This window comes from Diabrotica virgifera, chromosome 9 (genome assembly GCF_917563875.1).
Source record: "Diabrotica virgifera virgifera chromosome 9, PGI_DIABVI_V3a".
NCBI lineage: Eukaryota > Metazoa > Arthropoda > Insecta > Coleoptera > Chrysomelidae > Diabrotica > Diabrotica virgifera.
In genome coordinates this window covers 139,057,601-139,129,689 of record NC_065451.1, presented here as the reverse complement: position 1 = coordinate 139,129,689, position 72,089 = coordinate 139,057,601, and the positions used below count along the sequence as shown (strand labels likewise).

At 33.2% G+C, this 72,089-nt stretch overlaps 1 protein-coding gene and 1 long non-coding RNA gene across 3 annotated transcripts; both read left to right on the top strand.

Annotated features, from left to right (window-relative positions):
• Positions 1-33,309: 33,309 nt before the first annotated feature.
• LOC126892692 (uncharacterized) lies at positions 33,310-35,749 on the top strand. Of its 2 annotated transcripts, XR_007700973.1 has the most exons (4): positions 33,310-33,371; positions 35,271-35,342; positions 35,401-35,469; positions 35,619-35,749. It is a non-coding gene; the product is annotated as an uncharacterized LOC126892692 (long non-coding RNA). The 2 variants fall into 2 exon arrangements; XR_007700972.1 differs by lacking the exon at positions 33,310-33,371 and having other exon boundaries at positions 34,507-35,342.
• Positions 35,750-35,788: 39 nt separating this feature from the next.
• Positions 35,789-39,059, top strand: LOC126891448 (uncharacterized). The gene is made up of 3 exons (XM_050660624.1): positions 35,789-36,120; positions 36,171-36,835; positions 37,987-39,059. The coding sequence occupies exons 1-3, from the start codon at positions 36,096-36,098 to the stop codon at positions 39,013-39,015; spliced, it is 1,719 nt and encodes a 572-aa protein (XP_050516581.1). The 5' UTR covers positions 35,789-36,095; the 3' UTR covers positions 39,016-39,059.
• The last annotated feature ends 33,030 nt before the right edge of the window (positions 39,060-72,089 follow it).

Sequence of the window (72,089 nt, the reverse complement as noted above, 5' to 3'; positions counted from 1 at the left end):
CCACAAAGTCTTTATTTTCAATTTAGACATTGACTTCGATGGCATAATAGGCCTAGACTTTCTAGATCATTATGAATGCGTAATAGATCTCAAATCCCGACAGTTGCATACAAATTTTAAAACTCTCACCCTTCACAAGGTAGGACACGATACAAACACACCTCCTAAAGACATATCACCGACACACCCTACGGAAACAAGACAAAACGAACCTAAAATAAAAATTAAACCAGATTCTAAACAGGAATCAAATTTAAAATACCAAAGCCCTATGAATGAAAAATACACTATCGTAAATAACCGAGATCAAGACAACAATCTTGAAAGACCGGAGAGAAAATGAATAAAAGGAAAAAACATAATTACCATTGACAGCCGGACCGAACAAATATGCAGACTAAAATGCAACTTATCAAATACAGATGCCATATTATCAGCTCAAGAAATAGAAAAAGTTAGATTACCTCATGCATTAGTCCATGTAGACGAAAATGGAGAATTCTTAACTTCCGTCCTAAATGCTAATGCTATGCCGAAGACAATCGAATTTTCAGACATTTCAATTGAACCTTTCAAAAATTCGGAGACAATCCTAGCCTACAACGGAAATGATTTTGGAGAACCCGTAGTAGATAGAACAAGAATAATTAAAGAACAACTAAGAATTGATCACCTAAATTGCGAAGAACAAGAACTGATTTTAGATATCTGTACTGAATATGCAGATATATTTTATGTCGAAGGCGACAAATTGACTTTCACAAACGAAATCAAGCACAAAATCGATACAAACAACGCTAAACCTATCTTCACTAAATCCTATAGATATCCTCAAATACATAAGGAAGAGGTAAAGACGCAAATTAATAAAATGTTAGAAGAAGGAATAATCCAGAAAAGCGTGTCGCCATATTCGAGTCCAGTCTGGGTTGTACCGAAGAAACTGGATGCCTCAGGGAAACAAAAATGGCGAGTTGTTATTGATTATCGCAAGCTTAACGAACTGACAGTACAAGACCGTTATCCTCTACCACAAATATCAGAACTATTAGACCAATTAGGAAGATGCCAATACTTCACAACACTAGATTTAGCGTCTGGATTTCACCAGATTGAAATAGAGCCACAAGACATCCAGAAAACGGCCTTTTCCGTCGAAAATGGGCATTATGAATTTGTCCGCATGCCATTCGGACTAATGAATGCTCCATCTACTTTCCAAAGAGTAATGGACAACATCCTCTTGGGAATACAAAACGAAAGATGCCTAGTATACATGGATGACATAATTATCTACTCACCCACTATCCATGATCACATGTCACGACTAACAGAAGTTTTTAAAAGGTTACGAAAAGCAAATTTAAAAATACAACCAGACAAATGCGAATTTTTAAGAAAAGAAGTGGCATATTTGGGCCACCTTGTAACAGAAAATGGTGTTAAAACAAATCCAGCTAAAATTTCTTGCATCAAAAACTTCCCGGAACCAAAGAACACCAAAGAAATAAAATCATTTTTAGGCTTAGCCGGTTACTACAGAAGATTTATTCCAAATTTTGCAAAAATTTCTAAACCACTTACGAAACTACTCCAGAAAGACGTACCTTTTATCTTTAATTCTGAATGCAAAGAAGCCTTTAACGAACTCAAAAATATTCTAACATCAGATCCAATACTTATATATCCGAATTTTGAGGAACCATTTTTACTAACAACTGACGCTAGTGCATTCGCAATTGGAGCCGTTCTATCACAAGGCCCAATAGGAAAAGATTTACCCATAGCTTATGCCACCAGAACGTTATGCGGTGCAGAAACAAAATATTCAACCATAGAGAGAGAATTACTAGCTATTGTGTGGGCAGTCAAACATTTTAGACCATACCTTTTTGGCCGAAAATTCACACTTATTACCGATCATCGACCCCTTACATGGCTTTTCTCGATAAAAGATCCCGGAAGCCGATTAGCGCGTTGGCGCCTAAAACTCGAAGAATACAATTATAAAATAGAACATCGTGCAGGAAAAATAAACAGAAACGCTGATGCCCTCTCAAGGACTAAGATTAACCATTTTAAGGATTGTGCAAACTTTCAATCGAAAATCACATTACATGCATCGAATGAAGACGACACGGACACACAAGAAAACGAGGAAGACAACGATGAAGAAGATATAGAAAAAATGTCCGAAGAACTTGACAAGTTTATCGAACTTTATAGAACTAAGTCGATAATCGATTATTCTAAAGTTGAAATATCGAATACGGACTTATTAGACAAATCTAACAAAAATATTGTTACCTTTTTCTGGCAAAATAAACTTGAAGAACTTCACGAGAAAATAATGAATGACATATTCGAAGAAAACATGGAATATAGTAACAGAAGAATTAATATTGTACACAGCAAAACAGTAAAAGATCGAAAATATTTTATTATACCATTACCTTTTGATCCCGAACGAGTAATATCACACCTGTTTCTTGTACTTTTTGCAAATAAAGATCAATTCGATGAATCAAAAATATATTGTGTCGAAAATAATCTCGAACTACCTATTCTAGAGATATTTTCTTATATTTTTGCTGACAAAGAATTAAAATTAAGAATCTGTCAAAATATAATTAAAACAGCCAGCGTAGACGAAATCCCTCAAATTTTAGATCATTACCATTGTGGTAAAAATAATTTACACCGTGGAATAAACGAAACTGTCAGAAGAATAAAACAAAAATATAATTGGAAAAATTTAACAAAAGATGTAGAGAAATTTGTAAAAGCATGTGAAATTTGCCAAAAAGTTAAAATTTGTAGAAAAAACTTAAGTGGACCACTAGTCATAACAGAAACTCCAAAAACACCATTCGAAAGAATCAATATGGACATATTCGAATACCCAACTAGAAATTATGCATTAACTATTCGTGACGAACTGACAAAATTCACACAAGCCTATCCTTTAGAAGACAAAAGAGCAGTAACAGTAGCCAAGACACTTTTACTCTTCTTTCAACACTATGGAACACCATTAAGAATTCATTGCGACTGCGGTCGAGAATTCGAGAATGCTATAATCAAAGACCTATGCGAATTATACGACATCAAACTAACATTTTCTAGTGTTAACCATCCACAATCTAATGGATCCGTAGAGAGATTTCATGCCACACTCTCAGAAATGATTAGAGCAAATCAAGCCGAAAACCCAAACGATCATCCCTTCACTATACTTCCTTATGCAATAATATGCTATAACAACACAAAAAATAAAACACGGTTTTACACCATATGAACTTATATTTGGGCACACTGCAGGCCGACCACCAGAAACTCTATACAATCAAAAAACACTAATGAGTAAATATATTCGAGACCTGAATAATCGCATGGAATATTTTTACAAAGTAGCCAGAGCAAAAACAGAGAGACAGAAAGAAAAGGCGAAAGTAAGATTTGACGAAAATATTTCAGCACAAAGACCTGATTTTAAAATTGGTGATAAAGTCTACGTAAAAGAATCCCAGATTAAATCAAAATCGGAAAATCTTTTTAATGGACCTTTCGAAATTCAAGAAATTTTTACAAATTCCGCAATTATCCTAAATCCCAAAACTAACCAAACTTCTAAAGTAAATTTTGACAGACTAAAACCTTATTTTGAATAATTTTCCTTTACAGATTCTATGGACTCCTTTCTATCGTCCAATCCCAAATTCTCCTCACTCCCATTAATAACACAATTGGAATATTTTTCCATGAAAAAGGAACTATACGAATATCTAACGACAAATGGACTTTACTTGTTTACAAAGAATTATTGCCTATCAAAACTACAATATCCAACAATGACAAAATTTTGGAAAACCTATTAGAAAAATTTATTAACGTGGATACACCGAGAAAACTTGCCTTTCAAGCCGAAGTACAGACACATGTTAGTCTGCTAAAACAAATCTCAAACTCCGTTAACTTAAAATATAAAGAAATAACCTCTGACACAGTACCTTATAATAAACGCGTAAAACGCGGTTTAGTAAATGGTATTGGAACAATATGGAAATCCATTACTGGAAATTTGGACGCCTCTGACGGCGAATACTTTAATAAATGTATAAATAAGATAAACTCCGATGAAACACAAATTGAAAATCTCTTAAAAAATCAAATATCTGTTACCACTTCAATTATAAAAACTTTCAACACTTCTATTCAAAAATTGCAAATAGACGAAGAAACCTTTAACAACGACTTAAAAACTATAGAGACTACACTTCTGGACATTAATAATGACATCTCCTTTTACCAAGCACAATTACAAATACTAGATTTATGTGAGTCCTTAATGGAAAGCTACGTATTTTTAGAAAATTATTTAAATGATATACTAAATTCTATCACATTCTCTCGCCTGCAAATTTTACATAGTTCTATTATTTCGCCCATAGACTTAATGGAAGCATTAAAAGAAATCTCACAGTCATTACAAAATAACGTTTTGCCTCTACCCACTTATATGTCAAATATAGCTCAGTATATTGACATAATAAAACTACAAGCTATCAGCTCGATTCAAAAATTGTTTTCGTTCTCGAAATTCCGTTAGTTGATCCCGAAATCTTCACTTTGTATCAACTATATTCAATACCAATATTAGATAATCAAACTGGTTTTCACCATATACTTTCAACTGTTCATAAATACATAGCGCGAGATGATGATTCAATTTCATATGTCTTACCCATGGACACCGAAAAATGCAATCAAATCAGTCAAAACCAAAGAATGTGTACAGACATTCTTCCGTACCCCATAGACACCGATGCTATATGCGAAGCCCAGCTTTTGAAACCTCTCAGCAACTTGCCAAAAACTTGCCAGATGTCCATGCTCTTGGCACAAGGTTACAACGTTCAAGAAATTGACCGAAATTTATGGTTGCTAACCATTTCCGATCCATTACCAGTAACAATCAAATGTGCAAGAAAAGATGTCACTACACGAATAATCAAAACAAATTCAATCTTAAGATTAATTCCCGAATGTATTGCATTCATTGGCAGTACCAGAATTCATGCCAAAGACCAAATCGAGAAATATACAAATATTACGTATAGAAGTCACCCAGTTAACGTACCCTACAGATGCTGTGACCATTTTGAGACAAAGAGTCACCTATCAAAATTGAAACCGCTAAAACTCAGTAAGATCAACGTAGATGACTTAAATATTGCACAACACAAATTGGACCAATATTCAGAAGAACTGGACCATATCATGAGCCAATCATTCATCGAGGAACATTTACCCTTATTCACCATATCTACCTTATCCCTGATTATCATCCTAGTTATCTTATACCTTTGCTGTAAATATCGAACCAAAATATTCCCAAAAATTGCAATCTCCTTGTCCCAGGATCAGCCTCCAACTTCAGCACCACGCAGGAATTCCATTAGACAAAAACTTCAAAGCTTAACCTCCTTCAGAAGAAGACCCAATGTCCAACAAGAAAGCGAAGAAGAAGCAGAAACACCAATTTCTCTGTAAAAGTCAAAGCAATGGCATTGACTTTTCACTAATAAGGGGAGTTGTTATATGAGAAAATATTAACCTTGAACTAGCCTAAGTTCGCCGACTTCATATTTCATCATACCATTCCCACAGAAACCGCTGAGCAAGCAGCAGAGGAACTTTGTACGAACGGTTGGCCAACATTCATGGGAACAGCGATTCAGCACTTTATACCAAACCTATAAATTACCATTTTCAGATGCCGGGACCACTCTTAGCTGCAACTTCGACCAGTCCAGTTATTGTAGTCATTTTAAATTAATTTAACTTTGTACTATTATGTAAACTTATTGTGTAACAAATAAAATCTTTTTTTAAAAAGTCAAATACGTGATCAGTGATCTAACATATATAAATATATATATATATATATATATATATATATATATATATACATCCTACTATCAATTTGGCATCGATACATTATGCATTTACCATCGATTTGGCATCGTCTTGCAAAGTGGCATCTGTATATCGATGCCACTTTACACTACCTTAATAACTTTATTCCTGTACTTGCTACCAGAAGTCTAATCAGCTCGGTAGTTAGAGATTTGATTCCTTGATGTTACTTTAATATATCAGCTTTCCTTGTTTACCTCTTACTAAGTTATATAAGTTTATTCCATAAAATGTTTGAGTCCAAAATGATCGTACAGTGAAAATATTATATACATTTAGTTCAGTGTTTTACCGTTTTGTCGCTGCCGTTATATACATGAAAACGTATATCCCACTTTCATTATCAATCATTTTGGCATCAGAAATTTGGCATCACTGTTGAATACAATATTATTCACAACGAAAAATAGACAATTTGAGAATGTATATATTATTTTCATAAAGAAATCAGTCTGGCATCATGTTTTATTGTTTTCACCCAATTTTGAAAAAATGTGAAAACTTTGTATTATCCACGTCCGTCTGTCCGTCTGTCTGTAACCACAACTCCTCCGTCAATATACCAGCTAGAATGACAAATGAGGTATCAAATGAAAGCTGATAATCCAAGGATGGTACTAAAGGTGAGATATTTGGCCTTGGCGGTCTGTCCGTCGGTCTTTACGACCGCGAATATAACTCCTCCATCATTATACCAGGTAGAATGACAAATGAGGTGTCAAATGAAAGCATATAATCCAAGGATGGTACTAACGGTGAGATATTTGACCTAAGCTGTCTTTCCGTCGGTCCCTCCGACCGCAAATATAACTCCTCCGTCATTATACCAGGTAGAATGACAAATGAGGTGTCAAAAGAAAGCTTATAATACAAGGATGGTACTAAAGGTGAGATATTTGACTTAGGCGGTCTGTGACTCGGTCCCTCCGACCGCGAATATAACTTATCCGTCATTATACCAGGTAGAATGACAAATGAGGTGTCAAATGAAAGCTGATAATCCTAGGATGGTACTAAAGGTGAGATATTTGACCTAGGCTGTCTTTCCGTCGGTCCCTCCGACCGCGAATATAACTCCTCCGTCATTATACCAGGTAGAATGACAAATGAGGTGTCAAAAGAAAGCTTATAATACAAGGATGGTACTAAAGGTGAGATATTTAACTTAGGCGATCTGTGCGCCGGTCCCTCCGACCGCCAATATAACTCCTCCATCATTATACCAGGTAGAATGACAAATGAGGTGTCAAATGAAAGCTTATATTCCAAGGATGGTAATAAAGGTGAGATATTTGACCTAGGCTGTCTTTCCGACGGTCCGTACGACCGGGAATATAACTCCTCCGTCATTATACCATGTAGAATGAGAAATGAGGTGTCAAATGAAGGCTGATATTCCAAGGATGGTACTAAAGGTGAGATATTTGACCTACATGGTCTGTCCGTCGGTCCGTCCGACCGCGAGTATAACTCCTCAATCATTATACCAGGTAGAATGATAAATGAGGTGTCAAATGAAAGCTTATAATCCAAGGATGGTACTAAAGGTGAGATATTTGGCCTAGGCAATCTTTCTGTCGGTCCGTACGACCGCGAATATAAATTCTCCGTCATTATACCAGGTAGAATGACAAATGAGGTGTCAAATGAAAGCTTATATTCCAAGGATGGTACTAAAGGTGAGATATTTGACCCAGGCTGTCTTTCCGTCGGTCCGTACGACCGCGCATATAACCCCTCCGTCGTTATACCAGGTAGAATGACAAATGAGGTGTCAAATGAAAGCTGATAATCCAATGATAGTACTACAGGTGAGCGATTTGACCTAGGCTGTCTTTCCGCCGGTCCGTACGACCGCGACTATAACTTCTGCGTCTTTATACCAAGTAGAATGACAAATGAGGTGTCAAATGAAAGCTGATAATCCAATGATGGTACTACAGGTGAGCGATTTGACCTAAGCTGTCTTTCCGCCGGTCCGTACGACCGCGACTATAACTTCTGCGTCTTTATACCAAGTAGAATGATAAATAAGGTGTCAAATGAAAGCTTATAATCCAAGGATGGTACTAAAAGTGAGATATTTGGCCTAGACAATCTTTCTGTCGGTCCGTACGACCGCGAATATAACTTCTCCGTCATTATACCAGGTAGAATGACAAATAAGGTGTCAAATGTAAGCTGGTAATACAAGGATGGTACTAAAGGTGAGATATTTGACCTAGGCGGTCTGTCGGTGGGTCCGTCCGACCGCGAATGTAACTCCTCTATCATTATACCAGCTATAATAATAAATGAGGTGTCAAATGAAAGCTTATAATCCAAGGATGGTACTAAAGGTGAGATATTTGAGCTGGGTACTCTTTCTGTCGGTCCGTACGACCGCCAATATAACTCCTCCGCCATTATACCGGGTAGAATGACAAATGAGGTGTCAAATAAAAGCTTGTGGGTGAAAACCTAGGACTTACGAAGTCCAATTTAAAAATAGGGCATATCAGAGATATGCCTTAGACATCATAGAAGACAATGACACAGAAAAATCAAACAAGCAATATGTCAAAAGGGCCTTAGTTATGTATCTTCGGTCCTGTTGGTCCAATCGTGATGTATAGCACCTCAAATGATAGGATTTGACAAACAGAATACAATGAGAGAAAAATCAAATACAACCTCATGTCAAAAGGGCCTTAGTCGCGTATCTTCGGTCCTATAAGACCAATCGTGACGTACAGCATCTCAAATAATAGGACTTGACAAATAAAATACAATGACACAGAAAAATCAAATACAGCAACAAGTCAAAAGGGCCCTAGTTATGTATATCTAGTCCTATTGGTCCAATTGTGACGTACAGCAGCTCAAATGGTAGGGTTTAATGAACAGAATACAATGACACAGAAAAATCAAATACAACAATATGTCAAAAGGGCCTTATTTACGTATCTTCGCTCCTATTGGTCCAATCGTGGCGCACAGCACCTAAAATAACTGGATTTGACTAATATAATACAATGACGTATGAAAATCAATTACAGCATCATGTCAAAAGGGCCTTAGTCTTGTATCTACGGTTCTATTGGTTCAATCGTGACGTACAGCGTCTGAAATGATGGGATTTAACTGGCAGAATAAGATGGTGTAGACAAATGAAAATGACGGCATGTAATAACACTTTAAAATTGTAGAAATAAAATGGATTAACACACATGGTATGACATATTAGGTGAGAGTATTTAACAAATAGAATACGATTACATACGTCCAGGTTTTGACAAGCGACTTCTCTACATATGATAAACGCGAAAGGGCCCCAACGTTCACTGCTCGACATAGGCCTCCCGTTCACTGCATATACCCACTGCTTTCTGACGCTGTGACTTGAGAGGATAGGATTTAACGAATAGAACGACAAAGAAGACTAAACAAGGCAGCTCACGGGAAAAACACAACTGTCCGTTTTATACTCTACAGGGAAGCATCAAATATTCAACGTAAGAATATATTAGAGTATAACGGTATGATAAATCTTTTTCTTCTTTTTTTCATTTAGTGCATTCCGTACGTTTTTTAAACATAATCAGGAGAAGTTGTTGAATTTCTGAAGTATATAAAAGAATTTCTTAACAAACCTTTTTTTAATTGTGTTATGGATTATTTTTAAGAATGTGTTTAAAAGGCAGTTCGCAGGCTTATTGTTCAATGGTCTTATCACTTTCAAGCGCCTGTCTTTTTTGTAGGACTATTAATTGTTACTTGTGATTTCAACCATTCTAGCGGGGCAATGCCTTTTCTATAACTGAAATGAATATTGTTATCCATTTAATTTTTTTCCTCAATTAATTGAATGCCTCCTACTGGTGTTTGGTCTAAGCTTACCGCTTTTCCCCATTTAAGCTAAACTGCTCGTCAAAAGTTAGGGATATAGAAAATTATGCTCATTTTCATAGCTAATTTTTTCGAGAACAGATTAACGGATTCCACTATTTTTTTTTAATATTTTAGATTTTTCTTTAGTATTTACACAGTTGTGCAAAGGTTTACACAAACTTCTTTTTTGTACTTATACCGAGTGGTAGGTATAAGTACAGAAAAGAAGTTTGAGTAAACCTCTTGATAGGTATTAGTTACGTATCTTCACTCCCATTGGTCCCAACGTGTCGTACCGCGGCTCAAATCATTGGAATCAGCCAACAGAATACAATGACTAGGGAGCGGATTTATATGCGATCAATTTTGATGAAATATTCGCATATATATGCGGTAAAAAATTACGAAATATGCGCAAGATATGCACAAAAATTCAAAAAATGCGCATTTCGGGAAACCACAAATTTTCTGTCTTATTTAGTAATCTTATTTATTATTTTTCAAATAAAATCATTTTTTATATATGCAATTTATTCACAGTTTTTACAAAAACTGCTACCAATAGTTACCTATTTAAAATAAAACAACAATATCACTATAAATATATCTTCGATTATAATTCACTACAATGTGTTTTTCCAAATTCTTTACGAGGAAACATATTCTTTGATCAGACAAAATATTTTTATAACTTGAAAAACTCCTTTCAACATCGATAATTGGTGCGTATTTAAAATAACTTGTTAATTTCCGTTAGAAAATCGTAAAACTTTGGCTAAAGGTGTAAATTCTCTTAACAATAGAGGATTTAAAAAATCACCAGAATTATAGGTAGGTACCTACCCTAATAGCACAAGGACGTCCAATGGACGTCCTTCACGGACTTTAGGGACGTCCATTGGACGTCCGTTTTCGTCCGAGGAACGTCCTTTATACGTCCTATTTTGGTCCAAATGTCGCGCTACCGAACGTCCATTGGACGTCCATCTAATGTCCGAGGGGACATATATTGGATCTTAATCGGACGTAAATTGGACCTTAATCGGACGTCCTAGGGGACGTAAATTGGACCCTAATCGGACGTAAATTGGACCTTAATCGGACGTAAATTGAACCTTAATCTGACGTAAATTGGACCTTAATCGGACGTAAATTGCACCTTAATCGGACGTAAATGGGACCTTAATTGGACGTAAATTGGACCTTAATCGGAGTAAATTGGATCTTAATCGGACGTCTTAGGGGACGTGAATTGGACCTTAACAGGACGTCCAATTTTGGTCCAAATTCCACGTTGCCAAACGCCCAATGGAGGTCCACCTAACGTCCGAAGGGACGTTCGGTGGACGTCAATTGGGCCTTCATAGGACGTCCCAGTTTGGTCCAATGTATTGATGCCGATCATCCATCTAACGTCCTGGGAGGACGTTCGGTGGACGTCTAGAGACGATATTTATACCTGTGGAGAATGTATTGTGGGAAATAAAAAATATATTTTTTAAGGAACTTATATTACATCTTATATTAATTTACAATTATTGGATATTAGATTATTTACATTAAATTATAATTACATTTCTCCAAGAAATTAACGCACCACCTTAAAAATGGGCCATTTTTGATGTCTCGAATTTCCTAAAGCCATTGTCCCATCTAAGTGATTTTTTTAATAATATTATAGCCTAGGCTATATGGGCTACCTCCATAAGCTTGTCATGCACGGGGAGCTATACTGTAATAATATTATATCACATCGCTGAGGGAACTCTACATTACATATACTTTTCGAATCAAAACTTTTATTCTCTTAATATTATTACTTAAAAAATATATACTACATTCGTCTCGCTAAACTCGAAAAATAACTTATAAACCATAAAAATCTCCAAAAATATAAATGACAAATGAGAATTGGCACAATTATTATTATGGTTTTAAGTTGATTTTTCGGATTTAACTACAATATTATGCAAAAAATTATGTTATATCGCAGATTTAAAATGGGTTTATCTCGAAAACAGTTATATTAAGTTTAGCGAGATGATTGTAGTACACTTTTTTTAAGTAAAAATATTAAGAGAATAAAAGTAGACTGGTACGCAGCCTGATTTTTGCATAAGAGTTTAATGAAATGGTAACAAATCAATTGGAAGTTCTGTCCGACAAAATACATGGAACGTTTTCGGTAGTCTGATGTTCCAAGTTTTTAACCTGTTCCACAATTAAAACTTCCCCGGTTCCAGTATTCCCGTACATCAAAGTTTGTCCGACTAGACACCGTGAAGCTATTAACAAATTTTCAGCTTGCTGTTAATCAACTTTTTTTATTACGCGGGATCCAGGTCTATAAATGAATACAATAAATAAGTAGGTAGGTACATATTATACACTTATTTATACGAGTACAATTAATAGTAGAGCTGGTTTTTGGGATGTTACAAGCAGCATTTGCATTTCCACAGAGATACTTATGACAGAAATAATAAAATACCGAGACGGACTATTATTATAATAATTTACAATAGGACCCGACGGCCGACGCTATAGGGACAGGTAAAATTTATGACTGAACAATGCACCGAGCATCGATACAAGCAATATGTACCGGTCGAAGGTTATTTTTTATTGTGCCAAATGGACGTATATAGTACCTACCTTTAAAAATCGAATACACAAATTAAAAGATATTTAACAACCATAAAGATTTGTCAAACTCTATCACCGACTTCATGAAAACAAGTATTACTACATTCTTTGATGGTTTTTGCTGTAAATTTTAAAGGATTGACATGAAATTTGGCATACGCATAGCTAACATGCCAAAGAAAAAAAGTGATATTGTGCCAATGTGTGCTATTGCCCTGGGGTGAGTTTCACTCTTTCTCTGGGGTGAAAAACGTTCAAAATAAGTCCGGACTTCGATAAACTGATTAATATTAAGCAACCTTTATTCCATACTTACAAAGTATGTGTACTTACAAATTAGTATGTGAATTTGGGGGGTGAGTTTCACCCCGAGGAGGGGTGATATACAAAATATAGATAGATACACAAAAGATATACAAAAATGTTTCAAAACATCGAAAAAATGTGGTAAAATGCAAATATACATATCATATTATGATAAAATTGCGATTTTGGCGATTTGCCTTTTTGGATAGAATGATGATGATGTTGATTAGGATAAAACTGCGAAGAATTTTTTTATCGAAATATAGTAAAAAATATGAAAAATATACCAAAATGCTTGAAAAAATATGTAAGTATGTAAGGAAAAACATAAATAATTAAATAAACTTTTGACAACACAACACAAAAGTTTGAAACACTCACTATTTGGATTGGTTGTCCTGGCTTGTGATTTTCTTCTTTGCAGATGACGCTCACGGATCGATGTCAATGTCCAACGGACGTCCGAGCACGGACGTCCAATGGACGTCCAAAGGACGTTCATATTTATTCAACACGTAAGTACGCCCAACGTCGGACGTCCGAAGGACGTTCATTTATAGTCCATCCGCATTAGGACTAAAACTGGACCTATTTTGGGCACACGTACGCTCAACTTCAAAAAGATGCTCTCAATATTCATCTGTAGTAAGGATACATTGATAAAAATTATATTTTTGCTTATTAGAATTAACCACCAAACTTCTATCATCTTGGTAACGGGAATAATAAAACATTATAAAGTCCACTTTACATCAACAATAATTGAACAAGAAATTGACGACAAGTTATTCAAGGTCAAATTTGGCTTATACAAAACACAATTCTACTTCCAATTTTGCCGTGAATAAACAGAAAATAAAGAAATTTGACAAAATAAAACATATCCAATTGTTCTATTTCATCAAATTCCTTCATTTTCTTTTACAAATCATACATTTTGTACTCGTCAAATTTGGCCTTGAATAACTTAGTCAATTTCTTGTTCAATTTATTGTTGATGTAGAGTGGACATAACGAATAATTTACCGATCAGATTTTCACACTTTACATAAAAACAAAAACATGTATTAGATATTAAACTACATATACAGTTTTGAATTAAATATGATTTATAATCTTTTCCATTTAAACTATTTTATTAACATAATTAAGTTAATATTTTATTAAATAATTTTGCTGTTTAATCCCCTTATTGGTAGAATATGTCCAATATGGACGATTGGAAAAGGTCCGTATTTCGTCCGAGTACGGACGTCCAAAGGACGTTCATATTTATTCCACCCGAAGGACGTCCAACACCGGACGTCCGAAGGACGTACATATTTAGTCCACCCGAAGGACGTCCAACGCCGGACGTCCAAAGGACGTACATATTTAGTCCACCTGAAGGACGTCCAACGCCGGACGTCCAACGCCGGACGTCCAAAGGACGTACATATTTAGTACACCCGAAGTACGTCCAGCGTCGGACGTCCAAAGGACGTCCGTTTATGGTCCATGGACGTTAGGACCAAAAATTGACCTATTTTGGACGTCCAAAGGACGTCGTGTGCTATTAGGGTATTAAATATAACAAAAGTATATAAAATTCGGATTTCCGGGTAAAACATCCTTCGTCATTTTAACATCCTACAATCATTTCATAACGGCGGCGTATTATCCTATAAGTACTTTGTGTAGAGATCGTTTATTTTCTAAGAAAAAATGAAAGGCGGTTAATGAGCTGTCTCTCTTGGTTCTCGAATTAATACAGACCATAGCCTGTGCGTGGAAATATTTTGTCGAATTAAAAAATTTAAATTTTGTTTTGGACTAATGAAATAAAACATTTTAGTAGTTCCAAAATGACACAAAATCTAGGCATCGGATAAAAAAGTTTATTTGAAGAAAGTGTATTTTTTTGTTCTTCTTAATGGCGGTACAGGCTCGTTTTTTTAATATTGTATTTAATTACAGAATAATTTTCAAATATTACCTAATATATTTTTCAAATTGGGCTCTGTACCGCCATTCTTTATTATATTACGGATACGTGTGCCAAATATCTTGAAAAAATATTCAAAATTACAGCCGCAATCTTGGAACGCGTTTTGGCTACCTGTTGATCGCTACTGTATCACCTTAAACAATTTTTTAAACAAATTCACAAAAATAATTTTTTCATTACGAACGATTTTTTAGATAAGTTGGGTTATTCTGAGCAAAAAAGGTATCTTGAGATTTTTCTCTAAAATTGATTTTTGTCGAGTTATATGGCCATTTTCGCATTTTTCAGGTTTTAAATCGCGTATAACTCGACAACAATCAATTTTAGAGAAAATTGACAGGAGACCTTTTTTGTTCAGAATGTCCAAAATTATCTAAAAAAAATTGTTCAAAGTGAAAAAATTATTTTTGTGGATTTGTTTAAAAAATTGTTTAAACAATTTTTCGACCACGGCACCTTGTGAATATGTTATAAGGACCTCTTTTTGAGTAAGTTTGTGCAAAAAAATCGAATCGGAATAATTTCACTAACAGGGGCGACGATAAATCCGGGACTATAGCGCTAATTATTAATAATTAAAAATAACAGCTTTGTAATAAAATAATGACAAAAATCTCTTAAGGACCTTGAAGCAAGGGTTTGAAACTTGATCTGCTCACTTTTTAATTTCATAATAATAACTTTTAATCGAGTTATTAAGACTTAAAAATGGCCATTTTCGCATTTTTCAAATTTTTAATCGCATATAACTCGACAACAATCAATTTTAAACAAAAATGGCCAAGACACCTTTTTTGCCCAGAATGACACAAGTTATCTAAAAAAAATTGTTCGAAATGAAAAAATTGTTTTTGTGAATTTGTTTCAAAAAAATTTTTTAAACAATTTTTCGACCAATGCACCGCCCGGCACCCTTTGGATATGTTATAAGGACCTCTTTTTGAGTAAGTTTGTGCAAAAAAATCGAATCGGAATAATTTCGCTAGCGGGGGCGACGATACTGCCCGGTCTACTTTTGATGCTGATGGTGATAGAATAGATACTTTTTATATAACAAAAATAAAACTTTTTTTAAACTCTTTAAAAAATTTGTGGCGGGTTTTCCCCGAAAAGTGCGTTATTTTTTGGACATTTTACGTTGAACTAGTCGATTTGGAATTTGACGAATAAGAACCAACTTTTGATTAGCTCCAACTCTGTTTTTATTGTGTGTCCAGACTTCATACATACATCATTTTTTTTACTGTTTTATAAGCTTTATATTTGCTAGGAATAGTTTTTCGATCAAATACTTACTTTTTGATTTATTTGCGAAAAACCATCTAAAAACAAAAGTTACAAGGAATTTAATTAGTTTATCCACTTAGGGACTTATTTGGACCTATATTTTTTCACACTCGAGAAGGGGGTGGTACTCATCCCCAGAAAAAAAGCACACACTGGCACTCTGATGTTCATTTCGCGAAATATCGCAGGGTTCGTATTTAAAATTTTTAATTTACTCCTCACCCCTTTCCGTGGGGGTTCGTTTTTGGTATCATTCGATAGACTTTTGAAAAATATTGAACACGCATTTTTTAGTTTTTCGATCTGACGTTCATTTCGCGAAATATTCGCTTTTTTGTGAAACTTTGTGACTCACCCATCATTTCTTCAGATTTGGGAACACTTAATAATCGGAGGGGGCCAAGTCAGGAGAGTAAGCCGCATGAGAAAGTAATTAGAACCCCAACTCGAATTTTTGCTACTGTCACAACGCTCTTGTGAGTCGATGTATTGTCTTAGGTCTTGAGAACACTTTTTTCTTCTGCTTATGGAGTCGTTTTTCATTCATCACATACCGGAACTCACCACATAAATTTTGAAGACCCTGACATCAAAACTGTATTAAATTATATGTGATCTAAGTAAGTTAATGAAAAGTCAGAATAGATAGAGTAGAACACTTATAAAAAAAATTGTAACAAGCAATTGGACATCGTAAGTTCTAATTTTTCACAAAAAGTGACCGGAAGTTGAACCGGCAGTCGATATTTGAACCCTTCGTGTAACTTTTTGTCAGCTGATATGACGGATGAATTTTGTTCACCTACAGATATGGACGAACAGACAGGCATGAAACCGGAAGTATGTATTTGTTCTGGTCTTTCTTAGTCGTGTTGACCAATAGTTTGTATTATTTCGACGAATTTAAAACAGTACTTTCGGTTGCAACTCTGGAACAGGCAGTCCGAGGTCAAACTTCTCACATGTAATATCATATTTTGGTTATAGGCTTTCATTTGACACCTTATTTGTCATTCTTTCTGTCCTACTAATAGACGAGTTGTGTTTATTGACGGACAGACATGGATAATTCTAGGTTTTCACATTTAATGATAAAAACAATAATTATACAATTCAGTTAACCTGACTATATCATTGTGATGTGATAATGACTTCTTATCTAAAAGTGACAACGGCAATAATTGCCGTTGTAATAATTATTATTCCATTCACTCACGATAAAATATCGCAAAACCTCCAGATTTTAAAGAACCGCTTGGATTGACATAAAATTTGGCACACACGTAGCTAAAATGCCAAAGAAAAAAGTGAGATTATGCCGATATGTTCTCTTGTCCTGGATGTGACTTTCACCCCTTCTTGGAGGTGAAAAAACATACGTGCAAAATAAGTCCGGAAGTGGATAAACTGACTAATTCTAATTCTAAGCAAATTTTGTTCTATAAAAGTTTTAGGTCAATACTTTTCGAGGTATGTGCGAGTGAATATGTTTATTTTTCATAGAAAAACACGTTTTGGACGGATTTTCGCAAATAACTCAAAAAGTAAGTATGTACATATTTTATCGAAGAAAATATTCCTAGCAATAATATAGCTTATGAAAAAGAGGTGTCAGTATAAGGTCTGTAGACCCAGTAGAAGCAGGGTTGCAGCTAATGAAAAATAGGTTCTTATTCGTCAAATACCAAATCGAATATTTCAACGTAAAATAACCAAAAAAATAAAGCACTTTTCGGGAAACACTCATCATAACTCTTTTAAAGTGTTTAAAAAAAATTTTTTTTGGTGTTTTTAAAACAGTTTCTAGCGTGAAAAGTAAGCAAGTTACGCTGAAAATAAAATCGTTCCCTTTTTTTTGGTAAAAGAAAGTCATGAAAATTAATTGTTACCGCTTCACACGTTACTTTAGATAAATGTATTGTTTATACAGGGTGTCTCCGAAAATAGTGCGTTCCTTTAAGGTGTGGATATAATACACAATTTAGAACAAAAAGGTGTTGTAACATTTTTTCCTAAAGTTAACCGTTTCAACAAAAATTACGTTGTTCTCCATAAGAGTAAATTTTTATTTTCATAAATTTATATGACCTGGCAACATGGCGTAGAAGAACCTGTGACTGTGAAATTTAATCTAATGGGACCCCTTGTTTATTTACTAATTGAGTATCAATTTGCATATCAAAATGTATTTTCGTTTTTTGGTCAAACGGCTGAATTTAGAATAAAATGTTATAAGACTTTTTTGCTCTACATTGTGCTTTCTATCTATACCTTTAAGGAACGCACTATTTTCGGGGAAACCCTGTATATGATCTGTAAGTTGCATTGGTTCAAAATGCTTATTTTTGAAAGGGGTTTTGTTGAAAGGCCTCGAACGAATCACTAGTCACGAGTATGTATATGCAAATTTTGAACAGCCATATCTTAACCAATTTTTGTCTTCCAGAAAATCAAAAAATTCCAAATATTTAAAAAAGCAACACCTACATTTTTTACTCTTTAAGATATTTGGTATCACTAATAATTTTTAAGTTATTTTGACAAAAGTCTTTTTTTCAAAATTAAAGATTTAAAAAAATTTACTTTAAAACCAAATTTTTCCACAAATAAGCACTTTGAACTGATGAAACTTACAAACACAAACAATACATAAAGTTACTTGTGAAGTGGTAACGATTAATTCCATTTGGGCTGTTAATTAGAGGGAGTTTTTAGAATATTTTTAACCAAAAAAAAAAAGGAACAACTGTATTTTGAGCGTAACCTGCTTACTCTTGCTGCTGGAAACTTAAAAAAAAAAAAATAAAAATAAACGTTTTCTTAAACACTTTAAGAAAGTTGTAATAAGTTTTCCCAGAAAAGTGTTTCATTTTTTTTATTTCACGTTAAAATATTCGATTTGGAATTTGAGATATAAGAGCTTATTTTTCACTATAGTCTGTTTTTAAACAAGAGGAGTCATTCAAATTTCCCGCGCCGTACACCTTGTTTGTAATTGGTACAACCTCAGGCAATTTTACTCATATCAAATTTTGACACTATTGGCATTTCATAGGTTAGTTTATTTATTTTATCAGCAATTTTTGTATTTTCTGCGTTCTTCCTTTTATTTTTAGATTTTTAGTCAAGATTACCGTCAAAGGCCGATATGATCAACCAAAAAAGAAGATTTATCTGATGATATTTCTAGTGATTTTCTTGGGTGTGAATCTGCCATTTAGTTTACCTACTCCTCTTGGTTTTAAAACAAAGCTTAGCAATAACTCTGCTTCTACTGGGTCTACAGACCTGACACATATACCATTTTTTCACTTTTTTATAAGCTATATTTACTATTTGCTAATTTTTTTTCAATAAAGTACCTACTTTTTGAGTTATTTGCAAAAAACCGTATAAAAACGTTTTTTTTTTTGTTGAAAAATGAACATATTCACTCGCAAATATCTCTAAAAGTATTGACTTAGTGAAAAACGCTATAAAATAGAAGTTGCTTAGAATTAGTCAGTTTATCCAATTCCGGACTTATTTGAACGTATTTGTTTTCATACCCTATAACCGACGAAACTCACCTCCAGATCAAAAGCACATATCGGCACAATATCACTTTTTTTCTTTAACATATTAGCTATAGGTACGTGTCCCAAATTTTATGTCAAACCAAGCGTTTCTTCAAAATTCTGACCAAAAACCCTAAGTAAATTAAACGAAAATATAAAATGAATTTTTCAAACAAATATTTTAAGTCGGTATGAGAAATTTTAATTTAACAGATGAAATCAAATAAACACAATTCAACTCGTAAAATATTTAGACCCTTGCTTGGTAATCCAGCTGAACAGGTAAAGAACCTACCTTTTATGTAGTTTATAATCTGAGAGGATGGAATATTTTACCAAAATATTCCATCCTCTAAGTTTACAATAGACCTTTTCTACCTGTCTTCAAAAGATCGGTATTTTTAACTCGTGGCAACGTCGAAAAGCGGCAAAATGATGGGAAATACACATTTTTATGTGGTGGAAGTCAAAATGGTTATGAAGTGTAAAAATTTTTGTATATAATTTAAATTTTTAAAATTAAAATTTTAGAAAACTGAGAACGATACAGGGCGTTAAAAAATGCGCTCAACAAACATACACGAATTAAAATTCGAAAATGATAGTATTTCTTGGTGATGCCAAATGACTGCAACATGAAAAGATGACATAATGATAGCGGGATGTATATATATATATATATATATATATATATATATATATATATATATATATATATATATATATATATTTTAATTTGGGTTTCTTGGGCTTAGGTTCACAAAGAAAAAGAGATGGCTATGATGTTATGTCATATCATTTAATCGACGTTTCGACAGGAATATCCTTGCCTTTTTCAAGATCATTACGTGACTAAAAAACATTTCGTCAAAGATACAATACCAAAATTTAAGAAAACATTTTGACTTACCCTGCATGTAAAGTTGGCAGTGAACAATAACAATAATAGACGTCACAAAATAAAACAATGTTAAAAACATAGGGACAGACCCACTAGTAGATACGTTTAAAATTTAAGTACTGTGTCGAATTATTGTGATGTTATATCGATGTTTCAAAAATCAATCAATTAAATACCTAGTTGCTTCCGCATCATAGGCGTGCTGAAATTTCTTTTGTATTATATTTTAAATTAGATTATAATATAATTTGTTCAGATGTTTGATGTCCCTTTTGTCATTAATAGCATGGTTGTTCTTTTTTATTTCTATAGACTCTAGGAGCTCCCTCTTTTTCTTGTTGTGTTCAGTTTTTAAGATTTTGGTGTTGTCAAAATCGAATTTATGTTTTTTCTCGTTTTCATGTTTTGTGAGGGCCGTTGAGTTTTTTTTATCATATTTATGAGAACGTATTCTTGAGTTGAGTAGCTGGCTGGTTTGTCCAATGTATACCCCATCGCAATCTGAGCAAGGGATTTCATATACTACATGCGATTTTTTTGATTGAGGAGTTTTTGTTTTTAGTTGTGTGAAATTCCTTTTCAATAGATTGTACCCTTTATGAGCAACTGTGATGTTGTGTTTAGATAGGAGATTTGCAAGCTGTTCTGATAACCCTTTTATATACGGAAGAGACATATAATTCTTCTTTACCTTGTTAGTTTTATTGTTATTCTGGTTGTTGTAGAAAGTATGTAGTCGCGACTTAAAAGTGTTTTCAATGAGATGATGGGGGTAAGAATTAAGCGTCAATGCTGTTTTTGCCTTTTTTATGGCCTGAGGTCTATTTGTGGGGTCGGACAATCTGATGGCTCTATCAGCTAGGCCAATAACTACTGATTTCTTTTGGGACAGAGGATGATGTGAGTTGAAATTCAAATATCTCGATGACCAGGTTTTTTTAGTGTACCATGAAGTGGTTATGATACTATTTTCTCTATGTAAAGTCAGGTCCAGAAAGTTGATTTGACAATTTTTTTCTATTTCTAATGTAAATTTGAGTTTTGGGTGGAAGTTATTAAATTCGTTTAACAAAATATCCAGTTTATCCTCTGGTGCTGCAGTCAAACAGTCATCTATATAACGATAGAAAAAAGGAATATCGAAATCTATTTTATTTAGGACAATTTCTTCTAGGTGCTCTAAAACTAGTTGAGCGATAGCACTAGATATGCTAGCACCCATAGCACATCCATCTGTTTGTTGGAAGAACTTGTTTTTATATATAAAGTATGTTGAGTTTAATGTTGTTTCAACTGCTAAAAGAAATTCTTCTAGTGGAATGTCCGTAAATATTTTGATTTCATTCCATTTTTGCCTAATAATATCTTTCGCCAAAGCTATTGGAATATTGGTGTATAAAGATACGACATCGAGCGAAACTAATTTGTACTCTTTAGGTAAATGTGTATTTTTGAGTTTTGATTTCAGGTGATCAGCATCTTTTAAATAGTGTGGATTTTTATTAATTACATTAGAAATGATGTTCTTGAAATATTTTGAGAGGTTTTCAAAAGGGGACTGATGTTTTTAATAAAAATCCACACTATTTAAAAGATGCTGATCAACTGAAATCAAAACTCAAAAATACACATTTACCTAAAGAGTACAAATTAGTTTCGCTCGATGTCGTATCTTTATACACCAATATTCCAATAGCTTTGGCGAAAGATATTATTAAGCAAAAATGGAATGAAATCAAAATATTTACGGACATTCCACTAGAAGAATTTCTTTTAGCAGTTGAAACAACATTAAACTCAACATACTTTATATATAAAAACAAGTTCTTCCAACAAACAGATGGATGTGCTATGTGTGCTAGCATATCTAGTGCTATCGCTCAACTAGTTTTAGAGCACCTAGAAGAAATTGTCCTAAATAAAATAGATTTCGATATTCCTTTTTTCTATCGTTATATAGATGACTGTTTGACTGCAGCACCAGAGGATAAACTGGATATTTTGTTAAACGAATTTAATAACTTCCACCCAAAACTCAAATTTACATTAGAAATAGAAAAAAATTGTCAAATCAACTTTCTGGACCTGACTTTACATAGAGAAAATAGTATCATAACCACTTCATGGTACACTAAAAAAACCTGGTCATCGAGATATCTGAATTTCAACTCACATCATCCTCTGTCCCAAAAGAAATCAGTAGTTATTGGCCTAGCTGATAGAGCCATCAGATTGTCCGACCCCACAAATAGACCTCAGGCCATAAAAAAGGCAAAAACAGCATTGACGCTTAATTCTTACCCCCATCATCTCATTGAAAACACTTTTAAGTCGCGACTACATACTTTCTACAACAACCAGAATAACAATAAAACTAACAAGGTAAAGAAGAATTATATGTCTCTTCCGTATATAAAAGGGTTATCAGAACAGCTTGCAAATCTCCTATCTAAACACAACATCACAGTTGCTCATAAAGGGTACAATCTATTGAAAAGGAATTTCACACAACTAAAAACAAAAACTCCTCAATCAAAAAAATCGCATGTAGTATATGAAATCCCTTGCTCAGATTGCGATGGGGTATACATTGGACAAACCAGCCAGCTACTCAACTCAAGAATACGTTCTCATAAATATGATAAAAAAAACTCAACGGCCCTCACAAAACATGAAAACGAGAAAAAACATAAATTCGATTTTGACAACACCAAAATCTTAAAAACTGAACACAACAAGAAAAAGAGGGAGCTCCTAGAGTCTATAGAAATAAAAAAGAACAACCATGCTATTAATGACAAAAGGGACATCAAACATCTGAACAAATTATATTATAATCTAATTTAAAATATAATACAAAAGAAATTTCAGCACGCCTATGGTGGAAGCAACTAGGTATTTAATTGATTGATATTTGAAACATCGATATAACATCACAATAATTCGACACAGTACTTAAATTTTAAACGTATCTACTAGTGGGTCTGTCCCTATGTTTTTAACATTGTTTTATTTTGTGACGTCTATTATTGTTATTGTTCACTGCCAACTTTACATGCAGGGTAAGTCAAAATGTTTTCTTAAATTTTGGTATTGTATCTTTGACGAAATGTTTTTTAGTCACGTAATGATCTTGAAAAAGGCAAGGATATTCCTGTCGAAACGTCGATTAAATGATATGACATAACATCATAGCCATCTCTTTTTCTTTGTGAACCTAAGCCCAAGAAACCCAAATTAAAAAATATATTAAGGTTCAAGAATCATATTCAAACAATATATACAGGCATGGGTGAAAATATGCCTTTCTATCGTAATATTGAAACCAATTTTGGAAGAACATCCGTCCAACAGATGAAATTGTATCAAAAATTTTTGGCTAAAAAGGCAAATCTAAGAAATCGCAGAATTTTTCTTCTTAGATGTAAAACAGAGAGTTTAATACCTAATTTTTTAAATTTAAATGTAAAACATATTAATCTAAACTCTGTAAACCTTGCTCGTAAATTTGGTAACGTTTTTAATCTATTCGCGAAACAAACATTGAATCTACTTATAGCAGATACCACTATTTCATTAAAAACTGTAGACTCGGAACTAAAAAAACTAGAAGCAAAATTAATCGTTTTATTACCAGTTGATATTTTAAATACATTTAAAGAAACATCGATACAATATAATGAGCGTATTTTTTGTCAAATTCGAGATAAAAATATCAATAAACTTAATAGGCTATTGTTAAAATCAAATAAAAACCACAACGATGCATTGAAAGATACCTGGTTAGAAAATTTAACAAATGTAGAAATTCCCAGTGACGTACAAGACATTTTAAGTTTAGGAGATAATTTTGCAGTTCCCATCCGCAATAAAAATGATATTCCAACATCCGAAATTATCTGTTCAATTGAGAGTTCCATCTCTAACTTAAGTACAAATGTACAGAATGACATTAGAACCAAATGTTGCAATATTTTAACAAATTTTAAAAACAAAAACAAATATCAGTTTGAAGATAAAACACTGCATAAAAAAATAAAAAGAACAAAAGCTTTTTTAAACGAAAACCCAAATTTAATTGTCCTGAAACCTGACAAAACAAACAAGACTGTTATTATGGAGTCCAACGACTATGACAGCAAAATGGATTCTCTTTTAAATGACAAAACAACATATCGTGAAATGAAAAATGACCCCACAAACATATTTCAAAAAAGAAATAACGAATTAGTCGACAGATGGGAAAAAAAGTGCTACATCTCACCAAATACCGCTAACTTCCTCAAAATACATAATGCTGTTGCTCCAAAAATATACGGTCTGCCCAAAACACACAAAGAAGATATGCCTCTACGTCCTATTGTCTCATGTATTCAGTCCCCTTTTGAAAACCTCTCAAAATATTTGAAGAACATCATTTCTAATGTAATTAATAAAAATCCACACTATTTAAAAGATGCTGATCACCTGAAATCAAAACTCAAAAATACACATTTACCTAAAGAGTACAAATTAGTTTCGCTCGATGTCGTATCTTTATACACCAATATTCCAATAGCTTTGGCGAAAGATATTATTAAGCAAAAATGGAATGAAATCAAAATATTTACGGACATTCCACTAGAAGAATTTCTTTTAGCAGTTGAAACAACATTAAACTCAACATACTTTATATATAAAAACAAGTTCTTCCAACAAACAGATGGATGTGCTATGGGTGCTAGCATATCTAGTGCTATCGCTCAACTAGTTTTAGAGCACCTAGAAGAAATTGTCCTAAATAAAATAGATTTCGATATTCCTTTTTTCTATCGTTATATAGATGACTGTTTGACTGCAGCACCAGAGGATAAACTGGATATTTTGTTAAACGAATTTAATAACTTCCACCCAAAACTCAAATTTACATTAGAAATAGAAAAAAATTGTCAAATCAACTTTCTGGACCTGACTTTACATAGAGAAAATAGTATCATAACCACTTCATGGTACACTAAAAAAACCTGGTCATCTAGATATCTGAATTTCAACTCACATCATCCTCTGTCCCAAAAGAAATCAGTAGTTATTGGCCTAGCTGATAGAGCCATCAGATTGTCCGACCCCACAAATAGACCTCAGGCCATAAAAAAGGCAAAAACAGCATTGACGCTTAATTCTTACCCCCATCATCTCATTGAAAACACTTTTAAGTCGCGACTACATACTTTCTACAACAACCAGAATAACAATAAAACTAACAAGGTAAAGAAGAATTATATGTCTCTTCCGTATATAAAAGGGTTATCAGAACAGCTTGCAAATCTCCTATCTAAACACAACATCACAGTTGCTCATAAAGGGTACAATCTATTGAAAAGGAATTTCACACAACTAAAAACAAAAACTCCTCAATCAAAAAAATCGCATGTAGTATATGAAATCCCTTGCTCAGATTGCGATGGGGTATACATTGGACAAACCAGCCAGCTACTCAACTCAAGAATACGTTCTCATAAATATGATAAAAAAAACTCAACGGCCCTCACAAAACATGAAAACGAGAAAAAACATAAATTCGATTTTGACAACACCAAAATCTTAAAAACTGAACACAACAAGAAAAAGAGGGAGCTCCTAGAGTCTATAGAAATAAAAAAGAACAACCATGCTATTAATGACAAAAGGGACATCAAACATCTGAACAAATTATATTATAATCTAATTTAAAATATAATACAAAAGAAATTTCAGCACGCCTATGATGCGGAAGCAACTAGGTATTTAATTGATTGATATTTGAAACATCGATATAACATCACAATAATTCGACACAGTACCTAAATTTTAAACGTATCTACTAGTGGGTCTGTCCCTATGTTTTTAACATTGTTTTATTTTGTGACGTCTATTATTGTTATTGTTCACTGCCAACTTTACATGCAGGGTAAGTCAAAATGTTTTCTTAAATTTTGGTATTGTATCTTTGACGAAATGTTTTTTAGTCACGTAATGATCTTGAAAAAGGCAAGGATATTCCTGTCGAAACGTCGATTAAATGATATGACATAACATCATAGCCATCTCTTTTTCTTTGTGAACCTAAGCCCAAGAAACCCAAATTAAAAAATATATTAAGGTTCAAGAATCATATTCAAACTATATATATATATATATATATATATATATATATATATATATATATATATATATATATATATATATATATATAAATAATTAACAAAATTTTATATATATATATATATATATATATATATATATATATATATATATATATATATATATATATATATATATATATATAAAAAAACAAAAGATGTAGATCTTTGAAACACACTCAGTGATCAAAAGATCCACAGGTACTGGTTTGGACGACCACTCGTACGAAAACAAACAAATGAAATAGAGAATGCGGAAAAATCCCCTTACGAACAATTCACACATCCACTTATATATATATATATATATATATATATATATATATTTATTTACGGTAACAATTGATTTCCCACATGTAAAGTTGTAGGTTCAATTGGCTTCCGCTGGTCAATTGGCATCCGGTATTCGGATGCCAATTGACCTCTTCAAAATAATATCAGAAACGCATAGTGGATGATATTATAAGGCTCTCTACGCGATATGAACCCGGAATCCAATTGGACCGTTTTTTGATTCGTAAATAAATCGTAGTTCGAGGCAAAAAATAAGCAGCGCCACCATCGATTTGTGTATATTGAGTTGAAGCGATATTCATGTCGTTACAGCTTAGCGGTTCAATTGGCATCTACAGGATGTGATACGATTTTGGAAGCCAGTTAGTCACTTAGATTGTCTTAGATTCCAGGTTTATAAAGGTTCGAGTAACATCTGGTCGATTCGCGTTTGAGTTTAATTCTTAGAATGGATATTTTTTGTTTAGTTTTTGGATTTACAATATATTATTGGTTTTATCTTACTTTCTTGTTATCTGCAGTCTTTTATTCTTTTTGAAAGGTTTTATAACCTTATTTCTCAGCGCCATGTGTATAATTTTTTGAAGCACATTGCTAAAACGTTGTGTATTAAAAAGCATTTAATGTTAGGGGTTGTAAATGCATTAAAAATGTTGTGAATTTTGAAAATGTGGTTTGGCGCTGTGTTAATAAGATTCTTTCGTTGAGATGCTTAGTTTTTATCTATCTCTGGTTATGCTTTGTCTTTTTTTCTGTGAAAATATTAACTAATATTATAAATGTGAGTGTAAGGTGTTTGTCGGCTTGTTTTTTTTTCTCATTCCCTGCTTAACTTTTTAACCGATCATATTGATTATTTTTGCAATTTTGACAGGGACACAAATAAGCACAGATGATACATTTTATTAAAAAAAGTTGTATTTTCAAGGGATATTTCTCGGCAGAAGACGCCATCACAATCGAATCGAGGATAAAAGCTAGTATTTTATATGTAAATGAGAATGCAATCCACTCTTAACTGATCAACATTTAATATGTCATCACAGGTGTTCCGTGTGCAATGCTGCCAGGTCACCCATGTACAGCTTGGAACAACAAGAGCCATTTGCTGATCGGTTTAGGCCGCCGAAACCCAATTAATTATGTTTAGATCAACAGAAACAACTACTCCGAGGGCTAATACCCCTACCGGCATTGAATTATACTATTGATCCAATGGTCGCAGCACAACACAACCCATCAAGTGTGAAACGCCAAACCGTTGTTGCGGTCCGCCAGACCTCATCAGTGACGCTTGGCTTCTCCATTGGAAAGTTGTCCGTTCTGCTTAAGGGGACAAGGTCCTCTGCATCTCAAATGTAAATGAGAATGCAATCCATTCTTAACTGATCAACATTTAATATGTCATCACCGGTGTTCCGTGTGCAATGCTGCCAGGTCACCCATGTACAACTTGGAACAACAAGAGCCCTTTGCTGATCGGTTTAGGTCACCGAAACCCAACCAATTATGTTTGGATCAACAAAAACCACTACTCCGAGGGGTAATACACCTACTGGCATTGAATTATACTATTGATCCAATGGTCGCAGATCAACACAACCCATCAAGTGTGAAACGCCAAACAGCAGTTTCGGTCCGCCAGACCTCATCAGTGACGCTTGGCTTCTCCATTGGAAAGTTGTCCGTTCTGCTTAAGGGGACAAGGTCCTCTGAATCTCAAATGTAAATGAGAATGCAATCCACTCTTAACTGATCACATAGGTGACCTAGCAGCATTGCACACGGAACACCTGTGATGACATATTAAATGTGGATCAGTTAAGAGTGGATTGCATTCTCATTTACATTTGAGATTCAGAGGACCTTGTCCCCTTAAGCAGAACGGACAACTTTCCAATGGAGAAGCCAAGCGTCACAGATAAGGTCTGGCGGACCGAAACAGCTGTTTGGCGTTTCACACTTGATGGGTTGTGTTGTTCTGCGACCATTGGATCAATAGTATAATTCAATGCCGGTAGGGGTATTAGCCCTCGGAGTAGTTGTTTCTGTTGATCCAAACATAATTGGTTGGGTTTCAGTGACCTAAACCGATCAGCAAATGGCTCTTGTTGTTCCAAGCTGTACATGGGTGACCTGGCAGCATTGCACACGGAACACCTGTGATGACATATTAAATGTTGATCAGTTAAGAGTGGATTGCATTCTCATTTACATTTGAGATTCAGAGGACCTTGTACCCTTAAGCAGAACGAACAACTTTCCAATGGAGGAGCCAAGCGTCACTGATGAGGTCTGGCGGACCGAAACAGCTGTTTGGCGTTTCACACTTGATGGGTTGTGTTGTTCTGCGACTATAGGATCAATAGTATAATTCAATGCCGGTAGGGGTATTAGCCCTCGGAGTAGTTGTTTCTGTTGATCCAAACATAACTAGTATTTTATATTATAGCAAAGTAATACATTTTCGGGTAGATCAGATATGTAGGATTTAGTGCTCGCTCTTCTACCTATATTTTATTAAAGTGTCTTATGAAATTTCAATTTCTGGATCATTTTTTGTCTTTAACTGGGATATTATTACTCTCCTGCCTTCTACTATTCTTTGCTTTTCTCACCACTCCTGCTGATATCTCTATATTTGTGTTTCGTTTATTTATTCGTTCATAGTTTGTTATTAATTTTGCCTCACACATATTTGCGTCTTAATAATTTTAACAATATAGAAATCTTATTACCTGAATAAAGGAATCATGTTTTGTTCAAATAAATTTAATAAATTAAAACCATTTCTACATACCATTTTGAAGATAATCATAACAACTTGAAAACACTACAACAAATGAAATGGAATAAGCAGTTGTTCCACATCTCTAACGTAAGGATATGAAGAAAAATTGATTCTTAATATCGTGTGTATTTTTCACCAGCGCGAATTAGTGCTTGAAATCTACGTGGCATGCTGCGTATAAGCCTGTCGATATCTTGTTGAGGTACCTATATTTTCCCATTCTTCGATTAGAGTTTCTTTTAGTTGTTGAAGGATTTGAGGTGGATGTGGGCGCCTCGGGACACATCTATCTAACATATCCCAAAGATGTTCAATTAGTATAAGCGAATAAATGCAATACACTCTTAACTGCTCAACACATCAAGGTGTTATAGCAGGTGTTCCGCGTGCAATGCTGCCATGTTCACTATTGGAGTCACTGGAGTAGTTGTTGCTATTGATCCAAAAAGTTAAGCTTTGCTTGGGTTTTCGGTAACCTTAACCGACAGCAAATGACTCTTGTTTTCCACGCTGTACATGTGAACATGGCAGCATTGCACGCGGAACACCTGCTATAACACCTTGATATGTTGAGCAGTTAAGAGTGTATTGCAATTTTTCGCTTATATTTTATAGTCAGAGGACACAGTCCCCAAAGCAGAACGGACAACTTTCCAATGGTGAACCCAAACGTCACTAATGATAGTCTGGGTGGACCGAAACAGCTGTCTAGTGTTTCACACTTGGTGAGTTGTGTTGTTCTGCAACCATTTGGATCAATAGTGTAATTCAACACCGGGAGAGGCATTAGCCATCGGAGTAGTTGTTGCTATTGATCCAAAAAGTTAAGCTATGTTCAATTAGATTTAGATCGAGACTCAGGGGTGGCCAATCCATGGTTTGAATCCCGTGCTGCTGAAGGAAGTTCTTGGGTTTGATTTCCTTTTACGACCCTGTCCAATGCGTCTTTTATATCGACCAGTTTCTACATATCGATTCCAAGCATGATGGATGACGGAAGAACTGACGATAAAATTCCTTGCCACCTGTCGAATACTGGTACCATTTTCATTAGTAACAACAAGAACGATTTCTTGCTTATTTGTATATCATTCTGTCATCTCTCATTTTGAAAAACTAGTGTGAAACTTAACAATTTATGATCAAATGTAAAATTTCTAGAATAAAACAACTGAAAACTTTTGTTTTCTGTACTTCCACAAAATTTATTTAGTAATTGTCACTACAGCTGTTTCGGCAACTTGCCTTTCTTAAGTGATGGTTAACCTACTGTGCGTTCAGGTTATATAGTTTCACTGAACAGGTTGAGGAGGGGGGGAGTTGTTAGTCTCAAGTTCGTCATTCAGAATTGGTGTCTTTTAATTTTCATAGATTCTAATAAAGATAGCTTAAGGCTTTTATTTTGGACGTGAAGAATTTGAAATTGGTGTTAAAAGAATGATTATGATCTAGAAGGTGAAGTGCATATGTGGATTCTGTTTTCCTATTATTGAAAGCCCTTTTATGTTCTGTTATACGTTTGTTGAAGGCTCTACCGGTTTGACCGATGTAAGCTTTTGGACAGTCTCCACAGGTGAGTTTATAAACCCCAGTGTGTAAGTGCATGTTTTTCGTTTGGCTCTTGTTGTTCTTAATATATTTAAATGCTGGTGTTATTCTTTTCTTTTGATCTGTCTGGCTATTTTAGTTAATATATTACCTGTATATGACGTGATCGAGCAATATATTGTATTGGGCTTTTTCTCTTGTGGTGGGAAGATTGATTTAAGGGCTTTCTTGAGTAGTTTTTGCTGTAACATTTTGTTTATTATGTGTTCGTTGTATCCAATATTTATTGCTATAAGTTTAATGATATTCAATTCTACTTCGAAGTTATTATTTGACATTGGGATTTCTGTCAATCTGTGGAACATACTATAGTAGGCTGCTAATTTATGTTGTGCAGGATGGGATGAAGTACTGTGTATGGTTGTGTCAGTATGTATAGGTTTATGAAATACAGAGAACTCGTGTTTGTTTTCAATTCTTATAATTTTTAAGTCTAGAAAATTTATTGACTGGTTTTGTTTTATTTCTCTTGTAAATTTAATATTACTATGGATTGAATTAACGTATGATAAGATTTGGCCAAATTCATGAAACATAAAATAATGCAATGTCAAAACCTGTAGCATGTTATTAATTATTCATACTTTATAGTACATTCTTAACTTTTGTTAAAGGTATTTCATACCGAAATTAAGAAGTATTCATGGTTTAGCCTATTTCTCCTTCGTGGCTATGAGTAATTGCATTAAATCAGAGTTGTGCAGCTGATTTGTAAAATGGGATTATTTCGTAAACTGTTAAGTTTTGAAGTTATTAACAATTATACCTTTTTTTGTTAAAATCATGTAACTCTAATATTTTTTTACCCAAATAGTGCTAACTTAAAGAGCAAAAAAGTTAAACGCAAATGTATGCCGCCTATGTGGCGTATGTGGCGTCCTCAATCAGCTACATCAGTCATCAAAGTATGCATCAAATTATAATTCCTCGTACTCAAAAGCCCTCAGTCATAAATTTTAATTCGTAAAAATGTCTACAAACATGAAAGTTGTAGCGAAAAATAAAATTTTAAATTTCAACTTTAACACCCTGTATCTTTCTTAATACATATTTACATTTTAAGCAAACTGGCTTAAATGGGAATATTTTGAAGTTTAGAGTCTACTGTTTCTTTTTGTACAATTACTTACGGATCACCCTGTATAAAAATATGAACAAAAATGGAGCAAAAATGATATTTATTTAATACTTAGGTATAATTTATTTCGTGAGAAGATAAAAATCGTGATCACCAATTTCGACATGATGTTTTTTAGTTAATAAAAATAGAATTGGATGCAGATTAAGGATTTATTAGATTCTGTAATGAAATATATTTAAAACAGTAAATATTCCAGATGAAAAATAAAGTGATAACGACAGCTTACAAGGTACCTACCTGTAAAAATATAATCCCTTTCTGAATAACATAATACGTCATTTTATAAAAAGGTAACTATGGATATTGTGATTTGTCACGTTTATTTCTTTTGAAAATACACAACAATATTACTGTTTAATCTCCTTGTCTCCCAATAATTTACCCATTTCATTGTTAAGTTATATTATCTTCCTAATTCATTGTTTAGTTTTCGGAAAATATGTAAATGTGCAGAACAGCCAACTCTTTATCTCACTTTTCTTAACATTGCTTTTAGGAAAGATTATTTAAATAAGATTTCAAAAGGTTTTACGACATGGACGTGTATTATTATATTATATTGTATTTTGGTAATCCTAAGATAGGCCCTTAATTTTTGTAAAATCGTAAATCCTCTTTTAGTGGATTTTTCATAACATCATGAAACATCTTTGTCCGATAATTTAGTATAAATACGGTAACTTACTCTTAAAATTTTAAATCAGTTTTAAGTGTAGTACTGAAATATTTCGAGGCCTGTTAATATTTGTGGAAGTGATCTACGTACGATGAATATGAACGAAATTAAACATAAATATAAGTTTCGTTCACGTACAGTGAAATTAGTGAATGAAGCCTTAAGTACAGGTAAGTTACATGTTAGTTATAATAGATCTTAGTCCATATCTTATTGCAAAGCTATCTATTTGGGTATTTTCCATTTTTACTTTTTACTGTGTACCTTTTACTGTCATCCTTATTAACATTACAAATTTCCAATTCATAAAAAATGTGGTCAATGTCTTACACATTTATTCATCTCCTCGTCTTATCATATTTATGTTCTCCTAAATTAAATAAAAATTACAAAAAGTTGTTTGCTTGCTTCTGGAACGTCTGTCATTATTATGTATTACATCTATCACTAATCTTTCTCTTATAAAACCCGTTTGGTAATCCCCCAAAAAATTCTCGGTGTAGTGCCATAGTAATTATTACATTTCGTGCTATATTCTTTTTATAGTACAGGATAAATCACTGACTCTTATAACGGTAAATAAATATTCTTTAAAATTTCACTAAAGTTACTTAATAGAAGTTAAAAACTTAAAAGAAGTTAAAAAAACTATTAAACGGTTTCTACGGGTTTTAATGCTACTGCATCAATTTCAAGGAATAAATCACAAAACAACTTAATTCCAAGGAAACTATTTAAAATTAAGTTAATAGGTTGGTTAAAAAGGTAGTGTATTTAAAAAATCTTAAAAGGAATAACTAAAACGAAAAATACCGTAGTAACTAAACAGACATTTTGATAAAATAACTCCAATAAATTAAACAAAACTCTCAATAAATTTTCTAGATCTAAAACTTACTCGTGAAAATAATGCACTGCTGGTCAAAAAAATCCGGACACCTGAAAAAATGTGGTTTTATTCCCAAAAAACATTATCTAATTGTTACATCAATCTTTGGAAGATTAACAATTAATGTTTTCCAGCTTTGAATACTATTCATCCTTTTCTTCCCCTTGTTTTATTTTCTATTTCTAGGGTTGCTAAAATATTTTATTTTTCTGTAGCTGTAAATTAAATATAAAAACTTGACTGTTCCTTAATTATCGTCGCATTCCAAGTCCTAATCTTTTAATATGGCATTTCTTGTTTTTTGTTTGCATCTATCCTAATTAACTTACACAAATTATCGCGTGTTTTCTATTCGACTGTTCGTTCACCATTATTCTCCGTTTTTTTTTTCGTATTTCAGTCCTTGTAAATGTTCCTTTCTTTTCCAATTCCCATTCTTCCAAATCCACTGTACACTGTTTACAATTTATTTTATATTTTTACATGAATTCCTAACATTATTTATGTATAATATCTTTCCTCAGTTGTCTGTTTTTCTCATTAATTTTTTTACTTTTTTTACAAGTTAAAGCCAGACTTTTTAACGCATAATTTTGTTTCCTTTTCTATGTTTACCACCTCGTTTATATGTATAATGTTATAAAATTGTTCTCTCTTCTTTAATTTTTCACTACTCATTCGTATCAATGTTTGATATTCCAATCAGTATCAATCAGTCCACATATTTAAAGTTTTGTTTGGTTTTTTAAAATTTGTTTTCATCGGCAAATTTGGTTTTTATAGCTTTTTAATTTCTTCTCTATATTCTCTATTTTTGTTTTATTATTTCTCTTAGTTGTTTAGATACCGATTTTCTTAATAATATCTCACTGGAGAACTTGTTGATTTTTGCTATTCTTAAAAACCTGAGTTACTATTTTTGTTTTTTAATAGTCACTTATTTTTGTCACTATGTGCAACCATCTTAAACTGGTTTCAGAATAAACCCTTATTAGCCGTCGTTTTCGATATATCTTTCACACAATTTTATTTGCAGCGTTGATTATAATTTTATTTTATACTTAATTTTGCGTTATATTATTATGATTAGGCCATCTGCGTAAGCTATACAATGGCAATATACTTTGAACCTTGTCAGTTTTATTTCGATTTTTCTATACCTACTAATGTTCTCTTTTAGAGTGCCATTCTAAGCCTCTCGATCAATCAAGATCATCAAACGGTAGCGAATATACTCCTACCTGTTTCAGTGGTAATACATATTTATTTTTGATTTCAAACACTTTAACTATAACTGTAATATATTTTAGATGATTTGGATGACTCATATGAAATGCACTCTATTTCTATTGAAACAACAGATGACAGTGTGGCAAATAGTAAGTTTCTTTGAATACAAATTTTGGTCAAATTAATAAGCATATTACGTACTCACGCTTGACAAAAAATAGTTATCTTATCTCCATCTTCCTTATTTTACATGTGTCTATGAACTAATCGGTGGCTTAATTTTTAATAATTATTTTAGAACAACAAACAGATTGTGACTTGATGTATGAAAATGATGCTATTTTAGATGACTCTACCCCTAATCCAATATATCAAGAACTTATAGCATCATCTTCTCTCGGTAATTGAAAAGACCAGCTTTCAGTATTTTATAATAATACTTATTATTATCATTACAGATACTATAGAAAAATCAGCGGATGAAACTAATTCCTCACTTATTGACAGTGTATGTTTGAAGAAAAGAAGGATACGAAGAAAACACAATTGTATTTACTGCGACATCCCTGTTTTAAATTTTGCTAGACACCTTGAAAGAATTCATAGTGATGAACTTGAGGTTCAAAAATACTTATCTCTTGACAAAAAGGATCCGAAACGAAAATATTTCATTGATAAAATACGAAAGGAGGGAGACTTCTGCATTGGCAAATCCGTACCTGTGTTTCGTAGAAATGTTTTAAGTAATAGTGATGAATCTTCGACTAATTCAAACATGCTTCCATGTATACACTGTAAAGGTATTTGTCAAATTTTTAGATAAATTGTTATTTTAAATGTTTATTTTTAGGATATTATGCCAAAAAATCGCTTCGGCGCCACATTAGACGGTGCTATTTTAATGAAAAAAAGGCAACAGGAAAAGTACGACATCAGTCCGAAGCCCAAAACCTAATGGCTACTAATTTTGGATCAACCGATCCACTAAGGACTTCGGGTGTTTTAAATTCACTAGCTGCGGATGACATCTCTTTAGTAGCAAAGAAAGACAAACTTATATGCGATGTAGGAAGGAAATATGTAAAAAGTCATAAAGACAGACATCTGATTCAAGTAGCCAAACGACAAATGCGGCGTTTAGCACGTCTTCTAATACAATCCAGGAAAATTGAAAACAATAGCAATTTAACGTTATTTTTCCTCCTACATCCCTCAAAGTTTAAAACAATTGTGTCCGCAACTCGGTCAATTGCGAATTATAATAACGAGAGCAAATGTTTCCAGTCACCATCACTTGCTCTTCAGATGGGTACATTAATTAAAAAAGCAATCAGTTCTGCTTATTCTGTGGAGGTTCAAAGGGATGTCGATTCTGCTAATATTAAGAGCTTAGACGTCATGAAAAAACTTATCGATGATCAATGGGCGTTAGAAATATCGACTGAAGCTGGACAGAATATTCAAATCAATCGATTTAATAAACCGACCCTGATTCCCATGGCTGAGGATATTGCTGTAAGTAGACTGTATAACAACTGTCATTCTTTCAAAGCCTACCTGTTGTTTTGCTATATCATTATGAATGTTTTACTGAAAAATTCTTTGGTCAGAATACTGTCATTAGCACACTAATTTAAAAATTGATAAATTCATTGTATATTCAAATTATGAATCGGTTGCACTTGTGAGTCCATTTCAAAAGGTACGTAAAATGAAAGAAATGTTTAGACTTACTCACAATCGTTTATTTAACTATGGACGACCGGTTTCGACCAATACACTTTACTGGTCATCATCAGGTCTCCGGTACAGTTAATTAAAATGCTAAAAAATCAACAACAAATCAGGACAACAAAAGCTTTATGAGGTCTAATAAGTAAGATGCCAATCTAACCTAAATATGGTTTGAGGGTTATCTAATATACTTATATGCCGGTACAAGCTATGGAAACTATCGTGTAGTAAAAATTTCATTTGTGTTACTTGGTTCAAACTATTGGGTGATAACTGTATTATAGAACGATCAACTTTAGGGTAAGATCTCGAGGAGTAGATATTTGGGATAGTACATTTCCCAAATATCTACTCCTCATGATCCTACCCTTAAGTTGATCGTTCTATAATACAGTTATATACTCTCCAATATCGGAGACCTGATGATGACCAGTAAATTTTAGTGGTCGAAACCGGTCGTCCATAGTTAAATAAACGATTGTGAGTATGTCTAAATATTTCTTTCGTTTTACATATCTTTTTTTAGTGTATTTGTGACATTTTAGTTCATAGAGATTTCGAAATTAAAATGGTCATAACTCGTTAAATGCTCTGTATAGTAATATAGAACCCTATATTTTAAGAACAGGGATTATAAGAGAAATGTACATATAAGAATATATACAGGGTATCCCATTTAAAAAAATGTATTTTTGCTTTACCACGCAGTTATGAACCACCCTGTAGAATTGGGCATATTTTCAAAGCAAGGAGCATATCATTGCCTACAATTTTTCTTAAAAACTTTTTTTGGATATCTTGTACTCTAACGGAGTTATCGACCAATCTCACACTAAAAACTCACCCTGTAGATAATGCACCTAGAATACTAATAACAGTTTATGTACGAATATAAATTACTAATACTAATATCCATTTCATATTTTTTTCAGAAAATGAAGACTTATCTGGATGAGCTTATAACATCTTCAATAACTCACCTGGATGAAAATGTGAATAACACACAAGCGTACAAATGTCTGCTCGAAGGTACATATTGCAGCTTACTACTTTTTAATAAGAGACGAGTAGGGGAGCTGCAGAGATTACCTTTAGATATTTATTTAAAACATCATGATTCTCAATCTTCTAAAGAGTTTGAGAAAGTCCTAACAGAAACCGAGAAAATTTTAGTTCACTCTTTAAAACGCATAGTAATAAGAGGTAAGAGAGGTAGAGGCGTACCTGTTCTGTTTGACAAATTGACCAAAAGTGGAGTTGACACTTTAATTAAATATAGGAATAATTTTTTTACCTCTTACAACGAATACCTATTTGGCATACCGAATACTATTAACTGCATCAGTGGATATCATGTTCTCAGAAAGCATGCTTCTAAGGTGTTGAATGATGCAAACAAAATCACTACCCTCACGTCAACTCCCCTCAGAAAACACTTAGCAACAATAATACAAATTTTAAAAATGGAAAAGGGTGAACTAGAACAACTAGCAAAATTTATGGGGCATACCTCAAAAACTCATGATGAGTGGTATCGTCTCCCGTCAGACATTTACCAAACCGCAAAAGTTTCCAAAATATTATTGCTCGCTCAAAACACTAATATTGACCAATATAAAAATCGAAATTTAAATGAGATTGAAGTCGATAACGAGATATTGGAAGACGCAGAAGAAGCTGATAGTGACGAAGAAAATACTAATCAACCTATTCTTCAACAAAATGAAGTAAACATCCCGTCACAAAATAGAATAAAGGAGAAAGGTAAACGTATTTTAGTTCCATGGACAAAAGAGGAAAAAGAACTTACGCAAAAATTCTTTGCACGTCATATTAAGAAGAAAATTCCGCCAAAAAAAATGGAAGTTTTAAATTTGGTAGAAAAGTATCCAAATGTTTTTAAAAACAGGAAATGGGACACAATAAAAGTATTTGTACAAAATAAATATAAATCACAATAATTCATTCAAGTGATTACGATTTTCAATAAAATATTCTATTACAATCCTATAGTTTTAATGTATCCTTCATTACTTTCTTATTGAATTAAACCTAATTTTATTAACGTTTTAAAACGTCGTCATATTAATATTTTCTCTTGGATTTTGTAAATCCAATGAAATGTTGTAGATAGAATTTGAGGTTGGACAAACATTCATTTTTTCTTAGCTGTTCTAGTTTTAAAATAAAGTTTCTAACTAGTCTATGTTTCTAATGGTAATAGTGGGTTTTGTACAATTGCTAACGTATAGACTTTACCTATTTTACGTTTTTATCGAGGCTATTTTTTTTTTAATAAACCCGGTGTGGTCAATGTTGATTATTTCCATACGACATGTGAGTCCTAAAGTAACGGATAAATTCAATATTTTTGTAACTAAAAATATTTTGACGAAATCCTCGTACAGGTCGATTTTTGTTTTTTGTTGTGCATTTTTTCAATATAATCTTTTTATACAGGGCGTGTCGTGTAAGAGTGGCCAATACCAACTTTCTTATTTTAAATACAACACCCTGTATATTATTATATCTTTTGATTTCTAAGAATATTCTAGATAAAATTTATATTCAATCTTCTATTCCTATCTTTAACTGTTTTTGAGTAATCGAGGTTGGAAAAGTGACAATTGCTCACAAAATCCAAACAGTTCGATCTAGAGTAAAATGGTTTTTATATTAAGACAAAAGCTTTTTGTATTTACAAAAAGCTTTTGTCTTTATATTGATTCAGGGTATACAGCCAACTATTGGATTTGGTCCATTTTAATTAGTTTTTATATTACTATCTTAGTTTTTAATATGCTATCTAGTGGTATTAAATAAAAATAAAATACGAAAATTGTCGTGGTCGGCCCTAAATTTCAAAATTTGTCATTTTGAATATAATCCTATCATCTCTGGGTTTGATACCACTAGATAGCATATTAAAAAGTAAGATAATAATGTAAAAACCATTTTACTCTAGGTCGAACTGTTTAGATTTTGTGAGGAAAAATACACGAAATGTCACTTTTCCAACCTCGATTACTTAAAAACGGTTAAAGATAAGAATAGAAGATTAAATATAAATTTTACCTAATATTCTAAGAAATTCAAAAATATAATAATACACAGGGTGTTGTATCTAAAATAAGAAAGTTGGTATTGGCCACTGTTACACGACACGCCCTGTATAAAAAGATTCTATTGAAAAAAATGCACAACAAAAAATAAAAACCGACCTACATGAGGATTTCGTCAAAAGATTGTTAGTTACAAAAATATTGAATTTATCCGTTACCTTAGGACCTCACTGTATATAAATCACAATGGATCATTTTATGTACCATTATAGGTATGTGCCATGTATAGCCTTGATAAAGACTTAAAATAAAGTAAAAACATTGGCAAATTTTAAACATTAACTAGGTTTTAATTGTCCCTAACCCACTATTACCATTAGAAGCTATTAAGTGGACACTACTCCTAAAACGTTGTTTACGTTGAAAGCTATGTATCGCCATTTTAAAAAGAGAGACCAAGAAATTTTGTAAATTATATGTTTGCAACTGTGTTTCTTACAAAAACCTTTTGTATGTATATAACTTCTTTATTATTCACTTCTAATGAAGTTAAGAGATAAAATACTGATTCTGAATTTTGTTTAAAAGAAGTGTACCTTTAAACATTTGATTTTCAACTTCTTCAAAGTTACAGTAATTTCAACATCTTTTCAATTCTTGAGTACTTCAATTCCCAAGAGATTTCAGTAATTTTATTTTATTTTTTTCTACGTAGGGCAAACACAACCATGAGATATAATCGAGACTCCATATATTTCAAACTAGGTTGATTTTGATAAAATTGGTTTTTGTTAGGTACAGATAATAATTACCTATGTAGTGCCTTCATAACAGGTAATTCTTATTTTTATGTTACAGCCTTAAAATAAAACATACATTATGTCGAATAAATTTTGATATATTATTTATTAACAAACGGTTAAATAAAAACAAATATGTGTTAAAATACGACTCTTTTTTAATTATTGCTTTTCATAGTATATGGACATAATATTTTATCTCTTTTTAATGTAAAAGAATCTGGTTCGTTTTGATTGTGCATCTATTATTATATAATACCACATCAAACCAGATTCAGTGACGTACGAGAAGTATGGGCAAAGGAAAGAAAAATACACACAGTTGTAAGAAGTCAGATACCAAAAAATAAAGGAGAAAGTTATGTGCACTTTGCGTTCGGCAATAATGTGCCTGTTGTCTTAAACATCTTCACTTGCAAAAATTTTCACAGTGAGTGTTATCAAATGGTCGTATACTCTTATAAGTACTTTTGTTTGCTTTCTAAGTATTTTTCATGGACTTTGAATTTGCTAAAATATTGGAAAGTGTCATCGAAAATGCAAATCGAAGAGAAATACGAACAAGAACGAGAAAATACAGCCCATATAGCCCATAATGCGACGTAACAGCCCAAGACATGAAGTTACAATCATTGTAACATTTAATTTTAACATTTAATCCTACTATACCAGAATTTCTTTGGTAATACTAAATAATTCATTACAACAGAGCTCTTTTACTCAGGGAATAATCAGACTAGAAGTTGTTAAAAGACGATAAAACATTTTTAAATTACTGAGCTTAAAAAATGTAAAATAAAAGTATTTAGCAAATTAAATCAAATTTGAAGCTGTCCTAATTTTAAAAGAAAAATATTCAATCTCGAAAAAAGCAATAACTACCTGCCTACAATTTATAGATAAAGAGTAATATACTCTAACAAGTTAAATTTTTAAACATCCGTTTCGACAACAAAATATTACAATGACTGAACAGATGAATTGACTCAGGTAGAATTCCACCGAAACCTTTAGGTATTATTGTCGACTTGAGTCATAAACCAATGGATGCTAAAGGTCCAAAGCCAATCGATGCCAAAGAAACCGCAACAGCGATTGATGCCAATTGGTACCGCAACAGAATTCGCTGTATATTGTGGCCCGTGAATATTCACGGATGCCAAATGGGAATACTTTTCGTCCAGAAGTCAATTGGTACTACAAAGAAATATATATATATATATATATATATATATATATATATATATATATATATATATATATATATATATATATATATATATTGATGTGATCTTGATTATTGATATGAGATAATATTCTTATATGTCACTTAATTTAATCAATGTATTAATATTAATCTAATTAATTAACCAGATCACATATCAATATGTTTTCAATCTCAGGGCGAATTATAAATTAATTACTTACTTTCGTGGCTTCTAAATATTTCTTAATGGTTCCTAATCGGGATAGAAAAGAAAAGAGTAAAAAAAATACACATATGGGTTACAATTATAATCAAAATATTTTTTTATTTTATTTAAAAGGCAATCAATGCTTAATATTTGCTATTTCTTATTATTCTTAAACATAACATTTACAAATGGGAATCTTATTTCCTTTTGGTTTTCAATTGAAAGTTTTTATTAACATTTAACTATTAGGAGTTATTAGGAACAATTCTAAAGCTTTTCTGATATTATTGATTATGTTATTCAATTTTTTATGTGGAATTTAATACGAAAAACCCATACATTCATGTCCAAACAAATGAGACTGACCTTTTCCTGGTGAACTGAAAATGTCCTCACACAAGACCCGTTTCCTGCTATCCTTGGCTGCGATCAAACCTCGTCCTGGCTTCCAGTAATGTTCTCCTTTGAAAAACTAGCTCGAATAGCTCTCGTTCCTGCGTCTGTCGTGATGCTGTGTTCTACCTTTCTCGAAACTGCTATCAGCTACCGGGACACTCTTGGCTCAAGGAGGTTCTTTTACTCTCGACCTGGCCTACTTCTCGTTCCACGATAGATACTCCACACTCACGGAACTATACCGGCTTTCTCACTCTCCGTACACTACCGTCTACTACTCGACTTCACTTCCCGACAGCTCAAAACATTCCGATCTCACTTTCTCATCCATTCCCCTACTTTCTAAATATCCCTTCCAGATTCACAAATCAATCTTCCACCACCAACTCTCATTCGTAATATTCCTCAAAACCAATTTTTAATCTTTCTAAATATGCTTAATGGATTTCAAAAGAAAATATTTAATTCCCATTCTAAAATACTTTCTAACTATTTACAAATTTTAATGACCTATTCTCTCTTTCAAATGAGTCTTATTTAGCATAGGCTAATGATCGAAACCTTCCGCGAAAAACGATAATGAACTATCATCTATTTCACTGAGTTTTATTTAGCATAGGCTAATGATCGACCTTCCGAGAAGAACGATAATGGTACGCGTCATTCACTTTGTTTATCTAAGCACATTGTTCCGAGTTTCGTACGCTTATTCTAATCACTTCTTAAAATTAAATATAACAATTTGTTGTATACAGGTTGTTCTAAATTTATATGCCCGAGGTTGAGAAAATTAAAAATATTTTATATTAAGTGAATTTTGTTTATAATTATCAAAATTTAATTTTCATATCAAATAGAAATATAACAAATCCCCGCCTTGTATTCGATAAAATTTATCTGCATTTTTAAATAAATTTTCTCGAGGCAAAACCAACTCCCTGTATATTTCCTTACTTTAATCTACGTCTTATATCCTAACTTACTATCTACTTCATGTAATTCTGTCTTTTATTCGTGATATTTGTATACATCGTGAATATTATAAATTCCTCGGATCTTTTCCGAGTTCCTGTGCCTCAACTCATAACTATTTATCCCATTTTCATTATTCACGATGTACGGGCCTTCGAAAACAGGCATCAACTTTGCGCAAATGCCCCCAGGAAGATTTGATACTCGTAATGCCCTCACGAGTACTTTTTCACCCTTTTGGAAAGTCACTGGTCTTCTTTTTCTATTTTGTTCCTGTCTTTGGATATATTTTTCGTTGCTTCGCCGTAATCTTCTCTGTACGGTTTCAATCACCTGTTGATATTCTTTTGGCTCTTGGTCTTCCCATGGCCTTATCGGCAGTACACCCTTCATGATGTATTCTGGGGTCTCTTTTGTTACTGTGCTCGGAATTGTATTTAGATACCTTTCTATTTCCGCCATTTTCCTGTCCCAGTGGCGATGTTGATCATCTGTTGCAATGCGAAGAAATTTCGTCACTTTCTGTATGAATCGTTCCGAAGGATTACTCTGTGGATGCCTGATGCTGACAAAATTTGTCTCTATTCCTCGTTCTCGAAGTTGTCCCTTGAAACGATCATTTCGGAAATACGTTGCATTGTCCAGTAGAATCTTTTTTGGTGTTCCTACTATGGCTATAAAATTGTCGATTTTTCTTAATATTTCCTGCCCCTTTGTGGTGCGGCAACTATATAATTTTACGTATTTTGAAAACACATCCACCATTACCAGAATATGTTTGTTCCTTTTAGTGGTCATAATTAGATCGCTTAACATATCTATTGCTACAATGTCTAGTTTGTTTCGGGCTTCAATATTTTTGGCAACATTTTCGTTTTTGAAATTCCGACTCTTATATTTTTGACATACATCGCACTTCTGGGTAATTTCCTTTGCAATGCGGTAATCCTGTCGGCTGATGTAATTTTCCCTAAAAACGAGCCAAACTTTTCTGCTACCGATATGCCCATTGTCCTCATGTAATTTCTTTATTATCTTTTCGGCCAATGTCTGTGTCACTAAATATAGTTCCTTTCCGTCTATTCTCTTAAAATATATGTCATTTTCTATTTCCGCTCTTCTTTTCTCTCTTTCCTCTAGGTCTTCTTGGTTTGTCCTTATCTCATTTAACGAATATATCCCTTCTTCTTGTATTAATCTATTTAGTCCCACCTGTAGAGTAATTGTTTCCTTTTTTCCGGTGTCCTCATCCCGTGTTAGAGCGTCGGCTATTATGTTGTCTTTTCCTTTTATATATCGGAACTCAAAATCATACTCCTGTAATAATAGAATGCCTCTATGTATTCTATTATTTACTAATCTATTCTTCATGATATGTACTAAAGCTGCATGGTCTGTTTCGATTGTGAATTTTGCTCCCAATAAGTAAAACCTCAATTTGTTTACACAATATAGTACACTGGCAAACTCCAATTCTGTAACACTATATTTTCTCTCATGTGTTTTAGTCACTCGAGATATAAAACATATCGACACTTCTTGGTCGTTTTGTATTTGAGACAGAACTCCTGCAAATTTTTGTATGGACGCATCAGTTCGGAGTATAAAAGGTAAATTGTAAATGGGGTGGTATATTTTCGTTCCTTTTGCGAATTCTCGTTTTAATGTTTCGAAAGCTTCCTCCTGTTCTTCTTTCCAATTCCATTTTATTCCTTTTTTAAGCAACTTTATCAGAGGGATTTCCTTTTGGCTCAAATCGGGAATCAGTTTTTTAAAATAATTAATCGTGCCAAGAAAACCTCTCAATGTTTTCAAATTCGTTGGTCTTGGGTATTCATCTATGAGCTTGACTCTGTCTTCGGATAATCTTACTGTTTTGGTGTCCAATTGAAAACCCAAATAAATGACTTCTTTTTGAAAAAATTGACATTTTTCAATGTTTAATTTCAATCCCGCTGTGTCCAATTCTTCCAGAATTATTTCTATGTGTTTCAGATGACCTGCCCAATTCCAGGAATTGGGCAGGTCACATAGCGCGACTGAAAGACTCACGATGGACCAGAAAACTAATTGACTGGCGCCCAAGAGAAGACAAACGCAGCAGAGGACGACCACCAACACGCTGGATGGACGACATTAAACGAATATCCAAGAAATGGCAACAAGAAGCACAGAACCGTGAAGAGTGGCGAAGAATGGGAGAGACCTATGTCCAGCAGTGGACAGAAGAGGTTGTATGATGATGATGATGATGATGTTTCAGATGACTCTGAGTATCTTGTGAAAAAATTAATAAATCATCGATATAATGAACTATGAAATCTTCGTGGCGATTCAAAATGGTATGTAGAGCTCGGACGAGTGCAGCACAAGCACTCTGCAATCCAAACGGCACTACCTTAAACTGGTAGACAATACCATCAATAGAAAAAGCGGTGTAGTTTCTACACTTTTCAGCTAACGGTATCAACCAAAAACTGTGTTTTAAGTCAATTTTCGAAAATATGTGTGACCCGGTGATTCTTCCAAAAATGGCCTCGATGTTTAGAGGTGATTCATATTGTGATACTGTGTGCTGGTTGATATTCCTGGCATCTAAACATAATCTCAATTCTCCACTGCTTTTCTTTACTATCACAATCGGGTTAACATACGGTGAATCACATCTTTCGATGATTTGATCTTCCAACATTTTATTTATTTCTTCTTTCACCTCTTGTCGATACTTGTATGGAATCGGGTAAGTCTTTGATCGAAAATTTCCCAAGTTTTTCACCTCAAATGAATGTTCGTACTTTTTAGCCACTCTGTTTTCCTCATTGATCAAATTTTCGTAGTTTCTTAACATCAACCGCAATTCTTTTTCTTTCCCTTCTCCACATATCAATTTTCTGTCTTTTTTCTCAGATTCTTCACACAAGTTTACCGTGCATTCTGCATCCTCGTTTGCATATACCTCCTCTTCAAATACCACTGTTTCAATCATATTCTTTTCACTTTCATTTTTTAGCTTTATTTCTTCTTCTCCTGAGCCCGTCTCTTCTTTTGAGGAATCCCAGGTTTCCTTTGTTTCTGATACTCTCAAATTTTCTTCTTCTGGGCTCAACTCTTCTTTTGAGGAGCCACAGGTTTCATTTTCTTTTATCTTTTTCTGACCTTTTCTCCTTTTTCTTCTTTGTCCTTGCTTCGCTACCAAATTCATTTCCACTGTTTGTTCTTTACCTGATTCGTCCGTATTTTGTTTCTCATGTTCCTTGTCCTGTTCTTTTTCTTTTTCTTCTGTTAGTTTCATCGTATTATTTTTAAAATCTATCACTACATGTTTTTCTGCCAATTCGTCCACTCCTACTATCATGTCATGTGACATGTTTGGCATTATTACACATTGTAGTGCATACATATTCTTGCCCAGTCGTACCATTACTCGTATGCCTTCATTTATAGTTGCCAATGTCCGTTTGTTTGCGCCCACTAAATTTACCCTAGGTATTTTATAAATTAAATTTGTTAAGTTAACTTCTTCTATTAGTTTTCTGTTGACCAATGTTATTTCAGATCCAGTGTCTATCATAATTTTAATTGGTTTCTCGTTGATAAATCCATCCACAAATTTTAAACTAATTCCATTTTTCTTTTCGTTGTTTCCTGCCAATTTAATAAACTCCTTGGGGTGACAAAAGATTCCTGTTTGCTTTTTGGTTTTTAGTGAGCGCCGTGGTGAAAAGACGCCGGTTGCTCATCGTTGTTTATATTTTCGTCATAATGTCTCTCTCCGTCATATTCATCTGTCTGGGTATTATTTACTTCTCTTCTATTTTCTCTTGGTCTGTCGGATCTGTTTCGGTTTTCTCGATATACCTGTTCATTTTGTCTACCATTATTTCTGTTTTCTTGATTTGAGCGTGTGGTGTTTCTATTCTGGTATTCTCGATTTCTGTCCTCATTCCATTGCCTATTTCTTTGTTCATAATTTCCTCTTCCGTTGTCTCTATTTTCGTTTTCCCTTCTGGGATTAAAATCTCGTCTTGTATAGTCCCTCCTATTTTGATTTCTATCTCTGTAATCTTGTGTTTCTCGGGGCCTGTAATCTTCTCGCGACCTTCTTGATTTTCTTTCTCTTAGACGTGATTCTCTTATTTGTAGGAATTGGCATAAACTATCTATGTCTTTGTAATTTTGCAATGTGATATGGTCTTCCAGCGTTTCCTCGAAATGTCTTGCAATCAGTTCGACTAATTGTTCCGATGAGTAATTATATTGTAAATGTTTTGCATTATTGTAAATTTGCAAAGCATATGTCCTTTCTGATACACCCATCCTATCATTGTATTTCCCATTTTGCAATTCCTTGTTAATTTCCAATTGTTGGACCTTTCCCCAGAAATAATTCAAAAATTTTTGATCAAATTGTTGCCAATTGCCGAATTCTTCTTCTTTACTATCGAACCATAGGCTTGCTTCATATTTGAGATGGTTTCTGATAGTTTCTTTTGCTGTATCGAAATTTCCGATGTGTTGTATTTTCTTTTTCAGGCTATTTATGAACGGCACTGGGTGTAATCTTCTTACATCCCCGCCAAACCTTATCTTCACGTCATCTGTGCTATGTATAACCATTTCTCTTCTTTCTCCGACATTTTGTTGCGTCCGGTTTTCGGTGACTTGTTTTTCTAGTTCTGTGATTCTTTTTTCCACTTCTTCTCTGTCTACTTGAATAGCATTTTCCAACTTATTTTCCAAATTTTCTAGTTCCTTTTTCTGGCCATTCGTTAACTCCTTTATTTTATCTTGAATTTTCATTTCATACTTTTCTATGCGTTCCTCCATTTTCTTGTTGTTCTCTTCTATGGCTTGTTTTGTTTCCTTCTGATTTTCTTGCATTATTCTTTTTGTTTCATCCATTTTTTGATCCAATTTTTGTTGTGTTTCATCCATTTTTCGTTGTGTTTCCTCCATTTTTTGATCCACTTTATCCATTTTCTTTGATGTTTCTTCCTGATTTTTCTCCATTGTTTGTTTTGTTTCTCTTTGATTGTCATCCAGTTTTTGTTGTGTTTCATCCATTTTCTGTTCCATTCTTTGTGACTGGAGTTGCATCATTTGTAATAATTTATCTATTCCTGATAATTCTTGCTGTTCTGATGCCATGATTGTCTTGTCTAAAATATCTTCTTGGTCTGAATTATTCTCTTGATTTGAATGTTCTTTTTGTTTTTTGTTGTCTTTGCTTTGGCTTCTTGTCACAGACATTTGTTTTCAAGAAGTACTGTCCCCGCCAAATATGAAATTTTACTAGTATGTTACCAAGACGACTTTTTCTCACCCAAATATTATAAATTGTCAATAAATATATCAAATGTAAATATCGTAAAATAAAATATTAAATCAGTTATGTAAAATTTGTACCTAAAGAGATCTAAAATTTTATGTTATCAAATGTAAGTATCTCACTTTTTACCACAGGCATATAAATTTTCAAATACCGGCTTTACTCTTTCTATCCTTCAAATTTGCCACTAGAAATACTTTACAATGCTTTCCACGTTGGACGACAGTTGATGTGATCTTGATTATTGATATGAGATAATATTCTTATATGTCACTTAATTTAATCAATGTATTAATATTAATCTAATTAATTAACCAGATCACATATCAATATGTTTTCAATCTCAGGGCGAATTATAAATTAATTACTTACTTTCGTGGCTTCTAAATATTTCTTAATGGTTCCTAATCGGGATAGAAAAGAAAAGAGTAAAAAAAAATACACATATGGGTTACAATTATAATCAAAATATTTTTTTATTTTATTTAAAAGGCAATCAATGCTTAATATTTGCTATTTCTTATTATTCTTAAACATAACATTTACAAATGGGAATCTTATTTCCTTTTGGTTTTCAATTGAAAGTTTTTATTAACATTTAACTATTAGGAGTTATTAGGAACAACTCTATTTAAGTTTGATGAAGCTTTTCTGATATTATTGATTATGTTATTCAATTTTTTATGTGGAATTTAATACGAAAAACCCATACATTCATGTCCAAACAAATGAGACTGACCTTTTCCTGGTGAACTGAAAATGTCCTCACACAAGACCCGTTTCCTGCTATCCTTGGCTGCGATCAAACCTCGTCCTGGCTTCCAGTAATGTTCTCCTTTGAAAAACTAGCTCGAATAGCTCTCGTTCCTGCGTCTGTCGTGATGCTGTGTTCTACCTTTCTCGAAACTGCTATCAGCTACCGGGACACTCTTGGCTCAAGGAGGTTCTTTTACTCTCGACCTGGCCTACTTCTCGTTCCACGATAGATACTCCACACTCACGGAACTATACCGGCTTTCTCACTCTCCGTACACTACCGTCTACTACTCGACTTCACTTCCCGACAGCTCAAAACATTCCGATCTCACTTTCTCATCCATTCCCCTACTTTCTAAATATCCCTTCCAGATTCACAAATCAATCTTCCACCACCAACTCTCATTCGTAATATTCCTCAAAACCAATTTTTAATCTTTCTAAATATGCTTAATGGATTTCAAAAGAAAATATTTAATTCCCATTCTAAAATACTTTCTAACTATTTACAAATTTTAATGACCTATTCTCTCTTTCAAATGAGTCTTATTTAGCATAGGCTAATGATCGAAACCTTCCGCGAAAAACGATAATGAACTATCATCTATTTCACTGAGTTTTATTTAGCATAGGCTAATGATCGACCTTCCGAGAAGAACGATAATGGTACGCGTCATTCACTTTGTTTATCTAAGCACATTGTTCCGAGTTTCGTACGCTTATTCTAATCACTTCTTAAAATTAAATATAACAATTTGTTGTATACAGGTTGTTCTAAATTTATATGCCCGAGGTTGAGAAAATTAAAAATATTTTATATTAAAGTGAATTTTGTTTATAATTATCAAAATTTAATTTTCATATCAAATAGAAATATAACAATATATATATATATATATATATATATATATATATATATATATATATATATATATATATATATATATATATATATATATATATATATTGTATTTGCGTCCCTCGTGGCTTCTGTATAGTTTTGACTCTTCGTGACTTCCGATCAATATACAGCGTGTATATTAACAAGAATAATTTCATACAGTTAGCGCTCGCTTTGGCATCCGTTATACTGGCAACAACGTACTTATAATATCAAGTAAAATATTTAACCTTGGTCGTGTTTAAGTGCAAATTTAGTTGTAGAACCCAGACAAATTCTATTTATAACTTTTGCCAATTAGGTGGTTTTGCTCGGATATACGATAAGGATTTGCTGTAAATTGTTTGTTTTCGTTTTTTTATATTCTTAAATCAGGTTAGAAAAACTTATTTCTTGGGTGTAGTTATGAATGATGTATTTTCTAAACTTTTAGATTTTCTATTTTATTTCGATGGAAGAAGATTATGGATTTCGGAAGATTTCGATGGAATAAGTTATATTGTAATATACTTAACAATACCACTATATACCCTTGACAAATTTTTATTTTTTAAAGTTAATAAGTGTTTGATGAGCCTTTCGATAAGTTAGGTTAGGTATATTATTAAATTTTATTTTGATAATAATCGGTACTGTTTCTCTCTCTCTCTCTCTCTTCCTGTAATCCCTTCCCAGCGCATCCTTATCTGTTTTATTTTTTCGAAATTTGCTATACAAGTATTTTTCATTGCTCTCTGTTTCTCGCTCTCTGTTTGACTTCTCTCCATCTCAGGCTAATTCTTTCATGATCTCTTATTACAGTTCTTCCTCTTCTTCTTCTTTCGTCTGGTTGGTATTCGAGTGCTTGTTTGGTTATATTATTTCGATCCTTCCTCAGAGTCCGTGTAATTCATTTCCATTTCCTATTTTTAATCGTGACTGTTATTTTCTCTTGTTTTGTTCTTCTCCGTAGATCTATGTTTTTTATTTTATCTGGCCAGTATATTTTTAGGATTTTCCTCAACGATTTATTTATAAAGGTTTTTAATTTTTTGCTAGTTGTTTCTTCCTGTCTCTTCCTGTAAATATTTTGATTTTGGTTAATTCTGATATATCGCGTGTGTTCCAGATTTTCCTTAATGCATTATGAATATATAATGAGTGCATATTGTGCCTTTACTATCCTTTTTTCTACATCTGATCTACTAGCGCCTTTTTTCCATGGTTGATCCCAGATAATATGTAAAGTTATCTACCTCCTGTATTTGTCTTCCTTGTATTTTAATTTTAGTTTCTTGGTTGCTGTTTTTTAAGTTTTGTTTTTTTTTGTCTTTATCTTCAGGCCCATTACCCTGGAGTATTTTGCAAGCTTCTTTTGCTTATGGCTGCTATGTTCGGTTAGGGGAAAAATGTCATCTGGGAACTACAAATCCTCCAACTAGTCATGCAATTTCAATCTAATACCTGTTTTATTATTGCTTACTTTCTGCATGATCCAGTCCGTTATTATTAGAAATAATGTCGGGGATAGCACACATCCTTGCTTAACTCCGCTTTGTATAACTACATCTACTACCATTTTTCCCGCATGTTCTAGTCTGGCTGTATATTTCTTGTCAAATAGTCTGATTAAGTTGATGTATTTTATCGGTAGTCCATATAGTTTTAGAATCTTCCACATTTGTTCTCTGTTTATACTATCGAATGCCTTTTAAAAGTCAAAGTCAAAGTAAACATTATATTTATATTTTTTTGCCATTCACTAGCTTGTTCCAAGATAATTATAGAGTACAGGAGATACAGCGGTACAGGTACAAGATACAGAGGTGCTGATAGAGTACAAATGTGGTCGATAGTGGAGCGTTTTGCGCGAACGCCTTCTTGGTTGCTTCTTAGTCTTAGTTTCTTGTCTATTTCTGGCTTCAGTCTATTCAATATGATATTTGACATTATTTTGAATGTGGCACTTAGCAGTGTTATTGCTCGCCAATTCTCGCATTTATTTAAATCGCCCTTTTTTGGTATCTTAATGGTTACACCCTCGTTCCATTTCTGTGGGAGCTCCTGGTCGGCCCATATCTTGAGTTTGTGTAACATTTCTACTAATTTGTTTGCGCCCGCCTTTATTAAATTTATCGGTAGGTTGTCGCTTTCAGCGGCTTTGCCATTTTTTTAGTTGATTCAGTGTGTTTTGTATTTCTTCTTTCGTAATTTCAATTGTTCTAATGTTTATTTCTTGTATTACGTTATCTTCGTCTATATCTGGTGTTTGGAGTATATTTCCTCGCAGTGTTGTTTTCATCTTTGTATTATTTTATGTTCTGATTTAATTATATTTCCTTGTTTATCTTTGATTTGTTTATTACTGTTTAGTGTTTTCCCTGTCAAATTTCGGATGATATTGTACTGTATCTTCAGGTCGTTTTCTTGCGCAGCTTTTTCTGGCATTTTTACCATATCATATACATAGTATCTTTTGTCTTTCCTGGCTTGCTTTTTAACCGCTATATTTTTTCTTTGTATTTCCTTTCTACTGCTTTTTCCTTCTTCGGTTGCTTCTTTTTGTAACATTTTTTTTTTAAGTTTCTTTCTTTCTTCTCTTAGTTGCAATAGTCCAGAAAAATAAGGTTTTTGTCGGGACACTTGACCAGCCAGGTTGCAAATGGGTTTTTTGGAGTTATACCTATTACATTATAAATACAACAATGCCCGTCACAGTTCGGACGAGAATTTTAGTAATTAACAAATAAGGGTCAAATATGACAGTTTTTCGTTTAAATCGCTACAGGTAAAAATAAGGTAATTAAATATCTTATTTAGATTATTCACCTTTTAGTAGATAAGCAAATGTTTAAAAATTATTAAATTTTGATCCGATTATTTGTTACTTCGGAAATTGCAAAATAAAACTAAATTTCGAAAATAAAAAAATTGTTATAACTTATAAAAAATTGTTATAAAAATGAAATTAAGACTTTGATATTGCATGAAATGCTGAGTCAAACAGTCCATAATGCACAATAAATTTCAAGACGATTTGTCAATTAGTTTAAATTTTATTCGATTTGTTTATCACAAAGAGCTTTTTTTGCAATGTTATTGTTCAGAAAATTATAATAATACAGCAATTCTGTGGAAACCACAGGAAAGAAGAATACTTATATTTTTAACTTATTTAAAAAATCAATAAGAAGTCATTTTTAGCATTCTGAAAACATTTTACGAAAGTAGAATTATTTTTGGCTTCTAAACAATTTTAATAACCATATTAACATATTGACTAAATCTGCGTTGGGATTTGAAAAGCTGATATTTTTACACGAATTTTCAAAAAAAAACTTTTCGCCTAGGTTAATTACGAGCAAAGTTATCCACTTTTATTACTTATTTAATTCACAGTTACTTCTATGTACATAAAATTCTCCTGTAACAGTGTTAGTTATCATATTCCTCCGAAACGGCTTGACCGATTTTTATGAAATTTTACACGTATATTCTGTAGGACTGAAAATAGGTGGTAATCTATTATTTACACCCATACGTTATAAGGGGGGTTGCCCCCTGCCACTTTTTTATTGTTTTGGAGAAAATTGTCTACCTTCATTTTATATTATGTACCATTAAAAATATATACAACCCTTAATTTTCACCTTTCTACCACCAACCCCTATTTTTTAATAGTTATCTATTTATTTACATCTATAAAATTCTCCTGTCGTAATGTTAGTTGCCATAATCCTCCGATACCGCTTGAACGATTTTTATGAAATTATATATGTATACATATACTTGTATATGTATACATAACATTTTGTATTGTTAGGTGGGTATATGTGTACATAACATACTCTACAAAACTACAGGTATATATAAATTAAAAAAATAATGATAAAAGTCCATCAACAAACTCCGGAGATATTAAGCGCAACATATCTTTGAAAAGTTAATTTCATTTTTTGAGTGCACGGATTTTAATAATTCCGCTCCACAGACCACGAGTCGATTTCGTTAGGACGTCATTTTTAAAGATATATTAACAACTCTGTTCAAGTTTACTCAAACTTTTACACATAAACTATATACATACCTTGAACTTTAAAATAGCGCTATTTAGGTTTCTTAATTGTTATAAAGAAACTAGCTGTGAATTAAATAAAAAAAGTGCCTAACTTTGACCGTAATTAATCAAGGTAAAAGTTTTTTTTAACATTTATGTAAAAGTACACATCGAAAACAATGTGATAACTACAGGGGTAATTTGTGTTACTAAAAGATAAATTTTTCATATCTACAGTATTTTTTGATAAAATGCATATTTTTCGAGGTATTCTCAAAAAACCCTCTAAAAAAGTCGATTTTTTCGTCGAAAAACTGTTACTTTCAAGCGCGAATAACTCGAAAAATATTAGTTTTACGAAGAAAATGTAAAAAACATTTCTTTCTTAGAATTACTTTTAACATCGATTTACATGGTTAAAATGCAATAAAAATTTCCCGTCCCCGAGATGGGGTGGCAACCCCCCCGCGTAGCGTACAGCGGCATGATATAGAAAATGATCCTTGGCCTATTCCCTACGCCCTACCTTCTGTGAAAATTTCAAGTAAATCCATGCTGGACGAAAAAATTGCGAGTCAAAATGCTTCATTTCCTCGACTATAGAAGGAGGAGAAACAATTAGTAAATGTAACGAATATAAATACCTGGGTATGAATATGAAAATCACGAATGATGGAACACTAGACGGAGCCGTTAAAGAACGAAACACTCAGGGCAGGAAAGCAATTAGGCTCCTAAACTCAGTACTCTGGGACAAGCAGGTAAACAACCAAAACAAGAAAAAGATCTATAACGCCGTAGTGAAAAGCATTATAACATACAGCTGCGAAGTATGGCATATGAAGGAAAAATCAAAACGAATGTTAGAGGTCACCGAAATGGATTTCTGGAGAAGGGCTGCAGGAAGATCAAGAAGAGAACATGTCACCAATGAACGGATACGAGAAATAATGAAGGTCACACATACAATAAACGACGAAACCAACGAAATACAACTACCATGGTTTGGTCACGTATAAAGAATGCATGAAGACAGAATCCCAAAACAAGGGCAAAAATGGAAACTGCAAGATAGAAGAAGATGAGGTAGACCGAGGAAAAGTTGGCAGGCAGGAATAAACAAAGCCATGGATGAAAGAGGTCTGCAAGTAGATCAATGTACGGACAGAGAGGAATGGCGAACGGGTATCGGAAGACGAAGAACGTTATAAACCGATAATATAATAATAATGTAAAAGTACCAGCTTTTTAAATCCTAAAGTCTAGGGATGGCGCTTGTTGAACAAAAAACCGGTTTTTGGTTATACCGGTTTTTTTAACTTACGGTTTAACCTGGCGGTTATAACCGGTCAAAAAATCGGTTGTTCCAAAAACAGGTTTTCGGTTTTTTTTAATCAAAAGCAAATACTCATTAAGTTATAATGTTACATTTATATTGCACTTTAGTTTGCTCAATTTTCCTCCCGAAAAATTCCCCAACCAATTCAACCTATAAAAATTTTCCCAGGCGCTTTCAAGTTACCCTAAAAATGGGCCAGAGTACCCCAATCTCTGATTCGTCGCTCGTTGTAGACGGCGTCGGCGTATATTGCGTTGTCAATAATTGGGATATTCCCAAAAGTGATGATCCTATCGATCTATCAAAATGTCCCTTGGATCTGTCAAGTTTTAAAAAATGTCCAAATGACTTATAGGTATTTTACAAAATAAATTCGATAAACCAATTCAGTATTTACTTCTCTATTGCCATCAAAAAATTTCAGTAGGCAATATTTTTTAATACGTTTGTATAATACCTACCATTTATTTCGTAAGAATTATTTATTGTTTAAAAATTACACAATGGAGATTCCTAATCGTATTTCGGTATTCACATTATACAAGAGTCTTAAGTCTCAAGTACTCAAGTATAAAACAATTTTTTAGCTGATGATGGTTGGAATATCGATTTCAAGCAGATCACATACTTTTATGTAAATATTATCATCACATGCACCATTTCACCAGTCTTTGAAACATTTATTAATCTAAATAACTATTCTCAAAATTGTTTCATAAAAGCTGATGTGACACTTTCGTCCAGTTCTCTATTAGTAAATAAAAGTTGAATTATGGTTGTTTGGGTTAATTACTTCGCATTTATTATTTATAATATTATATGATTAAGATCGAAAATATATAGAAATTTCTTCATTTTTCTCTAAATTAATTTTTTTCCACAGGCAACTTATTCGGTTTTTCAATGGTTATTACTTTAAAAAGAAAAAAACCGGTTATAACCGGGACAAAAAAACAACCGGTAAAACCGGTTGTTTCGAATTAAAAAAACTGGGTTTAGGGTATAACCGGTAGGTTTTTTCCATCCCTTAGTCGATTAATTTAGTTTGCAGTCAATACTAACAAAGTTATTCAAATTGTTTATAAGCCAAAAATGACTCTACTTTACTAAAATATTTTCGGAATGATACAAATGAGTTTTTATTATTTTTTTAAAAACTTTGAAAACATAAGTATTCTTCTTTCATGTAGTTTCCACAAAATTGCTGTATCATTATTATTTTATGAAGAAAAGCATGCTTTATCATTGCAAAGAAAAGGATTTTTTATTAAACAAATTGAATAAAATGTAAACTAATTGACGAATCACCTTGAAATTTTTTGTTATATCTGGACTGAACATGGACTGTTTGACCCAATTTTTCATGTAATATCAGTCTTAAGTTTATTTTTGCAAAAGTTTATTTTTGCAACTTCCGAAGCAACAAATAATCGTACCAAAATTCAAAAACTGCCATTTTAAACCTTTGTTCATCTACTAAAAATGAATACTCTATCTGATATAAGTAATTTAATTACTTATTTTTACCTTTAGCGACTTTAACGAAAAGACTGTAATTTTCAGGGCCGTGCCGTTCTATGATGCGGTGAGGCAGCCGCATCAGGCGGCATCACAAGGGGGCGGCATAATCAGTAAAATCTAATATCTTCTTCTTCTTCAAGTGCCGTCTCCTAATCGGAGGTTGGATATCATCATCACTATCTTTAATCTATCCACCTCTGCTCTAAAGAGTTCTATAGAACTGCATCTAAACCAGTCCCTTAAATTCTTTAACCGTGACATTCTCCTTCTTCCAATGGACACGCGCCAACTCGTAACTCTTAATGACAAACTTTTTCAAATCAAAATGTACACCGGCCAATTCGTAACTTTTTTACTACCTGACCCTCCCAACTTGCAACTTATACAGGTGAATTCGAAACCATTGTTTAATTCTAATTCTATTTACACATAAACATTACATCTACTGGTAATGCAGCAGAGTTATGCTCCACGTAACGTAGAGCCACACCCAGAGCTTTAGTGGCATCTGCGTGTGACACTCAATATGACAGGGAAACTTCTTCCTCGCTTTCTTCATCTTCATTAGTCATTAGGGTTGCCTTGAGGTTGAACCAAGTCTACAATGTATTCATCCGTAAATTCTTCGCTCCCTTTGTCGTCAGCTTCAATCCATTCTGTAATTACACTTTCTTCTTAGTTTTCTGATCCATCTTGTATAGGGGAACGGGGAAAAATGGAGCTTATTCAAATTAGAAATCAAGCCATGGAGTTAACGACTAAGCACAAATGATGACACTGGCTCTGCATCAGTGACATCAATCTGAGATGGGTGGAAGAGGGAGAGAGACAGGCACAGCGACTCAAAATCAACGACAAAGTAAACTTTCAATTATTAGTTAGGCTAACTTTCGGATAATCCGACCTTTTCGGAATACGAACAAGGCTGTCCCCCCAATTAGTTAGGATTTGCGGGGTTTTACTGTATATAGGTACCTACTATAATATCTGCGTTCCAATCGGCTGGTAGTCTGTTTTGTTCGTATTTTTTGTTGTAAGCTGGTTTATTTCCTTATGTAATTCTCTTCCTCTGTATTTTTTTCCACTGTTATTTCATTTTCTTCTGCTGCTTTTCCGTTTTCTATGTTTTTAATATTTGTTTTTGTACGTTTTCTTCTGTGAAAATTTCTACTTCGTTGTTATCTTGTTCTTCTTCATCTGTTTCCTTCATACCGAATAGCATTTTTTCGTAATATTCTTCTCATATTCTGCTGATCTGTTTGTCTTCAAACAGGGTTTCTCTTTTTTTTTGTTTTTTAGTACTCTTGTTTTAATGCTGAACGTATTTTTTGATCTGACTTTTTTGTAAAATTGTTATATTTGATGGTTTTCTGTCTTTTTTAATGTCTTCCAGCGAAACCCGTCATTTTTCTTCTTTTTATTTGTTGAGTTTGCTGTGTTTCTCGCTATTTTTTATTCTTCCCTGTTTTGTTTTGACGGATTGGTTGTTTATCCACGTCATTCTAGCGTAGTTTTTTAGTTTTCTGCGTTTCGCAGTCTTGATCGTACGTAAATTACACATTTAAAATTGAAAAGGATTTATAGGTTCCAAATTAGCTAAAAGACGGTGTTTCAATCCCTGTTTGTGTATTATCGCTCCAAACCCTTCTTGGCAGTAGCGCACCCAGGGGGGGTTTGGGAGTTAAACCCCCTTTCCCCCAGGGCATATGAAAAATATATAAATAATAGCAGGAAAATGTAACTTGTCTTTCACAAAATATAGAAAAAAATTTCGACGCCCAAGCCAACCCCCTTCCCCCCAGATAAAAATTATAGGTGCGCTACTGCTGCTTGGATGTGTCCCGTTTTTTTTCAAATTTATGATATGGTCACCCTACAGTAGAAACGCTTCTTAATTCACGAGAGTATTCTACACACTTGTTCTTAATCCAGGATACAGTTTTTTGTGTCAAATTAGAATTTCATAATGGTAGATAAGTTTATTTTAATTTTCTAATCTATTTCAACAGTAGGGCCCCCGCATACTGCAGACTTTTTACCTGCCGATAGCTTAGTCGGGTTGGGCAAAATTAAAGATTTTTCTTTTTAAAATATGTAAGAATGTAGTTCGTTTGGTATGGCATGAGTGCTTTAATTTTTTTTAAGTATGTATTCTATTTGTTTTTAATTTTGTAGACTAGCAGACTTAACTACTTTATGTAATGTGAAATTTAAGACTTACTACTATATTTTAAATATTTTTCAAAATATTATTTTCTATATCCTTACATAAAAAAATACATTGAGTGTATGAAATAAGTAAGCAATGTTTTAAACATTTTTATTATTTTCCAGACACCTTTCACCTATTAGTTGAACAAATTATATTATTAAAAATTTTGTACTTACTTTACTTAAGCCGTCCTCTTGTACCCTACGCTGTCGATGTAAAAGTTTTGTAATAAAAAATTAAGAATTCAATTTTAACACTTCTATAATATGTTACAATTGAGCAATTAGACCAGCAGATTCGGCAACTGGTTATGATAAATTCATCAATTTTAATGAACATACTTTTTAATTTTTTATTTTTGCAGTGAAAAAAATACATTGTTAATTATACAAAAAAATATCATTAATATATCACAACAATATTTTTTTCAACATACTACAATAATCAATTATAAAAATATCCGAAGTCTAAATTCCAACATTTGAGGTGACAACAGCGCAGTGGAAGCCATGAGGACATAAACTCAAATATACGGAGACCACTACAACCGCAAACTGAATAAATATATATTTGGATGCCATCAAAACCGTTAAAGTGATTTTAGATATACAGCAAGCGAACATGGCGCGCCTGACGGCAATTGCTCCAAGTAATGTGTATATTATTATACAGATAACGTGACTGAGGACGTCCGGCCAATATTTTGTGTAAGCATTGTAGGAAGTGGTACCTTTCATTTGCGATACATTTTAGGGAAAGTCCTCGTGGCAACCGTATATCGGAGTTCACGAAGACCTGGAAGCCACGAGAGACTACGGTTTAACATGGGGGGACGTCATAAGATGCTAAAAATAAATATATATATATATATATATATATATATATATATATATATATATATATATATATATATATGTATATATTATGACGATTAGAAGTCTTTCAACTCTTTGAATCGTTGTATCTCAAAAACAGTGCCTCTTAGGAAAAAAACTATTAAGATATTTTTTATAGATAATTATCTAATCTACATTTTTTGTTAGAGCTAATTTTACGATAAAACTTACCGTTTCGCTGAAAATCGCTAAAAACCATATTTGGTGACCTTTGACCCCGCGTAAATTTTTTAGCAGGGGTGGGATTTATGAGGACTTTTTAGATTTTATTTATGATGGTATTTTGAACAACCCTCCCAATTTTCAGCTTGATGGTAATTATTGTAGCCTCACTCCTATTTTTGAGTCTAACTAGACCGGTCTATAATGCCATATTCGGATTCAACATAACCAAAAACAAGATAGAAACATATTTGATCAAAGTAAAATGATGAATTCAATGATATTTTTAAATTATTTATACAAAACAATTGTTATTGTTTCAAAAATTAATAAACAATTAGCGGCCAAATCTGCGAGTAGAACTTTTTACTTTAACATGTATATAAACTAACAAAAAAAGTTTTAGAAAAATATAAGTTTGTTTGAATTATTCTGAAACAATGCATGTTTTCGTTCTAATTGCACTCCCCTATTAATTATACATATATAATATTTTTAATTGCATAATTTAATGGCATAGCAGTCTTCGTACATGATAAATACTGTAGTAGCAGCTTTGGCATGCAGGTGCAAATATTGAAGCAATTTAGTAAACCGTAAGTATCCACCCTGGTTGGTTTGTCAACTATTTTTCACATTGGTTGGAATAAAACTTTTTTAGCTGGATATCTGTCAAGTGGCTACATAAGGTGACTACTGTGAGGAGGAGGTGTTAATGCGATAATGTTATTTGGTGGAAAAAAGCAATTGCTGCAATGGAACAATGGGAAGTGTGGTTATCCATTGATCAATAGGACTGGTTGTTATTTTGTCGGCCTAGCATGATCTCTACAATGTGTGGAATAATCAACAAACAGGTTCTTATTGATGAAACTACTATTGGCATCATTCCAACTGATGGAGCTCCATCCAAAAGTTCTGCCTTCATTCTTTACGCTGATATGTAAACTACGGAAGGAATATATTGTCATCTAGCACTCACTGCGCATACAACAGTAACATTGATTCCCCGTTGTGCGCTAGATATTTTATTGAAATACCTTTTATCTTTTGTAGAGAAAACTTTGAAGGCTTGTTTGTGGTAAATCCCGATTCATCCATATTGGGAATGTATATTTGTTCATTAAATTCAAAAAAATTTCATGAAACCGCTTACACGTTGGTTCATTAAACCCAATAGCCCTGGCGACGTTAGTAGCGGGGGGTTAATACTATACAGGGTGAGTCATGAGGAACTGTACATACTCCTACCTCGTATAGAGGCTCCTATAGGGAATAACAAATGACCATTAAAAAGTGTCTGCTCCCATTATTTAATAATATACAGGGCGAGTTTCGCATTTTGACAGAAATTTGCATTCGTCATAATTTTTGAACGGTCAGATCGATGTGTCTCTTATTTTGGTCAATCGTTACACTATTACCACCTAATCAACTGATTTATTCAAACTAGAAAAAAATCAGGTCCGGCTTCAAAAAAATTAGTTCGTTTGGGTCTTAGAAAAAATGTCACCCTGTATACGCTTTTTGAAAACTATAATATGAATTTTACAAATTAGACAAACAAGCAATTAAAATGACATATTTATTTTTTTCCCCACACGATTACTTAATTTTTTATAAAAAAATCAAATTTGACTATGAATTGCTTGGTAAAGTGAACCATAGATTTAAAAAAATTACTTTTATTACAAAAATTAATTTTTTTTTAAACAAATATTTAATTTATGTTACCACTCAATCAACTGATTTATACAAACTAGAAAAAAATCAGGTCCGGATTTAAAAAATTAGTTCGTTTTAGTCTTAGAAAAAAATTTCACCCTGTATACGCTTTTTGAAAACTCTAATATGAATTTTACAAATTAGACAAATAGGTAATTAAAATGGCATATTTATTTTTTCCCCAGAAGATTACTTAATTTTTTATAAAAAAAAATCAAATTTGACTATAAATAATTAAAAGTTTGATAAAGTGAACCATACATTAAAAAAAATAACTTTTATTACAAAAATTAATTTTTTTTAATAAATATATAATTTATGTTACCACCCAATCAACTTATTTATTCAAACTAGAAAAAAATCAGGCCCGGATTTAAAAAATTAGTTCGTTTTGGTCTTAGACAAAATTTCACCCTGTATACGCTTTCTGAAATGTCTAATATGAATTTTACAAATTAGACAAATAGGCAATTAAATTCGCATATTTATTTTTTTCCCCACACGATGACTTAATTTTTTATTAAAAAATCAAATTTGTCAAAATCGGAATTTTAACCTAAAAATGAAAAAAAAAATGGAATCACGGTTTAACTCGCTACAACTCTGTTTCAGTTAAGTATTTTTTTTCTGAAATTTTTACAGCACATATCTCTTTCCATTGTGAAGACTATGAAAATTGTTGTAGACTTTCAGTCTTCTTCTCATAAAACTTATAAATTTAAAAAAATAAAAGTGCAGATTCGTTAATTGCAAAGTTAAATCGCAAAAATTAAGTGAAAAAATTTAAAATTTATCTATTTGATCACGTCTATGTTAAACTAGAGAGTCCAAAGATAAGTGTTATGGGTTTTAGATCTAGACGTGGTATAGAAAAAAAATTGGTGAAGCTTTTAATTTTAAGAAAAATGTTGTTTAATTTTTTTTTATTTTTATGGTAAAATTCCGATTTTGACAAATTTGATTTTTTAATAAAAAAATAAGTAATCGTGTGGGGAAAAAATGAATATGACGTTTTAATTGCCTATTTGTCTAATTTGTAAAATTCATACTAGAGTTTTCAAAAAGCGTATACAGGGTGAAATGTTTTCTAAGAACTAATTTTTTAAATCCTGGCCTGATTTTTTTCTAGTTTGTATAAATCAGTTGATTGAGTGGTAACATAAATTAAATATTTGTTCAAAAAAATTAATTTTTGTAATAAATGTTATTTTTTTTTAAATCTATGGTTCACTTTATCAAACTTTTAATTCATAGTCAAATTTGATTTTTTTATAAAAAATTAAGTAATCGTGTGGGGAACAAATTAAATATGTCATTTTAATTGCTTGTTTGCCTAATTTATAAAATTCATATTATAGTTTTCGAAAAGCGTATACAAGGTGAAATTTTTTCCCAAACGAACTAATTTTTTTTGAAGCCGGACCTGATTTTTTTCTAGTTTGAATAAATCAGTTGATTAGGTGGTAATAGTGTAACGATTGACCAAAATAAAAGACACATCGATCTGACCGTTCAATAATTAAGACGAATGCCAATTTCTGTCAAAATGCGAAACTCGCCCTGTATATTATTAACCAATGGGAGCAGACACTGTTTAATGGTCATTTGTTATTCCCCATAGGAGCCTCTATACGAGGTAGGAGTACGTACAGTTCCTCATGACTCACCCTGTATAAATAGCTATATCTAATAGATGAAATATTATTTTGTTTTATACCAGAAATATTTTTTGTCCTGGGGCATGAGAAAAGTATGAACTAATTTGATCACATCAGGCTATCCCAGAAATATATATTTAATATATTTTTACATCTTATTAGTTTCGGGTGATGCAAAGCCGTAATCATAAGCACTTCATGGTTATCTCTCCACTTTGAAATTTACACTTTTCCTCGTCTTTTTCGTACATGCTCGCCTTAAGTACCCGTTACGTGAGTTTTATGTCGAAGAAGTCGATTAGCTAGCGATATGCTGTCATAGTAATTCTCCATATATAGATGGTTCCTCTTATTTATATATGGTTGCATAAATTTTAAAACAACTGCTTTAGTTTTGGACATGAGGAATCTTGAAAATGGGAGTACAAGTATTTGAGTTGTAATTTGTCGAACTTAATCAAAGATTTTTAGTGTCGAAGTTTTGTGCCGGTGAGTGTATTTTAATCTATGATTTGTTATTTTTTAGTTTCTCTCCCTTTAGTTCACCCTAAAATGTAGTTTAAATAGACATACGAAATTGCAATCTAGAGAAAGACCTTACAAATGTGAAATTTGTTTTAAACGCTTTAATAGCTCAGGCGCTTTGGAAATACATGTTAGAATCTGAATTTTTTCTTTATTTACATTTTCTTCGCCATACTCTTGCTTTCGTATATGATCCAAACAGGCTCGGACGTCAAATATGTCTATAAGAATCTCAGCATTATCCGCTGCTGCAGCTATGTCTGTCCTCGTCCAAATGGATGTCAGATTTCCTGCCATGTACTTGTAAAAATTGAACTTTAAACACAGATGGCAGGGAAACAATGTTGCCTTGCACTCTAGGCCTTATAAATGTGAGATTTGTTTTAAGCGCTTTAATACCGCAGGTGCTTTGAAAACACATGTTAGAATCTGACGTTTTCTTTATTTACATTTTCTTCGGCATATATTCTTGCTTTGGTATATGATCCAAATAGGCTCGGATGTCAAATCTGTCTATATGGATGTCGCTATTTTCCTGTTTGGGAATCACAGCATTATCCGCTGCTGCAGTTATGTCCTCGTCCAAATGGATGTCAGATTTCCTGCCATGTACTTAATTGGGTTGTATCCACTTTTGCTTTTTTTGATCCATCCTGTTTGTGTTACTTAACTTTAACACAGATGGCAGGGAAACAATGTTGCCTTGCACTCTAGAGAAAGGCCTTATAAATGTGAAATTTGTTTCAATCGATATAATAGCGCAGTTGCTTTGAAAACACATGTTAGAATCTGAGTTTTTCTTTATTTACATTTTCTTCGGCATATATTCTTGCTTTGGTATATGATCCAAATAGGCTCGGATGTCAAATCTGTCTATATTAATGTCGCTATTTCCCTGTTTCGGAATCACAGCATTCTCCGCTGCTGCAGATATGTCCTCGTCCAATTGGATGTCAGATTTCCTGCCATGTACTTGTAAAAATTGGGTGGGATCCACTTTTGCTTTTCTTGATCCATCCTGTTTGTGTTACTTAACTTTAACATAGATGGCAGGGAAACAATGTTGCCTTGCACTCTAGAGAAAGGCCTTCTTATAAATGTGAAATTTGTTTCAAGCGATATAATAGCGCAGGTGCTTTGAAAACACATGTTAGAATTTGACTTTTTCTTTATTTACATTTTCTTCGGCATATATTCTTGCTTTGGTATATGATCCAAATAGGCTCGGATGTCAAATCTGTCTACATGGATGTCGCGATTTCCCTGTTTGGGAATCACAGCATTATCCGCTGCTGCAGATATATCCTCGTCCAAATGGATGTCAGATTTCCTGCCATGTACTTAATTGGGTTGGATCCACTTTTGCTTTTCTTGATCCATCCTGTTTGTGTTACTTAACTTTAACATAGATGGCAGGGAAACAATGTTGCCTTGCACTCTAGAGAAAGGCCTTCTTATAAATGTGAAATTTGTTTCAAGCGATATAATAGCGCAGGTGCTTTGAAAACACATGTTAGAATTTGACTTTTTCTTTATTTACATTTTCTTCGGCATATATTATTGCTTTGGTATATGATCCAAATAGGCTCGGATGTCAAATCTGTCTACATGGATGTCGCGATTTCCCTGTTTGGGAATCACAGCATTATCCGCTGCTGCAGATATATCCTCGTCCAAATGGATGTCAGATTTCCTGCCATGTACTTAATTGGGTTGGATCCACTTTTGCTTTTTTTGATCCATCCTGTTTGTGTTACTTAACTTTAACACAGATGGCAGGGAAACAATGTTGCCTTGCACTCTAGAGAAAGGCCTTCTTATAAATGTGAAATTTGTTTCAAGCGATATAATAGCGCAGGTGCTTTGAAACCACATGTTAGAATCTGAGTTTTTCTTTATTTACATTTTCTTCGGCATATATTCTTGCTTTGGTATATGATCCAAATAGGCTCGGATGTCAAATCTGTCTATATGGATGTCGCTATTTCCCTGTTTGGGAATCACAGCATTCTCCGCTGCTGCAGATATGTCCTCGTCCAAATGGATGTCAGATTTCCTGCCATGTGCTTGTAAAAATTGGGTTGGATCCACTTTTGCTTTTCTTGATCTATCCTGTTTGTTACTTAACTTTAACACAGATGGCAGGGAAACAATGTTGTCTTGCACTCTAGAGAAAGGCCTTATAAATGAAAACCTTAGAGCAAGAACGGTACATGTCACAAATGTAAGTTTTTGAGAAAATCAACTATAATGGTTTTCATCAAATCCTGAAATACCAAATATAGGTTAGAAATTCAGTTAACGGGTTTATTTGAGCAGTGGCGCACCTAGAATTTTGCGGTGGGGGGAGGGGGTGGGGGGTTTGGCTTGGGCACCAAATTTTTTTAGCGTCCTTAAAATTTGGGCTTTAGTTTAATTTAAAGTACTAACGATAGCAGTGCTAAAGATTCAGGTATCTATATCTAAATATAATAAAAAATATTAATTTAAATGCTAAACTGTTTTTTAAATATAAACTGTAAACAAATTAAATTTATAATAAAATGTTAAAACGGCGTTGCTTTAGAGCCAAATGGTTTAATACCTCTTCTTCATCTACTTGAATGTCCTGATGGATAAACATCAACGCTAAACCATTTAGTCTCTCTTCGCTAATACTATTTCCTAAATAGGTTTTTAATATTTTAAGAGATGAAAATGACCTTTCACATGTACAGGTTGTTACAAGTTCTTGTTACAGATATCAACAGCTTCAAGGGCATTTTTTGGTGTCGGTTGAAGTTTGAAATCTTTTAGAAATTGTTTCCACAGTATAATTTCTCCTTTTATGTTTGTATCATCAAGTCCATAAAAATCTACTAGACTTTGAAATGATTTGCCTATAGTCTTATCATACTATAAACCTAGTAAGTCCTGAAATGGTCTTAAGATCTCTTGGTGTGCCACAAATCTATCATTTATGGATTGAATTATTTCGTCAAAAATGGGACAAAAACAGATCTTCTATAATATTCTTCTGGGGTGGAGGCTGGTACATTATTTCTCTTTGTTTGATAAATTACTGTCCTTGGAAGAGATATGTTAATACCAAATTCATTACAAAGAGCTGATACTTGTCCAGAAATATTGGTAAAAGTTTCAGCTGCGTTCTGTCTATATGATCCAAACAGGCTCGGACGTCAAATATGTCTATAAGAATCTCAGCATTATCCGCTGCTGCAGCTATGTTCTCGTCCAAATGGATGTCAGATTTCCTGCCATGTACTTGTAAAAATTGAACTTTAAACACAGATGGCAGGGAAACAATGTTGCCCTGCACTCTAGGCCTTATAAATGTGAAATTTGTTTTAAGCGCTTTAATAGCGCAGGTGCTTTGAAAACACATGTTAGAATCTGACTTTTTCTTTATTTACATTTTCTTCGGCATATATTCTTGCTTTGGTATACGATCCAAATAGGCTCGGATGTCAAATCTGTCTATATGGATGTCGCTATTTCCCTGTTTGGGAATCACAGCATTATCCGCTGCTGCAGATATGTCCTCGTCCAAATGGATGTCAGATTTCCTGCCATGTACTTAATTGGGTTGGATCCACTTTTGCTTTTCTTGATCCATCCTGTTTGTGTTACTTAACTTTAACATAGATGGCAGGGAAACAATGTTGCCTTGCACTCTAGAGAAAGGCCTTCTTATAAATGTGAAATTTGTTTCAAGCGATATAATAGCGCAGGTGCTTTGAAAACACATGTTAGAATTTGACTTCTTCTTTATTTACATTTTCTTCGGCATATATTCTTGCTTTGGTATATGATCCAAATAGGCTCGGATGTCAAATCTGTCTACATGGATGTCGCGATTTCCCTGTTTGGGAATCACAGCATTATCCGCTGCTGCAGATATATCCTCGTCCAAATGGATGTCAAATTTCCTGCCATGTACTTAATTGGGTTGGATCCACTTTTGCTTTTTTTGATCCATCCTGTTTGTGTTACTTAACTTTAACACAGATGGCAGGGAAACAATGTTGCCTTGCACTCTAGAGAAAGGCCTTATAATTGTGCAATTTGTTTCAAGCGATATAACAGCGCAGGTGCTTTGAAAACATATGTTAGAATCTGAGTTTTTCTTTATTTACATTTTCTTCGGCATATATTCTTGCTTTGGTATATGATCCAAATAGGCTCGGATGTCAAATCTGTCTATATTAATGTCGCTATTTCTCTGTTTGGGAATCACAGCATTCTCCGCTGCTGCAGATATGTCCTCGTCCAAATGGATGTCAGATTTCCTGCCATGTACTTGTAAAAATTGGGTTGGATCCACTTTTGCTTTTCTTGATCCATCCTGTTTGTGTTACTTAACTTTAACATAGATGGCAGGGAAACAATGTTGCCTTGCACTCTAGAGAAAGGCCTTCTTATAAATGTGAAATTTGTTTCAAGCGATATAATAGCGCATGTGCTTTGAAACCACATGTTAGAATCTGAGTTTTTCTTTATTTACATTTTCTTCGGCATATATTCTTGCTTTGGTATATGATCCAAATAGGCTCGGATGTCAAATCTGTCTATATGGATGTCGCTATTTCTCTGTTTGAGAATCACAGCATTCTCCGCTGCTGCAGATATGTCCTCGTCCAAATGGATGTCAGATTTCCTGCCATGTGCTTGTAAAAATTGGGTTGGATCCACTTTTGCTTTTCTTGATCTATCCTGTTTGTTACTTAACTTTAACACAGATGGCAGGGAAACAATGTTGTCTTGCACTCTAGAGAAAGGCCTTATAAATGAAGACCTTAGAGCAAGAATGGTACATGTCACAAATGCAAGTTTTTGAGAGAATCAACTATAATGGTTTTCATCAAATCCTGGAATACCAAATATACGTTAGAAATTCAGTTAACGGGTTTATTTGAGCAGTGGCGCACCTAGAATTTTGCTGTGGGAGGAGGGTGGGGGGTTTGGCTTGGGCACCAAATTTTTTTAGCGTCCTTAAAATTTGGGCTTTAGTTTAATTTAAAGTACTAACGATAGCAGTGCTAAAGATTCAGGTATCTATATCTAAATATAATAAAAAATATTAATTTAAATGCTAAACTGTTTTTTAAATATAAACTGTAAACAAATTAGATTTATAATAAAATGTTAAAACGGCGTTGCTTTAGAGCCAAATGGTTTAATACCTCTTCTTCATCTACTTGACTGTCCTGATGGATAAACATCAACGCTAAACCATTTAGTCTCTCTTCGCTAATGCTATTTCTTAAAGGGGTTTTTAATATTTTAAGAGATGAAAATGACCTTTCACATGTACAGGTTGTTACAAGTTCTTGTTACAGATATCAACAGCTTCAAGGGCATTTTTTGGTGTCGGTTGAAGTTTGAAATCTTTTAGAAATTGTTTCCACAGTATAATTTCTCCTTTTATGTTTGTATCATCAAGTCCATAAAAATGTACTAGACTTTGAAATGATTTGCCTATAGTCTTATCATACTCTAAACCTAGTAAGTCCTGAAATGGTCTTAAGATCTCTTGGTGTGCCACAAATCTATCATTTATGAATTGAATTATTTCGTCAAAAATGGGATAAAAACAGATCTTCTATAATATTCTTCTGGGGTGGAGGCTGGTACATTATTTCTCTTTGTTTGATAAATTACTGTCCTTGGAAGGGATATGTTAATACCAAATTCATTACAAAGAGCTGATACTTGTCCAGAAATATTGGTAAAAGTTTCAGCTGCGTTCTGTCTATATGATCCAAACAGGCTCGGACGTCAAATATGTCTATAAGAATCTCAGCATTATCCGCTGCTGCAGCTATGTTCTCGTCCAAATGGATGTCAGATTTCCTGCCATGTACTTATAAAAATTGAACTTTAAACACAGATGGCAGGGAAACAATGTTGCCCTGCACTCTAGGCCTTATAAATGTGAAATTGGTTTTAAGAGCTTTAATAGCGCAGGTGCTTTGAAAACACATGTTAGAATCTGACTTTTTCTTTATTTACATTTTCTTCGGCATATATTCTTGCTTTGGTATACGATCCAAATAGGCTCGGATGTCAAATCTGTCTATATGGATGTCGCTATTTCCCTGTTTGGGAATCACAGCATTATCCGCTGCTGCAGATATGTCCTCGTCCAAATGGATGTCAGATTTCCTGCCATGTACTTAATTGGGTTGGATCCACTTTTGCTTTTTTTGATCCATCCTGTTTGTGTTACTTAACTTTAACACAGATGGCAGGGAAACAATGTTGCCTTGCACTCTAGAGAAAGGCCTTATAAATGTGAAATTTGTTTCAAACGATATAATAGCGCAGGTGGTTTGAAAACACATGTTAGAATCTGAGTTTTTCTTTATTTACATTTTCTTCGGCATATATTCTTGCTTTGGTATATGATCCAAATAGGCTCGGATGTCAAATCTGTCTATATTAATGTCGCTATTTCTCTGTTTGGGAATCACAGCATTCTCCGCTGCTGCAGATATGTCCTCGTCCAAATGGATGTCAGATTTCCTGCCATGTACTTGTAAAAATTGGGTTGGATCCACTTTTGCTTTTCTTGATCCATCCTGTTTGTTACTTAACTTTAACACAGATGGCAGGGAAACAATGTTGTCTTGCACTCTAGAGAAAGGCCTTATAAATGAAGACCTTAGAGCAAGAACGGTACATGTCACAAATGTAAGTTTTTGAGAAAATCAACTACAATGGTTTTCATCAAATCCTGAAATACCAAATATAGGTTAGAAATTCAGTTAACGGGTTTATTTGAGCAGTGGCGCACCTAGAATTTTGCTGTGGGGGGGGGGGTTTGGCTTGGGCACCAAATTTTTTTAGCGTCCTTAAAATTTGGGCTTTAGTTTAATTTAAAGTACTAACGATAGCAGTGCTAAAGATTCAGGTATCTATATCTAAATATAATAAAAAATATTAATTTAAATGCTAAACTGTTTTTTAAATATAAACTGTAAACAAATTAAATTTATAATAAAATGTTAAAACGGCGTTGCTTTAGAGCCAAATGGTTTAATACCTCTTCTTCATCTACTTGAATGTCCTGATGGATAAACATCAACGCTAAACCATTTAGTCTCTCTTCGCTAATACTATTTCTTAAATAGGTTTTTAATATTTTAAGAGATGAAAATGACCTTTCACATGTACAGGTTGTTACAAGTTCTTGTTACAGATATCAACAGCTTCAAGGGCATTTTTTGGTGTCGGTTGAAGTTTGAAATCTTTTAGAAATTGTTTCCACAGTATAATTTCTCCTTTTATGTTTGTATCATCAAGTCCATAAAAATCTACTAGACTTTGA

What these genes read in the sequence shown, in the direction of transcription:
- LOC126891448 (XM_050660624.1), top strand. Translation starts at nt 36,096, where the DNA reads ATGCTTCCATGTATACACTGTAAAG. An exon ending in TCCATGTATACACTGTAAAG is followed by an intron (nt 36,121 to 36,170) that starts GTATTTGTCAAA and finishes GTTTATTTTTAG; the next exon opens with GATATTATGCCAAAAAATCG. An exon ending in CCATGGCTGAGGATATTGCT is followed by an intron (nt 36,836 to 37,986) that starts GTAAGTAGACTG and finishes TATTTTTTTCAG; the next exon opens with AAAATGAAGACTTATCTGGA.